The sequence below is a fragment of the Diadema antillarum genome, unplaced genomic scaffold, assembly GCF_040938485.1.
Source record: "Diadema antillarum isolate AM-2024a unplaced genomic scaffold, OU_Dant_1.0 scf00000036, whole genome shotgun sequence".
Lineage (NCBI taxonomy): Eukaryota > Metazoa > Echinodermata > Echinoidea > Diadematoida > Diadematidae > Diadema > Diadema antillarum.
The window spans coordinates 3,917,715-3,980,363 of NW_027270925.1; the positions used below are offsets into that span (position 1 = coordinate 3,917,715).

Here is a 62,649-nt window from a genome sequence, read left to right on the forward strand (position 1 = left end):
GAGTGTGAAATTACTCGTCGGGACACTAAATTGACTAACGTCTGAATAGTTTATGAGAACAAAGTTAGATTAACCATTCAAACTGATGCGGCGTCAAACGCTTTGCTTATAAAATGTATGACCATGTAATCGGGTCACGCCTTATGCGTAAAAACCATAGTATCCATGGTGATGAGCCAGCTCGCCGGTAACCTTCAGTTGATAGGTTATCATAGAGAGCGCTTCTGACGGAAGCCAGACTAAACTCTAAATTAAGCGTCATTTTCTTCTCGATATCTATACCGGCTAACTTCCTGCCTCTCAAGATTTTCGAAGATATTTGAGACGACACTGCAAGAAGTGATCGCACCGCAAATGTTTGTAATATTTTGTCACATACCTTGGATATTAGGGATTACTCTTATCGGTGAATTATTCAATCAGAAATACAGCTGCCATCATTTAAAAACAATGTCAATGAATTTATCAAAGCTGGGATTGGAATCAACATGAAAATAATATCATATCAACAGATTTCTTATTATCAATTATTATTAATCTAAAGTGTTTCATATATCTCAGGTGAAGAAAGTTGAAAATGACAAATATGATATATAATTATCTTGATATTTTTACTGAGCATAACAAACTCACAAATTGATCAATGACAAAGTAATATTTCGGGTACTAAAGAAAATCAGTATATGACTTAGCCAACAGATCGGTCAATTTTTTTTTCAGTGCAGGTCACATTTATCATCGCTCCTTTAGAATTATTAAAATTAGTTGGACAAGTAAAACTCACAAGGGGATATTGAAAATACAAAAATGAATTAGGAACGTTGAAGAATAAATACGAAACGTAGTGTAGCCACAGTCACATAATACTTTTGAAGTAGTCGCATTTACAACATTTAGATATATTGTATGTGCTAGTCCTCTCACGTTCATTACCTCCGCCACGGAGGATATGTTTTTGCCGGTGTTGGTTTTGTCTGTTTCTCTGTTTGTTTGTTTGCAAAATAACAACTAAATATATATATATATTTATATATATATATATATATATATATATATATATATATATATATATATAATGTATATATAGGCCCTATATATATATATATATATATATATATAATTGTATGGACGGATTTTGATGAAATTTTCAGGAAAAGTTCATAATGACGCAAGGAACAAATTGTTTGGGTCACCGCCTGGATCCAGGCTTTGTGTTTATTTATTCATTTATTTATTCATTTTTTTTTTGAAGGATTCTTTATCAGTGCCGTATAGGGTCTATCATGAACACTAGATGGCGCGCTTGCTTTTGCGATCCTCCGAGCCATTGCTAGCGCTGCTGGCTCGAAAGTACGGCGGAGGAAGCGACGGCTATGATTTAATAGTGCAGGAAACTTATAATGCAGATGATATGAATGTATGACTACAATATAAGATGGAAATCACAGTATGGGTGGAAATGAGCTGCTTGGCGGAAGTATGCGCTCTCCAAGTGCTTTTCTAGTTCTGGCATATGATATTTTACCACTTAAAGACCAGTTGTACTCGGTCACACAAGCTTAGTGAAGCATAATAAATTTACGTGTATCAAAAAGAAGAATCAGAAAAGTATTATATTAATTGAATAAAAGCGCAAGAAGGTCTCGGGAAATGTTGTCACGTGCTTTATACCTCTAAAATCCTTACAAAATTAGTTTATCTATAATGTACATATCTGTGTTTACACTGACGAGCTTATATGCGCAGTTGCAGGTGACAATAATAGGGAGCTTTAGATTTTCGCGACGGGGACGTTCAGAAGAATAAACCTATTCTGAGCATGCGCAAAAGCGCGCAAGAAGTCGATCTGTTTTTTGCTCGCGTCGTCTAAGTTTTTCACTGCGCGTTTTTAATTTTACGTCCGCACAATTTGCGAGAACTACTTCATGCACCGCTCATATGGGGGCACCATTTTATTTTTTTATAGGTTGCGTCCCAGCGTAATCTAAAGCTACTTTTCAGCACGACGCAGGGAAGAGGAGAACGTCCAGCTCAAGCGTCGTCTCAAGCGTCCGCGCTGCAAATCTAAAGATCCCTAAATTATGTTGGAGTGAGGAGAGAAAAAGACGAAAAAGGAGGAAGAGGAGGAGGATTAGGCAAAGAAGAAGAAGAAGAAGAAGAAGAAGAAGAAGAAGAAGAATGCGTAAGGTTGCATGTTTTGTGCGGAGCAACCACTCAATAAACATTCATTTAATCTACACGTTTAAGAATAGGCATAAATGAAAGATGGATATAATGTAGGGATAGTAGTATGTTATTCCAGTATCTATAGGCCCGTTAAACATTGTTTTCTTCCCGAACGTGCCGAAGTGTGTGTCGATATAGGCAAAAGGTGATATATATCTTTTTGTGGGGTAGGATAAGAATGAATAGACTATTGCTACTGAAAATTGATTGCCAATCCACGGAGTTTGTCCCATTATCACTAGACAGGACATCCAAATCCCTGACTCTGAGACCTACACTGATAATGATAATGTCTTATTTATCCCGGGTAGCCTCTTCAGTGTTGCCACTGCTCTACCAGAGGGCCCTGCCATTATTATTATCCTAGCGTTACCAGGCACCTATTTATACACCTGGATCGAGTGGGACATGGTGGGTAAAAACATCTTGTCCAAGGACACAAGCACTGGGCGGGAATCGAACTCGGGTCCTCAGTTTGGGAGTCGGGAGTCTCAGTGTCCACTATGCCACAGGGTTGATCTTATTTATAAACTACTCTAAAGTAGAGGTTTGGATTCTCACAGAACATTTAGACATTTGAAGACTCCTGCCTTTAAATTCTGATTTCTTTAGGTAATTGTACAATTTTAACTCGGGTTACATAAACAATGTTGGGCCGAATGGTCAGCACCACGGCAATGCAATCTCATTGGTGTTTGTGCTCTGCTTCACATGATCATAGAAAAATAGAATAAAATGCCAGTTCGCTTTGCGCATGAGCAGAAAGAGGTCATTCGTACCAACGTTGGTTTTTAAATTCACTGAGATAATTATTTGTGATGTAATGATTATTCATGCAATCCTTATAAATGGTGCTTGCCAGCACATCCACATTGAAAAAAAAATGGTATTTGGTAATATCAATAGAAAGAGATTGTTAATACGTTCAGTGCAAAGTAATGAAATGGATGCTTTTCCAAGTGTTATTTGACGGATCATGCTGGCCATCTGGGCCCCATTTCATAAAAGATGTTAGGATACTCTGAATCACACTTGCTGGAATGGCAACTTCCAAATGGGTAGAGCAACCGCCAACCAGGAAGCTGGATTCTTGTCGTTACCATGTCACTTGCCATTCTAGCAAGAGTTGCTATAATATCAACTTTTTATGAAATTAGGCCCTGGTCTACACAAGTTAATTCTTTGTTTGAATAGGATTGATGAATCCATAATTTATTACGTAAAGCTTATGCGCTGAAAACGAGTGCAGTGCACCTAACCGACTGAGAAAAAAGAACGATCATTCGTACTAATGTGCCCATGAGCTAACTCCGAACTGGCTTATACAGATCATAGCACAGGCCGTTTGATGGCGCTGTTCACCCTTGCCAGTTGGCGGTACTGATCATAAGAGGAATGGCTGCATGCATACAACATGTACAAAGCACAGACAAAACTCATGTAGATCATGGAGGTTGGGAAGAAATAAAGCAGCAGATTTGTATTAGCCAATTTGGAGGTGGCTCATGTGCACATTGGTACAAATGACCTTTCTTTTTGTCTTTGTTGGTTAGGCACTTCGCTCGTTTTCAAAGCGACATAATGCACAGGCTTGACACTGCTTGAACGACGTATACTTTTATGGAATTCGTCTATCATGTTCAAAATAAATGATGAACTTGCGTAGACCAGGTGATCATAATGATCCATCAACAAATATTTCGGGAAGCATCTATTTCATTATTTTGCACTGATTGTATAAACAAACGTTTTGTATCAAAATTGCTCAGTACGATGTGCTGGCAAGCACCATAAGGATTGCATGAATAATCATTACATCACAGATGCAGCATATCTCAGTGGAATATAAATATAAATATAATTTTCATCACCATGTCATCTTTGGTGTGACATTCTTCAGTCCAACACATTCATATCCAAATGAAGTTGCCTCGTTTTATTTCTTTTGGAAATTATATGTTAAATCTTAACATGTTCACGCCCCCAGGAGTCCTAGTTGGGTATCTCTTCGATATTGACCCATGGAATCATGATTGTTTTAGAATGCCTCCTCATTTTGATCCTTGCATCAACAGAAAGAGCAAAATTAAGACAATAAGTTGAGTTCAAGTTGGTCATTATAAAAGTTGTAAAATTTCACAATTTCACATGTTCCACAAAAATACTATTTCATTCAGCATAGCATCCACACTTGGAGATTAAAGATTGAATTGAATGGATTTAAGGAGATCATCGTTGTCATTGAGTTTTTGATTCTTACCATAAATAATGTTTTTACCATCATTTTTTCCCATAATCTAGACATGACAATTCGACAATAAATATTTGCACCCTTTGAAACTGTTTGTGTTTTTCATACTAATGATAACGATGATAGGATCTTACCTATCCAGAGTAGCCTCTTCAGTGTTTAATGACACTGTTCTAACATGGGGCTCTGGTATTAACATTATCCTAGTACAGTTGCATAGGTTTTCACAGTCACTTTCATAATTTTTGTCATTCAAAATCATATTCCGAGCATTCAATTTAAATCATTTTTTCATGCTCTCAGCACTGAATTTAGAATCTGGTAATTCAAATTCATTATCAAGCAATCACTTTGCGTCATTCCTGCAAAAAGTAGGAACATGTATTTTGAGCAATGTGTAACTAAATTCATTTTCAATCCGGCGACGGAATCTAGTTAATTAGTCATTCACATTCGTGGCAAGGTAACCATAGTTCAAACGAATGCATTCAGTATAAAAGATTTTTATATTTAGGTATCTGGTGTTTGTGTGGGTCTTTTCACTAAATATGAAATAGATTGGGCTTTAGGCATTGTTCATAGATTTCTCTTTAACCTCATTCAAGTTAATGACAACGCGTACGCAACTTGATTGATGCATTACGATGTATTATACAAACGAAGATGGGGATTCACGCCTTCGAAAACAATCTCGACTATTAAATATTGACGCTGAAAACATGAAAATTATCATTATTTTATTTGTTGTTCATTGATATCTCTCTGGATTCCATTCGCGCGATTGCGAGATCACGTTGTTTATCAGTTGGTCTCGGAATTAACGGGTAATGTGCCGGTCAGTGTTGGGATGTTGTCTTTTTTTTCAAACTATGATGCTGTCAAAGTATCTAATGTAGAAATATCGTCATGTTTTTTTTTTTTTTTTGGCTGCTCTGCTGAATGGGCCTTGTCAAGTCAAATTTCTTGAAAAGAAAACAAAAGTACAAAAGAAATACATGAACATAAAGGACATTATATCATTGCAAGGAGATGAAACTTCAAAACAATGTAGAACCTAAGTAATGAATCTATTTTATATCGTCCTACTATACAAAGAAGAATATGGATATAAGATTTTTGAGTGTGTTTGTGTGCCTAGGAGGTATTTGTGTATATGCGCTTGTTTTACTTAAAAAAAGAGAGAAAGAAACCAATTACACCCTGTGTCCCTCTTTCCTTACCTTATATCTTCTCCACTTAACTGAGTGCACTAAGTAGAACATGGATCACCTGAAAATGAAATTGACCCCTAAATATGATCATCGTGAATTTTGAGAATATGAATGTGCACTTGGAGAAAAAGTGCTCGTACTTGGAAATTGAAGGCACATGCATGATTTTGGTTGTGATTGCAAGGAAATAAGTAATATAATCTGTCAGATTCTAAATTTGAAGGCCAGATTTTTTTTCGCCAACGTACTCTTTGTGAATTTGAATAAACATTCATGGATAAAAACTTATTTAAAAAAAACACTTTTTTTTTTAATGCACTCACTTTATGGTGTAATGCCTAATTTCATCGTTATATACCCTTGAACACAATTTTGTTGTTTTTCGGTGAGATCTATACACCAAATCGTTTTCATTGTCAAGAAAATACATCTATCTATATGCAAAACAACAAAAATACTTAAAAAGGCATGGGCACGATGAAAAATGGATGAATATGAGTCATGATTATGATAACAATGATCATGGATGAAACCAAGACAGTAATCTTTCTAATTTGATTAATTGAAGTGATAAGTTGATTACTCCGTAACGAAATTGAATGCTGAAATAGCTGCATTGTGCAATCACGTGCCCGTCTCTCACTATTATATTGAATGACCACTTCGTGAAGGCGGAGTGTTTCTTTACGAATTCGAATGGCAACATTTTAGATTTGATCGTTGTAAAATACAAATTCGACTCATCGATAATGAATTTGAACGACAAAACCGGCTTTGCGTGACGAATTACCTCTAAAGTGAATGAACGTACCTACTAAATTGACCGTACGAACCTATGCATGTACTAAATAGTACATTGCATTAAGAAAAAAAAAATCATAGGTGCTCTCTCATGCCTGCATGCTATTTTGACATGCTGCCCTCTACGGTCAGGAAACCTCTTCATCACTCCTGTGCATTCTATTGATTCCTCGTGGAACAGAATAAAGTGTCAACAGTAGATATATCGGGTTATCCACGAGCAAGACATGAAAAATGGTCCATGAGTCATACAGGCCACGAGCTGGACACTAGGCAAAAAAGGTCCACGAAATCGACACTATGTAAATTAAGCCCTGTGATGTAATGTCAAGCTCGTGGGCCTTTTTTGCTTTGTGTTGAGCTCGTGGGCCTTGTTTGCCTAGTGTCTGGGTCGTGGGCCTTATCTGCCTAGTGTCTATGTCTCATGGACCGAATAGCTCGTGAACTCTGTTCACTCAGTGTCTAGGTTGTGGACTTTTTGACTCGTGAGCGGTATGACTCGTGGGCAATATTATTCGTGGGCTGTATTACTCGTGAGGATCGAGCGTGAGGTGCACCAGATATCAAGGAAGTGTGCATTCTCGTCCCCATTACTCATTTTGTATAAGCCCTTTTGACTGCATATTATGCCTTGATGATTGATTTTCTGATGTAAAACGGCGTGATCACATTTAATCACTTCGTCGTATCCCGCAATCACAGCTTCTCCAGAACGTAATACATGTAACTCCACAGCGTTCTCCACACGAGCACCGTTTGATATACCTTCTAGATCGTTGCCAAAGAGATATTCAGTTTCTTCCATGCTCGTAAAGTCTTCAGGTAATACAATACAATACAATACAATACAACTTACAGAATATAGCACTGGTACTTAGCCTATGTATAGCGCTCTCACAACGAGTGAGCATTTTTCACAACACTTCACAAATTATCAAACTTACATAAAGGGGTAAGGGAAATAACAAAATACCTTACAGATTAATCCTACACCATGTTCAAGTTGGCTTTGATAAACGGAGTAATATCTGACGATCAGATACACGCCTGAATACAGGACTGGCCACAGGCAGACCTAAAACCAGAAAAGTGTGGAATTTTGAAATCTACCATGTTTCCATATATGAAGAGCTTGCAACCAAAAGGCGCTAAATCCATTGAAAAATAATGGATCCTTAAGCGTCTTTTGGAAGCAAGCTCTTCATATACAGATCATTATAAATCACAGCTACATATCCTTCACTCATAATGAGTCTCTCCTTGATAACTGTACAACACACAGCTTCATTATATCTTATGTTTTGTCATGAAATTGATGGGAATACGATGCATTTTTTTTTTGGGGGGGGGGGGGGAGACGGGGTCAAATTATTGTGGTCTTGTAATTGCCTGACAATCATGACCAAACACATGTTTTTGTTATAACTTTTGAGAGCAAACATTTTGATTCTAAAGATCTGGTCAGATGACAACAAGAACATTTTTTTTTTTCTATTCGTAACATATTCCTTTATTTTCTGAGGAACAAGAAAGTCTTCAGTTAATATGCGTTTAGTCCGTAGATGATCGATAAACAGTAACTCAAAAGGGATTTTTTTAAGTTTTAGATTTTTACTTTTTGTTCAAGAGTAAAATTAATTTTGAGGATAATTTTTGAGGACAATAAATGTTTGATCTTGAGGTACCCACGGGGATGACTTCAAGAAAAGACAATGTGACATTATACAAGAGATGTCATGTCGCAAAAAACAACAACAAAAAACCCCCCTTTGCAACAAAGTATTTTGGCAGACTGCCCCCTTTTGGCAGAAAACCTACAGTCGATCTCATCTTGTTCAGAATGTGAAGTCACTCTTCAGTAGAGTGTCAGGACTGGCGCCTGCTGAGCAGCGCTTTCCCGTGAAAATCAAAGTGGCGTTTGGGAGTTCTCTGTACTCTGAACTTCGTTTGTGAGCTGCATTTCTGGTTATAAGCGCTTATGAAATCGTGTTTCACTTCATGAAATATGCTTGTGTGTGTGTATGTGTGTGTGTGTGTGCATGTGTGTGTATGTGTGTTAATGTCTCCCTCCTTTCCTCTATATTTACATAGTAGGTGGAAACTGTATACTAGCTTAAGAGGTAGGGTAGAAATTATTCATTATTGTGGCGCTTTATAGATCATTCTTCCGTCGTATTGCCATCAATATTCCCAGACACATCAGCATGTCTTGGCACTGAGGAAGTCCAATGGAGAACCAGTGACAATGTTTCCTGTCCAATTAGAGGCTGGTGTGTATGGAATGAACCTGCATACTGTATTTTCATGTGTGTTATGTTTATCGTATCAACCTCTTGCCGAAAGGCATCTGCAAGACCATCCAACTTAACCTGCTCCTTCTTTCGTTATAAGAAGGTGTTGATATTTTCGGAAGCAAACTAGTACCTACAGGCAGACGGTCTGGAAGCCAGACTAGAGTATACCCAAAAATATCGGGTATTATATTTTGGATCAAAAATTTACCCTCTGGTGATTGGTTGAAAGGGCTTCACGTGATTATAGGTATTTTCAGCTATGTCAGAAAATTGACACTCCATAAGTACTATTTGCAAAATGACGTCACTTCTATGACAACATTTCGCAAATAGTGTACTATTTGCAAAATGATGTCACAAAGCAATTTTGAAACTGTGCGCAGCTCTGTACCCGCCACTCTGTAAAATGTAACAATTTCTATTAAAGCAATTGTTACGTCACAAATCAATTTTGACATTGCACCAAGTCGTATATGATGGAAGTGATGTCATCACTTCCACCATACGACTTCTCGCTTTGCATTTCCCCAATTTCCCCTTCTTTTGTTTGATTTTTTTTATTCAAAATATAAACAAATATAGTTTGCCTAATTTCGAGTTATTTAAAAAAACGATGGGCCTCGGTGCCTGCAAAAGAACTATTCAATTCGGGGCTCTGCGCCCCTCTGTGAATAGTTCTTTTGGAGTCACCTCTGTCCATAGTTTTAACAAGAGACTCTCAAGGCCAAGTATATTTGTATACTATAGCATGGAGCTGCTCCATGGTACCAGGGAGGTGGCCTCCCTGATGGTACTAGTATTTACAAGCCGTTCTGTGAACGAGTTTGCCGGAAAACAGCGGAAATGTCCGAAATTCCCGGGCCAGCCATCTGCAGGCCAATAAATCGAGACAATACACTGACTTTACGGACTGCACTATGGTCATCTCTCTGAACCTTTGACGGTTACTCTTGATTATTTGCCTTTTGGGATGATGTCATATCCATAACCGTGGTACAGCAAGGACTAAAGCTTCAATACTTCCGGCATTTCTGATGACATCATTAAAATGTTGGGACTTTCGTATTGCACTCGTTTTATACAGGTGTACTTCAATGCGGCCAGTGTGGCACAAGTTGAACCCGCTGATAAAGTCATAGCTTATCATGTGATTGATTATCGTCATGCATGATATGACAATGTAGACGGTCAAGGCCGCAATATTCGGAGTATTCCAACTTCATCGGTTTTTCCAAAGGTGCATACTTCTCCTGGTTTGTCTTGCTGTATAAACATCAATATCACAGGACAAGATTGCTCTTTCCTGTTTAACCAAGAATCTTATAGTCAAAGATCAGCTTTCATTACTTCACCAAACTCTCACTTTAATTTGATTAAAGACGTTTATAACGCATCAAAATGGTTATAGCATCTGGATGATAGGGAGATGATGTACAGGGACGTTAAAGTTTTGAATATGTTTTGGGTATGTTTGAAAATGACATGTCCCTATATATAGTACATTATGTAGGCTGAGATAATGGCATTGAAGCGCGTTTCATTTCTCCCCCCCCCTTTTTTTTTTTGGGGGGGGGGGTTCAAAGAAATAAGCAGCACTATAATGTCTTGGATCTTGGTATATCAATACATATCTGTGGTATGTGTGTGTGTGAGTGTGTGTGTGTGTGTACGTACTTTGAGGGGAGGGGTATAGTGCCTTATATATGCAGAGGGTTTGCAAATAAAGTCAGTCTTGTCGGATATTAAAAACCTTTTATCCGGTGAAATATGTGAAATGTTCATGGTTGTCAGACATATTAAGCTGAAAAGCAATATATACGTAATATATATATATATATATATATATATATATTCGCGTATATATAGATATATATATGTATATATATATACACGTATATATACATATATATATATGTATATATATATATATATACACGTATATATACATATATATATATGTATATATATACGTGTATATATATATATATATATATATATATATATATATATATATATATTCAGTTTCAGAGAAGATCGTGAAGTATACAAGTGGGGTGAGGGGAAAATAACGGTGTTCATGTTTCTTGTTATGTGTTGCGCATGTATGACGAATGTATTACTGTGTTGAGAAAAATATGTGCGTGTGTGTATCAGTGTCGGGAGTGGATATTGGCCCGAATGCACGAAGGCGGTAGTTATTGAAACCATGGTTTAAATCATGGACAAAGACCGTAGTTTTAAATGGGGCGCCAAGTGTCGCATGGCCTATTTCATTACGAAATCAGTCATATCGTCGTTGAAATGTTGTCATTACGTTACGAAATGACTGATTTCGTAACGAAATAGGCCATGCGGCACTTGGCGCTCAATACAAATTGTCCATGGTTTAAACCATGGTTTCAGTTGTACCACCTTCGTGAATTCGGGCCATTGAGTATAAAGTGATTGGGGAAATGGGGAGGAGGAATGGTAAGGAATGTTTGTAAGTAGGAGTGGGATTAAGTCCCTTGTAGGACTATAGACTATATAGATGACCATTGTGAAGATAGTAAGATCGAATTTAAAGGGAACGTAAACCCAAAGAGCAATGTGGATTGAGTGAAAGCAGTAATATTAGTAGAACACATCAGTGAAAGTTTGAGGAAAATTGGGCAATCGATGCAAAAGTTATGAATTTTTAAAGTTTTGGTGTTGGAACTGCTGGGTAAGGAAACTACTAGAGGTTATGACGTATGAGTGGACTACAATATAAAGAAAATATAAAGGGAATTCAATAAAAATTCATTTTTCATGAAAATTACATATTCCATCAACTTGATACTGACATATGTTAGGGGTAGCACTTATTCCCCCTGCTTTCTAAGAGCGGCTAGTCAAGTACTCTTTCATTTTGCTAGAAAAGTGAATTGTTGTGGAATTCCTTTTATATTTTCTTTATATTATTGTCCACTCATACGTCATAACCTCTAGTAGTCTCCTCATCCAGCGGTTCCAGCACCAAAACTTTAGAAATTCATAACTTTTGCATCGATTGTCCAATTTTCCTCAAACTTTCACTGATGTGTTCTACTAATGTTACTGCTTTTACTCGATCCACATTGCTCTTTGGGTTTATGTTCCCTTTAAGGATCAGTCTGATCCAGATTATTTTCGTCAAGAGTATCTTTCTTATTTTATTATCTTTCTTTCTGTAAAAAAACAACTTCAATACTCAATACTATTGATTGAAGGCACGCAGCATGTTTTTTTTTAGTATCAGTGAGGAGCCATGCTACGTATGTTGACACGAAAGTGAAATGTATTTCTTTGCTATGCTCATAAAAAAATCAATCGAATAATCCGTGTAATTCAAGATAGTTTCATATTCTTATTTGTTCCTGTCCAAAGCTACACACATTTATTCACTATCTTACGCTGGTATTTTGTGAAAGTTGTAATACAATTTCGTTAGAGTGAGTGTTGGTTTCTTTTGAATAAAATGAAATTGAATACAAACAGAGACACGCGTAATTAACTTAACTCTTCTTTACGAACTGATAGAAAATAAAACCTATCATGTAAGTATCGTGAAATAAAATGCAGTTCGCTCACATAGACACTCATACGTAACACACGTCTATTTAGGCTCACACTCACACACACACACACACAAATATAGAGCCCTATATATATATATATATATATATATATATATATATATATATACGTATATATATATATATATATATATATTTAATATGTATACCTCGTTTAATAATCAAATATATCGAGTAAGTGTAGAATTGACTGTCAGCATTGTTGATGGAAATTTTGTGTAATGCCGCTCTAAGACAAGAATATGTTCTAAATATGTTCAATCTTTCACAGTTGAGTCAATCTAGAATCTGAAACATTCACTTCTAATCATCATCTTCATTTACGTCTCCCACTTTTCTCATATTCCTTTTTCTCTTCATGTAAGGCAATCACTATCATTTTCACAAATACTGCTTCTCTTGTTTTGTCCTTATAACTCTTTATCCTATCTTTCTCTTGTTTTCCTCTCAAAAACCTTCGGTTGGATGGTTCGATCTGATACGTAAACCCAAATGACTTCAACGGAAACATTATGTTTTGCATAGTTCAAACTGCAGCTTCCATATATTTCTCTCTGCTATCAAAAGTGCGAGTGGTACAAATTATGGTCGTTCAATCTTAGGTACATTGCTGTATGTTGCATTCTGACTTTTGATAAATACTGAATATTCACGGAGTCCCACTGTCATAGAAACACAGATACGACAATTCAGTACAATATCAAGAGGAATTACGGTAAGTTAAATAAAATGTCCAAACTTACTGCAGCATACGTTTGCACGTGAACATACTGATGAACATACCAAATTGAAATAAAAACACTTCCTTCCTTTGTTTCCTTTTATCTTTTATTCACCTTATATCAAATACATAAATACACGTGTTGGCACGACGACAAAACCACATTGATCGTCACTGTCTCCAACAAGAAAAAAAAAACAAAAAAACAAACAAATCCTCTTATTCGTCACAATTCAACTACAAAACATAGGTATTCTATCTTTGTCGTTGTTTTAAATCATTCCGTAATGGATGAATGGCACTTTGCGTAAATATTTATTTGTTGAAAGGATATTATCCAGTTCTTCTTGGATGTGTGGGTTTTTTTCAGTAGTTCGAGAGACATTTTGTTCATGGCTTAATGCCTGTAACCTGTATGTCCCTTCCAAAAGATACAAGACATGTGTTCATAGCAAGTATTACGTAAGTACAGATTTCAGACTCGGTATCTTCGACTTAGCATAAAAAATGAAGGAATACTGACAATAAATTTTGGCCTTGATACGTTCGATTTTTGAAGAATTTCAAGCAAATTGCATTATAGGATTAACTGCTTTCAGACATGAAGTCGTAGTCATGGGCAAATCCGGTCAAGTCATACAAGACATTTCGGTAATTTTCTTATAGGGCTGCCTTTCATAAAGTGTAAGAAGATTTTTGCAACGTTACTTTAAACTATGCTTAAACGTTGTAATTATCTTCAACAACAAAAACCGAAAGTATCTTGTGGAGGTCGATAACTTTTTTTTTTCCAGATACAACTAAATACACAAAATCACAGGTCAGCCCTTTACAAGTGACTTTGTATATGCGACGATCTTACAAGATGTTTAGTACGTTTAAAAAACTCCGTCGACGAAGCGGGTAATGCGACACTCCTCGCGAGCCTCTCCGTAGACTCCAAGGGTGCAGCGACAGATGTAGTCCACACGACCGCTGAACTGGGGCTCCACCTGCTTCCAGATGAGCCTGGGGAACATGTAGGTCAGGTCACGGTGGCCGCTCTGGAGCCAGTGGAGACCCATGATCGAGCCTGGAGGAAGACAATGAAAAAGGTAATTTGTACGTGGTTCTCCTCAATTGTCTCATTATTATTGTTATTGTTATTATCATTATTTCTATTCTTATTATAATTATTATTATTCATATCATCATTCTCATTAAAATCATCATTGGCATTTATTCAGCCAAACAGAAGATCATAATTACAATTACATATCATACACTCACATTGAAATGGTACAATTAACAAATAATAAATGCAATAGCGTTAGGGAAGCATGGGCTGGGGCTCACACAATTAAAGATCTCATTCTGTCCTTCCCCCTCCCTCTTTATACACAGTTACTGTAGCAATCAAACAGGTCATCATAAATGTACAGTAAAGTTTGGGAAGCGGATAGTCTTCCAGGATTACAGACGCACTAACACAATTCATTTAGTATACCAGCATACGTCCAAGACGGCATGATGTGGAAGTAAGCTACCATCAACTGACTGTAGCTGCGTGAATGAACATAAATATTATGCTTACCACGAGTGGCTGTAGCGAGTTTTGCGTACTGTCCCTTGGGAATAGCAAGTCGGTCGACGCCTTCTTCGCCGCTGCTCTTCTTCTTGATGACCTGCTTTCCGAGGTAGTTGACACCAAGGATTGGTGAATCGATGGTCTTCTTGTTCAGGGTTGGGTAGGATGAGAAGACATTGAAGGTGATGCCCTGGCGGTCAAGAAGTTGCTGGATTGCTGGCAGAGATGTGTTGATGTTGAAGAGGAAGTCCCATGGCTTGCCACTCTCTTCCTACATGATAAAATGATATGATACGACGAAAAATCTTTGTCAGTTTATTGTCATGGAGGCACCGTGGTTAGTTTGGTTAGACTGAACTATTGTGATTTACATACATGCAAGAAAGTATATCAAATGTTGTTACATATGACGACAACGGAGTCTCGAAGTTATTTCCTCCTTTGCCTTGCGAGTAATATACAAAGAATATATCATGAGGAATGAGTTGAGCATAAAATCTTTCAAACAACTTTCTCCCCTGACATTTTCAAGTCTTTTTATCAATTAATATACTGTACTGTCCGTTGCTGTATTGGATCGTGAATGCTTTGGCAATAATATTTTGGACAACGTACCATTAGCTCCTCGTCCGTGATGAGGATGATGATCTTAGCAGCGTCCTTGCGGAATGGATAGTGAGCCGCGTATTCAACGGCCTGCATGGCATCGATTGGTCTAGCACCCTGGAAGACGAGACTGTCGATTCCGCTGTTGAGGCATTCAACGAGGTTATCCTGCAGATGTCCACAGACAGTGTGTGTGTGAGGTTTACCGTGGATGTCAGCTCCACCAAAGGCTGTGATGCCGTACTTCACATCGGAGACGTTGAAAGCTCCAAGCTTGCCCTTGATGCGGTTGACGAGGACCTTAAGGTTATCCTGAATGGAGTTGTCCTCAGCCATAGCATAAGTCTCAGAGACAACGAATATGATATCGGCCGATTTAACAGATCTACCATTCTCTTGAGTGATTTCCCCGACGTTGCAGCTCACTATAGAGGAAGAAGCAGGATGGAGATTTAATTTTCGAATGAGACAGTGACTAGATATGTTTGGATATGTTTACATGTTAGCATACTTATTCGTTTGACTGCACCATTACTATACCAGAAATCAGAACGTTCTGCATTTGTCTCGAAATTTATCAAATGAAGTTAGTTTCTCACACCTAGGATCAGCATGTAATACTCACAGCATTCTGGTGTGTAGCTCACGTTGGTGCTGCACTCCTTGCCAAGAGTGATGGCTGCGTTGGCGGTATCACAAGTCTGATGGCACTTTCTGGTGTCCTCTAGGCAGAAGTTGTAGAACTCGGTCCTGTTAATGACGTTGAATGTCTCGCTCAAGACGGAGTTGTCATCAAGGAAGAGAGTTCTGCACATCTCAAAGTTCGCTGCGCATGATCCGAAGAGGGACGGAACAACGTTTCTTGGGTTAGAGGCAGGTGAAACGTCGTATGCACGGACAAATTCAACCAGGTCAGTTGTGACCTCGCCAGTGGGAAGAACGAATTCGTTGTGGTATTCAGTGTCAACATTGCCGAGAAGTCCTCGAGACTTGCTATGATACCAGCCGCTCAGATGGAAGATGCACAGGAAGTGCTCCTTGTGACACAAGAGAGCGATACCAGATGACGAGGTGACGTTAACCCATGGACCACTGCGCATGATAGTTAGCTCCTTGCTGACTGGTGTCTGGTAAGGCAGCTCCTGAAGGGTTTCCTCTCCATTCTTGTATACCACCATCTGGTCATCGATGGCTACACTCATGTTGCGCACCAGAAGAGTGACGCGTTTCTTCTGGACGAGCAGAGAGAAGTTGCGATCGACGAAATCGTGAGCGAGGATGTAAGTCTGCTGTTCATCGTAGTATGGTGGCACACTGTAAACCTTTCCATCGAAGGTCATCACGTGGTTGTCACCGAAGATCATTGCAGTGTCTATTAATGACAAAGGTAACGAGAAAGTAAAAAAAATAACATTTCCATACGGTATGTTTATATGCTGTTCAGATTGATCTGAAGAATACAAATCATTTCAAAGTCAACGAGGAAGTTTATTGAAAATTTCTCTATCCTTCTCAGCTGCCCTGAAACCTACAAAAATGATTTTCTATATATCAGCTGCCTTGAAAAAAAAAAGAGCTACGAAGTTATTCATGAAAAAAAGATCGAAAGTCAATACTCACATTTCCATGGGTTGTAAAGGCTGATATGCTCCAGAGGAAGAACTTCAACAGGGATGCGAAGCTCTTTGAGGATGGAGAGAATCTTGTTGACCAGTTTGGTGAACTTGGCCTTCAGTTGAACCTTGACATCCTCGATGTCTTCCTTAAGCTTTCTGACTGTCTCCGGCCAATTCTGCTTGAGACCTGTAATCCTGTCCAGAAGCTCAGTCCACTTCTCTTCAGCTTGCACCCTCAGCTTCTCAAATCGGAGTTGCATATCATCAATGAAGACAGTGGCGTTGTATCTGAACTCCTCGAAGAGCTCTTTTGCAACCTCATATCTGGCCAGCACCTCTTCCTTGATTTCAGGATATTTCTCCTCAACGATGTACCTCCTCATCTCTGGGTATTTCTCTTCCATGATGTATCTCCTCAGCTCAGGTAGATATTCATTCCTGAAATAGGTATAGTTCCTCTTCAGGTTGCTCAGAAGCTCTGGGTCCCTGACAATCCTGGTAACGTTGGCTACCAATGCGTCGAATGTAGGTTTGATCTCAGCTTCCCATTTGCTGATTATCTCATCCTTCTTCTGAAGAAGAATAGGCTTCCACTCATTCATCCATTTCTCTTCAAGCTCCCTCTTGTAATCATTGAGGATATTCTTGTACTCTTCAATCTTCTCCTCAATCTTCTCACGGTATTCCCTGATCTTTCCCTCAACTATAGGCTTCTTCAATTCGTAGTATTCCCGCACCATGGCAGAGATCTCGTCGTAGCGTACAGTTAGATTGTTGCGGAGCTCTTCGATCTTGAGTTGAACAGGCACGACAACGTTCTGGTTGATGAGGGCCATTTTGTCCTGGAGGAGGAGATACAAGGTAATTTCGCCAATTTCGTCAGTGTTCAGTGAACATATTAATAATAATAAGTAAAAATAAAGTAATTTTTTATTTCAATAAAAAGAGCTTGGTTTTCTCAATTGGTATGGTTAGGGTAAATACATCAGTCGCAAACTCTAGGTGAATGAAGGCTGAAACTTGGAAAATGGTGAGGCACTATGAGAATTATATCAAAATACACTGGAAAGGAAAAATACAAGCCGAATATTGAATGAAATTCTTGTCAACCAAATAGCAATTACCTTTATGTACTGGATTTGCCTGTTACTCAGCCGAGGAACGGTTCTGAAGCTTGTCCAGTTGAATGGGTGAGAGATGTTCATGGCAAAGCTGTGATCATCAAGACGACCGATGGTATTCAATGTGTCCCTGATGAGAGTGCGGGTGCGATTGATGGCCTCTTTAGTGAGAACACGGGTCCTGTTAAGAGCAAACTGTGTCATCACGCGAGTCTGGTTGACGGCGTAGCGTGTGAGTGCTTGACTGCGGTTCAGAGCCACCTCGGTCATAAAGAGGGTGCGGTTGATGGCATAGGCGGTCAAATTACGTGCCAGTTGGACTGGTTCGAGGGCTGCAAGGCGCATACGGACCCTGGAGGGGATCTGGTCAACTTCATAGTAGCGAATCATCCAGCCTGTAGCAATAACAATCAAAACAAAGATAAACTAATTAAGAAAACACATTATATAGAAACTTTATATATATATTTATTTATTTATCTATATATACATATCTAAACATATATACACATACATTAAAAATGCATTCCGGGACTAGTTTCATTTTGTTGTCATTGTTATTGTTACTTGCTTGTTCTCCACGTATGCTTATTGTACATGTAAAACTGTGGAACATATTGTCAAAATCATGTTATTTGATATGAAAATATGTGATTTCACTGTAACATTAAGTATCACAGTGTTTTCAGACACTATCCTTCTACTTACCAGGCATGGTGTTGTTGATGTAGGTCACATACTCCATGCTGAAGTCCCTTGCGGTGCCATTGATGAAGGTGATCACTGAGGTTGTCATGTTGCGAGCGAAGTCCATTGTGACGTGGGAGAAGTTCCTTGCCCTAAAGATAGAATCCCTAGTGATGTTCCTTGCAAGAAGAGCATACTCCTTCGTCAGGTTAAGCAGAGGAGTCTCATCCCTGATGTAGATGACGAGATTGACACTCTTGTTTCGCAGAATGAAGATTGTCTCGTTGGCAACGCGAGCGTAGGTGACTATGAGGTCCCTGGTCTTGTTGAGGTACATCTTCATCTTGGCGATGCTTTCTTCCGAAGTAATATTCCTCCAGGCCTCCAAAGCTCTTGTCTGGACCATGATCAGGGTTTCATTTGCCCTGTTCATCAGAACAACAGATGTCTCGTTCAGGAAGCTGAGAGTTTCATTGAGAGTAACTCTCCAAGGCTGGGAGCGGGTGCGGTTCAAGAAGACAACCAGGTCACGTGTGGTTTGGTTGACGTAAGGGATGATGACCTCTCGCACGGTTTTGTTGGTAAGGATGAGGACGTCAAAGACTGTCTTGTTGGCAGCAACCAGGGTGTTGTTGGCCCAGACAATAGTCTTGTTGGCGTAGAATTTCGTCAAGTTCTTGGCCACCACTATTTTGCCGTAGGTGAAGTTTCCAGCCTATGATAATGAAAGAGAGATGAAGAAACGCATATAAGAAAACTGTCGTGCGGTAAATTTGTATATCTTTATTTCTATGTACAGTATGTAAATCTATCTCTGTCTATACATCTTTTGTCCTCTCTTTTTTCTCTCTCTCTTTCTCTCTCTCTCTCTATATATATATGTATAGCCTGCATGTATATACATAAAGACAGAAATCTAGATATATGCATATTAAAAAAGAAGATAAGTACATTTGAATAGGTGAAAATAGGTTGTTTCAGCTTTTTATTTTAGTTATTTGTTCATGTGTCGTTAATACATCTTATTCTTGTTTATGTCTTGCGTTCAATTCTGTTTTTTTTTTTAATTCATGCGTAGAAAATGTTTTCGCTACACTACCTAAGCTTGAAACTCTGAATAACATATTGGTAAGTAAATGTGAACACTTACCTCAAAGACGGTCATGTCCAGGTACTTCACAGGATAATAGTTGAGAAGACTTTCCCTGTCCCTGATGGTCAAATCTGCAGTTTCAATAAGCTGATTGATGAGAGCTCTCAGGTCAACGACCAGTTCAAAGAGAGTCTTGTCCAGTGCCCTCATGGGGAGCTCGTTGATCAGTGAAAATTCATCTTTGGTCATAAGGATGGCACGATCAAGTGTCTGGTTCACCCTGAGTTTGGTGGCGTCATACAGCTCCATAGATTTGCTCATCATGATTGGTCTGACTGTCTGCCACTTCCTCTGTGCTTTTACCGTGTAATTGTACAGTTTTTCAGTGCTGAGGAGATACATTTCCTGTGCTTTCTGAGAGTAACGTGTGTATGCCTCTGTGACATTGGCCTTTACTTCCAAGTACAGACGAGTCAGGTTAGCCTTCACTTCTTGGTACAGGTTGGTTAAGTTTACCCTCAGTTCTTGAAGCTTAAGCCTGGCCTCCTCGATTTTCTGTAGAGTCTTCTGCTTGTACTCGGGGTATCGGTCAATGTGGTATTCAGCTGTGTCCATGAGGAACTGCTCTGTCTCTGCTGGAAGGTTCCTGATGCGCTCCTGCATGCTTGCTACACGAGCCTTTAACAGGTCAACTTTCTCCATGACGATTACCCGGTATGGTTGGACATGAGGCTCAAGCAGCTCAATGGTCATGTTGATGTACCTGTCGGTCATGTTACGCACAACAATAGTGTAGTTCATTACAGCTTGTTTGGCAAATCGGGTGTAATTACGGATGGTCTCGTTGACGATCGGAGCATACTTCTCATAGAAAATGGTTGCATTACCCTTGGCCATGTTGTAATACACTATTGCCTTCTGTTTAAGGACCTTGCTCTTCTCTATCAGAGCAGTTTTGTATTCCTTCATAGCCTTCTTCACCATAGGGACGTATTTCTTAGACAGGGCGATTCCTTTGTCCATGGCAATGCGAGAGTATACTTTGGTCATGTTGATTGCTTCCTTTCCATACACCTTGGTCAAATTGAAAGCCATTTTGCTGTACGTCAGTGTAAGGTTCATCGTCATGTTGACTGGAGGCTGAACAAGTTGGTAAATGGTCTTATCGAAGTAGCACACAGGAAGCATGTTGATGGGATGGGTCTCATTCTTTGAGATTTCAATCACCTTTGCAATGATGACATCAATCTGTTCCTTTCTCTTCAGATATTCTTCAAGCATCTTCTCAGAGATGAGGTCAACATCTACGTTGTAACGCTCTAGGAGGTAGTCAGACACCACCTGCTTCAATTCCATCATCATTTCCGTCATGCGCATTCTCAGTTCTTCAATCGATCTTGGACGAGCATCCCACTTTTCTGTAAGATAAGCTTTGATGACCTGCACTTTGGATTTTGTGAAGTTGAGAAGAGCTTTTGTGATATTCACTACCTTTTCTCTCGTGATGTTCAATACCAGCTTGACGTCACCTTTGATGATATCAACGTATACGAATTCATGGAAAGTGGCGTTCCATTCTCTGAGCATCTGAAGTGTATTCTCAGCCGTCTCATTTACGTAGGTTCTGTTGACATAACGGAAGGCGGTTTGGTTGATTGCCCTAAGTCCTTCGACGATGTTGTCTTTGACTTCCAGGACACGGTCTTTGTCTACAACATCAATGACATTGCGTGGTCTCAGACGGATGACTTTGCGCATGAGATTCTGGACCTGAGCATCATCCTTGTAGTCAATGAAGATGGATGATTCAATGACATTCAATGTGGTGCTGTTGAGGTAGTACACGATGAAGTCCTTGATCTTCTGCATGCGAACTTTAAGCTCGGTAGTGACCATTTCTTTGTCAAGTGCCGCAATCTGCCTTTTCAAGGTGTTTATTCTCTCACCAAGGTTGCTCCTGAGATCCACCATCTTTTGCTTGATCTCCTCAATCTTCAACTTCAGCTCCTCAATCTTCTCCTGCATCTTGGGGACATTGAAACGAGTTCCAATGTACTGCTGGAGGGCAGCGACCTTAGCGTCGTACTTCACGAGTTCTTTGATGTCGGTGATAAGTGTCATGGCCTTCGTGGTTAGGTTTGCCTTAACATCATTCAGGTACGAGATGACCTTGGACTTGACCACACCTCTGTTTTCAATGAGCCAAGTGATCTGGTCACGGCGTTGATCGTACTTGATAAGGACCTTGATGTTATCAAACGTCTCCCTGGGGTGAGTGATGTTGTATCGGAGTTTGGCATACAGCTCCCTCAGAGTGACGTTCAGTCTAACGACTGTCTCGTTCACGCGGCTAAGATTCACGTACCTGTTGATGAAATCTCGTGGGTTGTTGCGAGCAAAGGTGATGGTCTGGTTGAGCATCTCCAGTCGGTTGTAGAAAGTCTCGTTCAGCTTCATCAACTGAGCGCGGATGGTTTGATTCAGTTCTACGTATTGGCTGTAGAAGGTTTGGTTAAACTGTGTCAGTGCTGCTCTTAGGGTCTCGTTGGCTACCATGTAGGTGTAACGCATGAAACACTTTGTGCAGTTGGTCATTTTCCTGGTGTGTGTAAGAGTACGGTTCGCAACCTCCATGATTCTGTTGATGGTGCCATTTGCAATGGTGATGGTGCGGTTGAAAGTGCTGTTAATAGCACCAACCGTGATGTCGACAATTTCAGAAACCGTTTCGGGATTCCAGCTGAAGTTGCTATAGATGACATTGCTCTGGTTAAGTCTGAGGAACCACGTGATGTCATTGACGGTTTTCAAGTTGTCGCGCTGCAGAAGATAAATAGGAATACATATTGATAGATATTTGTTTCTTTTTTATGTTTAGAATAGTTCACAAAAAACTCATAAAGTAGTAGTGCAGAAACGTAAATCAAATAGAGTTACAGAAAACTGTATTATTGCAGTAATAAAAAGTGCATCAATACACTCATAACATAAATACATTTATGTTAAAATGAAAATGATAGAAATACTTTTAAATTCCCGGAGGGAATAGATCCTTTGATTAGACAGCGCGGTGGCACCCACTTTCTGCTGGTTTTTATTTCATCATGAGTTATTTACTTAATAAACCTAGAATGGAAAGTGAGATTGGTATTACAGCTGATAACACAAAATAAAGCATGAAGTACATAGCGTAATAATTCGTACGTATGGATACATCATTTAATCTTTTCTTTAAAGAAAACGAGTGAATGCTTTCATAAGTATTTTTTCTTTTATTCCTTACCATGAGCTGGTGATCGATGTAGAATGACAGGATGTCCCCGTAGGTGTTGAGGCTAGCTCCGGCTGAAATGACACCGATGGAGGGGACTCTCACAGATGCGATCAGATTCTCGTAATCAAGCCTTTGTGAGACGAAGACGGTTCCCTTTGGATTCACCCATGTGATGTTAAACAATTGGACCATATCCTGGAGTGCTGTCATATCAAGCCCGTTCTTCAGGGCAATCTGGTTGATTGGATCAGCCCAGTAGAAAGTGAAACGGTTGCTAATCTCTGAGAATTTCATGCCACGGAAGCCTGAAAGGGCAAGCGAATTTTGGTATGTGCCATTCACATATCTGGACCTGAAGTTTCCAAACGAGTCAGTGAGGGCCTTCTTGAAAGTCAGAATGCCAGCTGCTTTCGATACGTAGAATCTTGAATAACCAGATGTCTCGAAGAGAGGGCTTGTCACGTTTGCTGACATCAGACCAGATGTTTCGACGAAATGTGTTATGTTTGTGAAGCCATCAAGGTTCACGTAACCGTGTACATGTACCATTCCGACCGGAGTACGGAGGAGGTAGCTACCTTGAGTTTTGGCAGCATCAAACCCAAACAGAGAATTAGAGTTGTTCATCTGGGTTTCCAACATGCTGGTGATGTTCAGCCACTTGCTCTTGACGTCACCATGTAGACGACTGGTCTGTTGGTCAAACTTGTAGAGCCACTGTTGATTCTTTACGGAATATTCGTATTCATAAACTGCAGAAATCGGCTTGCTGATGAGGCGAGCTCCAGTTGTGATGTTGAACAAGTCAAAACTGGTCAGGTTACGGACATTATTAAGCTCAAACGCGCTGATGGCACTACCACTTGCAAACCTGGTTGTAAAAGACCCAGCAGAGCGAGTGAAAAGCCTGGCAAATCTGCAGAAGCAGGATGAATCAGTGAGACTGTACTCTGCGATGGCTGTGGCATTCATGAGCCTGTTCGTGAGGACAGTTTCCACCGACGCTCCTACCCTTACAAAGTTAAAGAGGGAATTGAAGTTTTCCAGGGAATATCCGCCAGCAGTTGTGCTGTTTAACATAGTGCTGTTAAAGCTCGTCAGGAAGCTGCCATTGAGACGCTCAAATGTGGTAGGTCCTCTGAAGTTAACAAGTTCCATTCCAGTCATGCCATTGGCAGTTGCAAACCTAGATGTCAGCTGTACATCAGCGGAACTGTTGACCCGTGCAAAGGTGAACATCCTCTCAAAGTTGGAGAAGTCGACACCAGCTGTAGACGTTGCATTTACCAAAATGGACTGGACGGAGGTAAGGGCATTGGCAGACACTCGTTCAAATGTGAAGAGCCTCTGGAACCCACGCAGCTGTACGACACCACTAGATGAAGAATTGAAATATTTGCTGGCAACAGTCATTTCGGCTGACGACTCTGAAGACTCGAAGTTGGTCAAGTTGACAAAGTTGGTAAGTGACGATTCGGAGTTTGCTGTCACGTTGATCTTGCATGTCAGGAAGGAGAACTCGTTCCTCATTGTAACTTCATCAAAGTTGAAAAGTTTTCTGGAGTTGATTACCTGAGATGTCGTTGTTGCCTTGATTTCTCTCGAGAGTGGGGTCTCAAGCGACAGTGATCCAGTAATGTTAGCCCGTTGGACCTTGAAGAGACCAGTTCCTTCATTGGCTTGGAAGTTCATCTGAGAAGTCGTGTTGAAAATTCTGCTCGTCACATTTGTTGATGCAGAGCTCGAGATGCTGTCATACCTCATGAAGCCAGCCATATTCTGGATGTTAAGCATGGAGGCACCACGAACCTTGAAGGGCCATGACGAGAAGTTGGCAACGGTAGAAACGACCATTTCATCGTATGTGAGGATTCCTGACTGGCCAACGATGTGAGCATGAAGACTCGTGTTCAGGGATGAGACAATGCTGGTAAAGTTTGATGAAGTAGTGCTCTCTACTCTGGAGTAGGTGAAAACATCAGTCATATCTTCCAACCTGAAGTGAGAGTGTACGTTCCATCGTGCAAGCCTGGTAAAAACATCATTTCCAGCATTAACCTCAAACTTTCCAAATTGAGTAATGTTCCTCCAGTTATTCATCTCGACAGAGAAAGCAGACCCTGTGTTGTGCAGAGGAGACGAAGTGTTGAAGAAGAGGTCGATATTATTCGTGCGGAAACTGAGAAGGCCTGTGAGGTCATTTACTTCCCAGATTGCTCCTGTGTCGATCTTCGCAATACGAGAAGAGATGCTGAAAAGGTTCCTTGAGTTGGCAGCAGAGGCTGTCAGGAATCCCGTTGATCCAATCACGTTGTTTGTCGTGTTGAAGAGGGTGACAAACAGAGGGCTTCTGATTTCATTCCGTCCAGCTAGTGTGATGTGGTCAAACACCATGAAGGACGTAAAGCCAGAGAAATCGGCGTCCATGCCCATGGTCCAGTTGGTCCACTTTGTTAGAATAGCACTCTTGGCGAATCCTCTGATGTAGGTAAAGCGATTGATTTTCTCAAAGCCGCGGAGAGTGAGACCGGCGTTGTATGAAGCAAAGGTGGTGGTGAGGGGAGTGACACTGAAGATGTTCGATGTTGTCACATTCACGAGGTCGAAGTTGAAGATTGAGCGGAAGTTGTCGAACTCGAGAAGACCCCCCACAGCCATGTGAGACAAGGGTGTATCGACCACATGGGATGACTCACCACTGATTCTGTCAAAGTCGAACATCTTTCTCATTGCGGTCACTTCAAATCCGTGGACACCAGTAACGTTGATGATGCTCTGGAGATAATATTGCACCTTGGCAATGCTGCTGTCATAGGCAAACGGAGCGCGCATGCCCACGAGGCGCCCGATGTAGGAAGTTGACGCATTCAGCCAGCGGGATGTGATGTTGCCACTAATTTCCGTTTCGGCCAGAGGATATTGGAACAACCCATTCATTCCTTCAACTCTGTGGACTTGTTGATACGTCACATTGAGAGGACGAGTCATGAAGGACGAGAAGATTTCAGCGGCTGCCAAGTCAAACTGGGTCATCCGTCGGAAATTCTCAAGTGAAATCCTTTCTGACACGGTTGTGTTCACGTAGTAACTGTTGGTTGCAAAGGTCACGAAATGCCTGATGGCATCGAAGTTGAATAAAGACCTTACACCACCAAAGCTTATTTCATTCAGAGCTGAACTTGACACATTGAACACTTTGGAAGTGAAGTTGGAATTTGCTGAAATTGAGTCAAAGTTTAGCCAGGACCTGTGGTTGTTCACAGCGAAGCTCTGAGTGAGGGATACATTCACTGGACGGCTAGTAAAGTTGGAGTTAGAGTCAATGGCAATCTTAGCAACTGTAAAGATTGATTCCACTCGCTCAATCAAAAGAGTGTTAAATGTGACTGCCTGTGCCACAGGAGATGTCATGTTGGCAGAAATACGACCTGATACCCCATCAAAGTCAAAAAGACGCCTAAAACCATTCAACGTGACAGCATTGTCCATGGTTGCATTCATGACAGGAGTCTTGACGAACCAGATCTGGTTACCAATGATACTGTCAAACTCGAAAACTCTGTTGAACCCATTGAGTGTTAGCGTGTTATTTGCTGTAACATTCAAAAGGCGAGATGACATAACATAATTCGAAGAACCTCCAAGCTTCCTAAAAGCAAACAGAGACCGCACGTTGTTGAAATTGACTTCTGTTTCGTAAGTGCTATTGACAAATTTGCTTGTAACATTATTCCTCAGATGCCCAGACAGCTCGTCAAACTGCACAAGTCCTTCCATGTTTCGGAGGGCGAATGCAGAACTGTGACTTGAATTGACCAACTTGCTGAGAAGGTTGGCATCAAGGCTGGTACTGATCTCTCCAAACTGAGTCAGGGTGCTGAAGTGCTGCAGGAGAGTTTGGCCATTAGCATTCCAGTTGATCAGTTTGCTCGTGATACCATGAGACACCTCTGCCTGTACCCTTTGGAACTTGAATAGCTTACGGAATGTATTGAAGGAGACAGAACTGTTGAATGAAGACTTCATGTAACGAGAAAGCAGATTGTAGTTCAGATTTCCGGACACAGTGTCAAAGTAAACAGGAGATTTCATGCCATCGATGTTGAAGTTTCCGATGACCGCCATAGACCCAACTCGAGAAGAGACAGTGGTATTGTGGTTTGCGACCACATTGAGCTTCTCACTGTCACCGATATTGCCGTTAGCAGTGGACATGATGCTGAGTTGGAGGAATGGGCTGGAGATTTCAGAGCTGTGGAAAGCCTCCAAGTCAAATGGCGAAGTGATTTTAAGAAGGGTAGCATTGACTGATGTCAGGGTCTTCATTTGTAGGTATCTGCAGACAAACAGGTTTCCTTCTGTCTTCATGGTCATATCAGAGTCGGCCATTACCATGGAGTAGTTAAGTCCGCTGGAGATGTTGAGACGCCTCTGAGAAGCTGCAAACGACAACTTGTGATCAAAAAGCTCTCTGCTCAAGAAGAAATAGTGAGAAGCCGACATATTTGCAATGAATGGGCTTGTCACGTTGACATTCTGGCGAAGAGTGAGTGAAGAACCAGTGACATTATACACAAATTTGTTCAGGACAATATCCTTGACTGCTGAGAATTCTCTGCGAACGGTCTTGTTCATGATGTCACGGACAATCATCGGCACAAGGCGAGGGCGCATCTCTGTGATGGGACCACCAAGGACCAAGCTGTTAGAGATGTTGGATGAGACGAGCTTGTGGATGTATGACCAGTAGGTTGAAACAGCAGTTGGCTTGATAGAGAAGTTACCTGTATTTCCAAATAAGAAAGCAACATAAAGAATCAAAATATGTTAGCAAAATCACAACACGACAGCAAACTGTTTTGTCCCTAATTTCTTATCTTTATCGCAGTAGAAAACCCCGATGATAATTCCGTAAAGCAATGTAACTGGGTCAAAGCTACCATTATTGAAATCAGAACTGTTTGTTCAGTGCTTGTTATTTGTCAAGATGTTATTGGTGTAGATGCACCGACAGTTTGCTGATATATTGTGGTCATTATGAATCATTGGTTCATGCCTAGCACAAAACTCTCCTTTAGTCTACACCGTTACAGAATGGTACGTGACAAATTTGATGGGTAGGAAAACCAAATTCGACGAAAGGTGCGTTAAAAGAAATAATAGTTAATGACTTGAAAGGATCATTGCTGAATTCATCAGTATTCTAGGAATGTGTGAACATATTTTCACAATATATATTTGAATCTTCCATGAAATATTTTGCATTCCTGTTTCTATATTAAGGAATATGATTACGTGAACTTACTGATCTCGGTAAAATCCAGAAGATCGCTCATGCTATCCTGGCTGGTTTCGTAGAAATACTGGATGCCATTTTCACGTGAGTAAAGCGCGGTGTAGTTCTGGTAGAAAGTGAGACGTGGGGTGTCGACACTCATGTACCAGCTTGCAGTCGGTTTCTTCCATCCAGCATTGAAGGTGTTGGAGACAGTGACCTGAGGTTTGTTGTAGCGCGTGTCTTGCAAGGTGTACATGTGCTCAACCAAAGATGTACCGGTTTCGCAATCGAGCATCAGATGCAGGAGATTGATGTTGGTCATCTATATAAAGAAAAGCAATATATATATATGTACATCATGGTGTGCTCCAGCATCCACCAACATTATACAATACATTGTTTATACATATATATATTATATATATATATATATATATATATATATACATATATCATTTTTTATTGTCACCTTTAATCACAATAAGGTTCAAAACATAAAGACCGCACCTTTAAAAAGATCGCACGTTAGAATCCTGTTCAGTACTTACATCCCTGAATAAGTGTTTAACGATTGTGTTCTGCTTTGAATAGACTGTTTACTTGGAATCTGGCATCGCTGGGGTGATAATTTGGCCCTCTCACCCAATAGTGAAGTCCCAACATGAAGAGGCTAATCCAGATCAATGACACAATGTCACTATTGTAAATTTCTTCCTGTACAGATTTCATTTCGAAAGGTTATGACTTATATGAGAAGTAAAATTTATCTTACACTGCCACAAATTCCAGTCTTAATTTAAGTACCCACAGTCAAAATATTTTGAAGCCACATTCGTTTTCATCTTTACATGAAAGAAAAAAAATTCTCGTATTCATACCTTCAGGAATGGAATGGGAGTGGACAACTCTAGAGAGTAATCCTTTCTCCTGAGGAGACTGGCATTCTCGGTACGAAGATTGAAGTTGTATGTCAGGTCGCTGCTTGGCCTCCTCGGGTTTGGAATGTAGACTGTGGCTTCGATCAGATGCCTTCTGGCATCAGCTGACTCATCGGTGATTGTGAAATTCACACCACCTGCAACTTCTACTGGCTGGTCGATGAGGGCAGTCTCTCCGAAGAGTTCTATGGAATGACATTTAAAAAAAATGCGTCAGCATAGATGTGGTTGAGTGCGTACATGCTCGCACGCACACTCACACATAAACACACTTCTGCACTTATAGACGCACGTATGCTATGGTACTTCAGGCGATCACTGTAATTTCTAGATTTCATGTGCACATTTCACAGCTATGTATCAATTCCTGCGTAACTGTTAAGATACAAAACACACCTATCATTTTACTAGATTCCACTTCTGAAAACAAGGTAAAGAAAACAAAAAGCAAATTTAATATACTTCACGAGATGAGCACTATTTTCTAGTAGATAAGAATCCAAATCACAGAACACGGTATCTATTCTGAAATCCACATACCGTACGTTCCTGAACGAGATGTTTTACCCATCAGCCATTACGTTCCTCTTGAATGACCCCCCCCAAAAAAAAAAACAAAACAAAACAACAACAAACAACAAACAAACAAACAAACAAACAAACAAACAAACACACAACACGATAAAGCTTATGTTACACTTACTTAGTAAGTAGGGCGAGTTCATGAACATAGCCATATCTGGGTTGTCAACAAAGACATCAGTCCTGAGGCCAGTCCTGAAGTTTCTGCGAGTCACACGCTGTTCCTTCGTGACATAATATTTGGCAAAGACATGATGAGTGTTGCGTCCGATCTCAGCTTCGAGGTTGTATCCCGAGTCGGTGGTGACATTCCTTAGACTGGCATCCATAAGAGGGAATTCCTAATTGAAATCAAAGCATAAACATGAAAAAGCAGCAATTAAGTTGGTGTTGCTATTTCAATATTTGTTAGCATGTCTCCGAAAAAACAACAAAACAAACCAATTTAATTGGTTGGTCTAGGAGTGCCAAAAGTGAATATTAAGCATCCAACACGCAATGAAGAAGAGAACTAGAATCCTCCGCGTGGGAATCCTGTCTGATTACACTGGTAATACACAACACTCATTTTGAACAGCTTACCCAGGTTGCATTGGCGATCCTAGTTTGGAAGGTGAGTTCTTTCAGAGCGTCAGTGACAGTCTGGCGAGTGTTGAAGTCAAATGCCCAATTGAGAGCAGAGATCTGCATGTTGCGGTCAACTACTGGGCCGTTGGCTCGCCTCATGAACGAGATTGAGGATGTCTGGTACTTCTCGTGGTTGATCTGGTAACCAGTCCATGGGAAAAGAATCTGCCTGTACAGGGGCGTCTCATTGTCCCTACACAGAGAGAGAGAGAGAGAGAGAGAGAGAGAAAGCTTACTTTAAACTTTCCCTAATCGTGACATTTTGAACACCCTTACCTCAAGGAAAAAAAAGACATTTCACTTCACAACTGCCCTTATAACATGTTGAATAGCTAACAGAGGAAAATGTAAGGACGGTTTGTCTGACGGTTATAAAGGAATATAATGCTGTTGTTGATTGACTGAAAGTAGTTTGAATTGCTCTTCAAGCATTGGCCAAAAATATTTCACAATATATTCATTTGTAACATTTCAAAAGGAGAATCAAAGAGTGTGTTCACCAGTAGAAGGTTTCTGTGAGGTGAGCGTTCCAGTTGCCACTGGCTGACTGCCTGATAAACTGGCCAACAGCAGCCCAGTACAGATTGTTGATCGATGCATTGAAGACGGCTGTCAGGTTCTTTTGGGCCACCGTCGTCTCATTCCTCACAAGGAAGTCGACGGATGCAGCGTTCTCTGCTGCAGACACGTTGAATACAGCGCGGTATGCCGGTGCAGCGTCGGTTGTCTCGTTCAGGATTCCGGCAAACATGGTGAAGTTCTTGACCTCGGGAACGGTGAAGGTCCACTGAGCTGTCTTACGTAGCCTATCGATGCTCAGGAAAGAGGTCACGTTGCGAGTGAGCTCCTCACCTGGATACATTAGAACATGTCAAAGACTAATTGCAACTTCATGCTAAATGTTTGCTGAAAAAAGAGAGTTTCAAGCGAAAACATTTACAGTACCCACGATGTTGTGGTCGTTTCACTGGAAGGGGGATTTCATATTCAATTAAGCGCATATTAGACGCTTTCATACAAATATGGAATTTTCTCTTGTCAGTTCAGCTGTTGTATGAGTGTGGTGTTGCATGCACCAAGGAAAGAAAGACGGAAGTGATTCCATGAACACATTACCTGGTGCATAGAATGAAATGCGAACGGTGTCAATCAGCTTGGTGATAGGTGCAGTTTTTCGCGGGCCCTTCCTGCCGATGGAGGTGAATGGGATCGAAGCCGGAGCACCACCCTCTTTGATTTGCTTGTACAGAGCGTCGAAGGTAAAAGCCTTCAGAGCCCTACATTCAAAAAATACAAAATATGTTAGCCACATTTTCATAAGTCAAATATCTCAGTAGGGTTCATGTTTGTTTCGAATTATCTGAATCATACAAAAGTATATGCGTTATCAAAGTATATTCTGATTTTGAATATCGTTATCATAATTCATTCTTCTGGTAACTAGATTTTTCACGTACTTATCAGTGTTGACCAAGGTAACGTTGAAGCTGTTTGGTCCAGCAAATGGGAATCGTGGAGCCTCCGGAACGTAGCTGGCGTTGGGGTAAGCCCACGACATGCAAAGATCCACACCGAAGATGTTGCTGACGTTAGTGCACCTCTGGCTCCTCACGGCATCTTGAAGAACGCCGGGGATGTAGTCCACGTTGCCATTTGCCCTAAGAAGGTTGTAGGTTGTGGAGTAGTTGAAGAGGTTCATTGGCTGCTCAGTGTTGTTGAGGTTGATCTGGAGGTGTGTGCCGTCGATGGTGACGTTGCCTGCAACCTTGGAGGAGTGGCAGATGGTCGAGTTGGCCATCACTCCAGTGAACACCTTGGTCGGCAGATCAATTCCCATGGTAGCCAAGACCTCTACAGCGCCACTGTAATGACAACATGAAAAGAAAATACATGTCACATCCAGATAATAAAAATGATACATACAAAGCATACATTTTTGCAAACGTATATACATACAAGTGTATATATATATATATATATATATACACATATTCTTCAGGTTTGATTTCCGCGATATGATTACACTATATATCACGTATATATATACAAAAATATTAGCAGCAAATTGGCAGCAAAAATAGTAAATTGTTAGTGCTTTAACAAAATGCACATATCTAGAAACATATTTTTTTTTCTAACTTACCTCGGAGCAATGTAGCCGGCGGCAATGATCTTAGGTAGGTTAATGCTGAACTGGCTCCTTACGCGAAGACTCACGACAGTTGTGCCATTGATGCTGCAATTCAGAGGCATACCAATGCCAGTTGGCAGGATGAAACTCTTGTCCATGAAAACGAAAGACCTCGTGGTGTTCAGGTTGAGTCCATTCGACAAGAGCTGAGGAATCTGAAGATAAAGTGATACGTGCTAATGACTACATTTGCAACACGTAAGCAATCCTTCATAAGTGGAGTCACTGATTTTCACATCTTGATAATAACATGTTCTGAACACCTTGATTATAACTTGTTCCTATTTCAACACCTTGATTATAACTTTTTCATGGAAGTTGAAACGAAATGCTAGCAGTTTTAACAGTTTTACTTTGAGGAACAGTAAGGAAATATCTTGCGTTAGTTACCTGTTTGGTCTTGTTGACAAATTCCTCAAAGATTCCCATGGTGTAAGGGATTACTGAGAGGACGTCACTTGCGCTCACAAAGCCAAATTCGTTTCCAAGGAGACGGAGGAAAACTGTAGCATCGGTAGCAGAGGTTTCCATGCCAACGGTCTCGTGGAGTTCATTCAGTTTCCTCATTGTCGTTTCGTGGATGATATCAACCAGCTGCAAAAAATGCAATGAAATATAACATGACAACAGTATCTGACTATTGGTGAATCAGCGAGACAAAACATGTTAAATATAGTGAACGACAGAAGAAAACGTGTAGCAGCAGTCGCCTCATTTCTTGAATTTTTGCACTTTATGATAGTTATCATAACAAACAAATGAGCTAAGATCTTTACCCGCTGATTGTCCATGGCCTCCCTCTTGCTCTTTTTGGCGTACTTGTTCTTCTTGTTGAACATCTTGCTGTTAAAAGTTTCAACCTCTGGTTCTGTCACGATCCAGTTTCCGAGCTCAGCTTCGGCAAAGTCGCGAACCTTAGCGAGGATGTTCATATCAAGATTTTCGAAGAGGTTCTGGAGGCTGATTTCTGGGAAGATTCCCTCAGGGCCGAAGACAGATTCAAGGATTGGCTCGAAGCCCTTCATTTCAAATCCGGTCTGTTGGTATAGCAAATGAAATAATTTTATTTCTTGATTAGACTTTGATGGTGTCGAGTGATATATACGTATGTTAATCTTGCCTTCATCTTAATTATGTCTTCCACATTAATGCTTGTATTCTTCATCTTAATGTATTTCAGTCTTAGAAGAAACGCACCACCTCTTTCAGTCACTGAAGAATTCCATACGAACATGATTATTGTTACTCTGTCACTTGACTTTAATATATATACAAACAAATACCACTTATACGCATATGTGGTATGTTCTTACCTCAAACAGATCCCAGCTCTTGCCGAAAGCGTTCAGGACGTAGTGGAACATAACCTCCTGAGGGAGATAGCTTTCTGGCTTGTAGATGAGGTCACTCTCAAACTGGACGCCCACAGTGTTGTTTCTCCAGGGCTCAGTCAGGTTCTTCGAAAGCTCAAAGTAGCGGGAAAACTTGCGGAAGTCCTTGGGGTAAGCTGGGAGTTCGTCGTCACCCATGGCTTCCCTCAGGTTGATCTTCATCCTGGAGACATTTCAAAAGAACATGCTGAAATTTAGAACAATGTTGATTGTCAAGAAACTTTAACGAGTAATAATTGAGCAACGACTGCGTCTTTAATTTCTTTTTGTAATCGTTTCAATGTGAATAAGATCTACATTTCCCGCAATGTGTTTACTTTTTTTATATATCAGCTGAATATTACCTAGTTTGGTAAAAGATATATGTTGCTTTCACCACTTACTCTTGAAGAGTTGGTTCGCTGGACTCCAGCACATTCTCGATATGAGAGAAGCAGAAAGCTTGCATCTGCCTAACGGGCTCAGTCTTCAGGAAATTCCAGATTCCAGTCAGCTCGGAGACGCTTGGGTTGGCCTTCATGGCAAGGAGGTAGGCAGCAATTCTGTGGGGCACAGGAAGAGATGTTTCCTTGAAGAGCTCTTCGATGACCTGGCGACGAAGTTGGTCACCGAGGACGAAGCGACGCATTGATGGGATGGCAGCCTTGGAGATGTCAACAGGGATATCCTTGTTCTTAGCACAGCTGATCAGTGCAGGTGAAACCTTATCTGCGTAGGCGAATGTGATCTGGTCGAAGCGCTCGACGGGCTCGCCAATGTTTCCAATGGCCTGTAGCAATTACACATGAAAGAAGAGGTTATTATGCTGTTGAAGATATTTTACACTTCGCTACATGTTAAGCAACAATATTGATGTAATAGTAATGCATTCGATTGGTACTGTTCCAGCGACAGCTTGGAAAAACATGCACAGGGAAAAAACGGACTAGTTACCTTCAGCGCAATCATGGCAAGACGTTCATCTTCGACGGGAACGCTGCAGTCAGTGCGGATGAGAGACTTCAGGTACGAAATGGTCTTCATCATGGGCTCCGGGAGCTGTGCAAATGGAAACGGAGAAAGCAAACAAAATCCATGTAATCAAGAGATTGAAATCCTCACATTGGCTGATTCGTCGTCAGATCATAAGAACAATATCGGGGAGAAAACATTATAAAGTTGGAATGATTTGAAATTCATCCATACCATGTTGCTGGTGTGGATGTCTTCGTTGTTCACCCAGTAGTTGTGGACCATAATGCTGAGTGGGAAGATGGTAATCTGAGATGGAACCATCTGGGCCATGCGCAGCATCTCACTCATGAGCTCCAAGGTTGGGTAGTTCTGCAATGCCATGGTGACCATCCAGGCATTTGCAAGTGGCTTTGGAACAATACCCCTGGCAATGGCGTAGTTCTTGACGCTGAAGCAGGGCAAGGTGGTGCATGGAAGAAGTCCGTCCAGCAGGTACTCCCTTAATGGAAGCAAAATGAGAAGAGATGTTTACTTCATTACATTCAGACCTCTGTAACAAAGATAATGTCATGCCATTATAATAAAGAGCGTTATATTCAACTTAAGCGGCACTTGTTATTTTCAATCCCAAATAAACGTATGGCCTACGCATTCAACACAAGGCAATTCGCATTACAAGACACGCATAGGAGAGGCTGTTTTAAGATTAATCATAGGTGATGTTATGTAAGCATACCTTGCGAGCTTGGCCTTGTCTGGGTTATTTCGGCATGTCTGAGAGTAGGCGCTGCAGTCGTAGGCGCGATCAAAGACCTCATGGATGGTATCGTTGTTCATGCCTTGCAGAGCAGCTCTCCACCTGCCGAAGAGTCGGGGAGTCTCCATCCTGACTTCCTCGCGGGAAGATTTGACGAGAGCCTTCAGAATGTCAATGGCCTGATCGGCTGTGACGTCATCTGGCTTCTCACCAACTTCCTTCGCGTTGTACTCGTACCTGAGACAGGTTGACCGCGTGTCTGGAGAGAAATTTCACAGAACAAGTCATGATCATGGTTCCGTTCCGAAACACGAAAGATATACAATGGCATTCATCATTCACACTGGCGCTAGTGTAACGATGCTGTCCAAGAGTTAAAAACAAACAAAGTTTGCTAAGCCCTAAAGTACACTGACTAAGACCAATACTGCTATTGACAGATTCTTGCGAAATTTCAGGTAGGTAATAAATTTCGAAAAAAAAATCGTGATTCAACTTCATGTTTGTTTGTTTTTTAATCACCAACTGGAGAACATTTAGACTCACCATTCACAATGCACATTTTTACACTTAAACTGTAGTATAAGAAAAGACCTTTCAACAATTGATAATATCACAGTCTAAAAAAAAAACAAACAAAACCGAAACTATTTTTCATCCTTCGAAAGTTATGAGAATTCAATCCATCAAACGATTTTTCATAAATGCGAAAATTTTGTATTTTGCTTGATTTGTTTTGTTCGTTTGTTTGTTTTTTGATAGAAGGTCAGTGTCATAGAATCGATGGAAACGATTCTGATGGTACAATACGAATAAGTCAAAGAACAGGTTGGCAGCATGCAATGAAAAAACTTACTTGCGGGGTCAACCCAGAGTGAGTTCAGCTTCTCCGGCAACTGGGCAAAAAGAGAAGTTTGGACGGATGTACGCACACCACTTTCGCTGTTGAAGTTCAGCGGCCAGAAGGAATGGATTTCTGAGCACTTGATGGACTTGATCTCGCCGCTGGTTCCCTTGAGTTCGTAGGTGCACATCTTGGACGAGTTGATGAACTTGTCGACCACAGTCTGAAATTGAGGCAGAAAAAATCAGAACATATAACGAAAAAGAAGAAAATTTACCCTCAAGCAGCGGTTACTTTTTGATTTCATCATGATAAGCGCAAAGACACACAGATTCCGTGACATTATTCCGTGAACAGAAAGATTGTAAAAAGATAGCTAGACTCACGGTGTTAAAGATAACATCGGTGAAGCTCTGCCACCTCGTCATGTTCTCGGAACGCCTCCTGAGTTCACATGAGTTGAGGTCGGTGACGACCTCGACCCGACGAGGCCGCTCCTTGTTGTCCCGGAAAGTGACGGTCATCTCGTTGCTGCAGTTTCCGTGGACGGTCACCTCATCGATGGTTATTCGGTCGACGTCGTCGGCTTTCATGTCCAGCTGCAGGTAGGTGAGGATAGCACGCTTAACGTTCAGAATGTGCACGGGTTCGTCCGGGTGGGCCAGAACCTCGACGATGCGCCCATTCTTGGTGCGGAAGACAAGGTCGAAGGCGCTCATCTCCGATCCGAACTCGGGTTGAATCTGCCTCCCCAAGACGTCCTCGTACAGACGGCAGTTGACAGTTTTGAGGACGTTCCTGCATCGTTCCGGGGCGAGCACTAGCACGTCACAGGTCATTTTCATCATCGATCCGGGTCCGGCGCCTTTAATGCCTGACTCAGTCAGGGCTTCATAGGTGAAGTTGTACACGAATCCTTCCTTGAATCGTGTCAGCTCTGCAAAAATCATAATGCCATACGGGGAATGAGCATGATGTCGGCATTTTATTAGACGTACATTATTATATGACACAAAGATTATCTCAGATCACTAGTTGAATGTAAACGGAAATGGGTATCAGTCACTTCATGTACTACTTGATAGTCTGAAAGGGGCATTCACTGTACAGTAGTAGAAGGAAGGACGGATAAGACAGAACATGATAAGCAGGATAAGACTACACACACACATAATGTTTTCACCAACATGAAGGCACAAAATAATACATGAGGATACAATATATAAAACAAACAAAATCTTCCCTGAAATCATTTCTTTCTTATTCAAATTGTTCACCCCTATTTGCATTGCTTGAGTCGGGAGCAACAACTATACTCTTAACCACAGATATGATAACACGCTTGAATTGAAAAAAACAAACAAAAACAAAACCAAAAACTATATTGACGCAGTTTGTAAAGAGATGATGTAATGTATCGCCAGAATAGACTGATATGAGAAGAGAATGACTATTCGTGAGGTCCGATGCGAAATTGCACGAATCAAAGGAATGATACTTCGAAACTATAAATCATTACGGGAAGGGAAGATAAAAAAATCAAATTAAGAACAGAAGCCATGGTCATGTTAAGCGAAGTAAAAGGGACATACACATAAGAATGAAAGAGAAATCAACTCGAGTGCTAAAAGAGAAATACATGTACCAAGATTATAGAAGGGATAGATCGCCTCGCTCTTGTTCTATAAACACCTTGCTAAATAAAGCTGACTGATATTAGAAGTAAAACCCAAGATTCAGAAAAAAATATGATGCGGCGGATTCACTGCAAATTATAGATCACCCCCATAAAGACTGCATTCATAAAATACCATTAAATATGTAAACACTTACAAAAAAAGCATGAGAGAAACGAAAGCATCCAAAATCAGATAATGACGGAGAGAGGAAGATGTATAAAAGGAGCAGTATTCAATTTCAAATAACGACGAGGACATTGGTAGTACAAGTGACTACGTGTGTGTTTGTGTCCGTGTACGTGAACGTGAAATCAGGGAATATACGGTGTAGAAAGAGTTTGTGCTTACCTGAGCATTCTTCGACCTCTTCGCCGAGTTGCCTTGATCCAAAAATAGGACCTGGAGAAAGGAATAATGAGAAACGGTTAAAAAATCACACACAATAAAATATAATTTGACAAATACATATCAATTAACTCACAACTCTGATTAATTGTCGCCTTCATTCGTCCCGCCACCTCCGGCCTAGTCCTCCTAGCCCTATCATCCCCCCCCCCCCCCCCCCCCTCTTGAGGATACATTGAGGAGGAAAAATAAAGAATGTTAGACACAAGAGGACGCACCTCGGGGAACGAAGAAATCTAGCCGCAAGTTTCTGAAAGTCACTTACAAGTTACAGGGCCTCTCTCTCTTTATTATCGCACAATCAGCTGATAGCTCGCCATTCATGGGAGGAAAAAAAAAACATCACAAAGAGCATGTAAACACCGCAGACCGATAGCTCTATGGTCGGCAAACAAGTCCGTCAGGGGGAGTAAGCTCCGCCCACCTAAGATGATTTGCATACAATAAACTCGCCCACTCAAAGCCGGGCGCTCGAAACCGTGACTAAGGTTTTGATTGGTTCGACGACCGGGCCTTGCAACTCATGCATGCATAATAAAGCCATCTGCCTTCGAAATTCTGGAGCCTTTCATGAAAAGGTTGAGATTCGACCTTGCCTTCACGATTCTACGAAAAGACTAATTTTTTAATTTTTAGTTTTTCAGATAGAGAGCCCATTGAGGACGCAATAAAATCCACCCCTTCAAAGAGAATTGAAGAAAAACATCTGACGTTGCTTCACAACTTAGTATGAAAAGAAGGGTGATGTTAACAAAGTCCCCAATCTCGCTATGTTAACTGCAAGGAACTTCTGAGATAAATGGAATATAAATGCACGCTCGATGCAATTAGCTTCGAATCAGGTAATTACTCAAATACATTGCAGCTAGTACAGGACGAACACCATTCTGATAATAATCATTCTATTATGAGAATACTGAATAACAGGATAGACAGGGGAAGCTAACCACTTATAAGTTCAGAGGAAACATTTTGTAGCACTATATCACCCTTCAAATACGACGGACGCAATAAGTTGACAACATTATCATCTACACATTGCACCTGAACACAGATAAATACATGATTAAACATCACGCAACATTATCATGTCTTCACCACACCTTATCTACAATGTATTTGACGAATGATAAGTCAGAAGCTAGCCTTCGAGATCACACAAAATGTGCAATAATATTGGAGTACATTCTTTCTAGCATGACCATCGTTCGGCAATTGCGAAAAAACAAGAACAAGACTACTGACAATTGACTTAGATATCCATGATATGAATCGGAAAACAAATTTATCCGTCGTAGAAGTACACGTTGGGCAACTAGTGTACACATAAAATGGCCGAGTATACACAAGCACAACGCGGGAAACATTATTCAAGGGCAGCGAGCGAGCTTGACGAAGGTAAAAGGCCGTGTCCGTCCGGCCGCGACAGATGGAGAAGAAGCCGCGTCATGTTTACAGAATCAGCTGACAAGCGGGATATTTCTCCACCCTGATCTTCCATCTCCCCGATGGTCTGCTCCAGGGAGGCGATATATCGTATCCAAGTTTGCGGTGGATGAAGCTGTATACAATGTAGAATGGTCCAAGTTCATCTTGCAACGCTTGACATCTACAAAAACTGAGGGGAGAAAATAATATAATATGATTATGTTGATCTCACCTCCGACAACTGCCGAGGCCAGAAGCAGGCCGACCAGTAGTACAAAGACCGCCTTCATGATGAAGGTATTATCCTCGCCTACCAGAGATTCGTGTGGTAATGGACTGGAGAGTGAGAAACAGCGAGCTTATATTGGACCTGATCTCCCTCTCTTGCAACACATGCACGGTCGGAGCTGAAAGCAGTTGACAGTGCGCATGCTCAGTGCAATAAGTTTTGTTATCCTTTTCTTTGACATTCAGGTCCCCCCCCCCCCTCTCTCTCTCTCTCACACACACACTGTTCCTGTTGCTACAGCCCATCCAGGGTTTCCCCATTGCACTCTCGAGCAAGAAATACGCCCACTGAATACATAATGAGCCTTGTACGGTTCAGCGCTCTCTCATTGGTAGACTACTGCCGTTGTATGTAAATTTGTATCAACTTTTTTAACCAATGTGCTCCCTGTCGCTATCCAGGGCTCCCGCTGTTCACTACAATGAAATCGTGATTGGCTACTTCAAGAGAGAATTTGACTAGTCTAGAGCAAGGCTACTTAACTTTAAAAAGTGGGTATCAAGATTGAACACACTCGAAAGTATAAAATTTCCGAAATCATCATGTTGATATGCATGTACCTATCATAAATAACTTTGCGTGTTTTCTACAGGGTGGATTATGCTCAACGCATATGCCCAAGTTGACAAACAGATATAAAACTTTCCGTTTGTTTCTCGTGGTACGGGAGGTCTGTCACATAGCACTCACAAATTTCGTAAAGGGATACTAGTAATCTCGGAACTACCGAGCAGATAAGCTTGTGAAGGAGACTATTATGATCAAATCGCTCTTTGTACACATTAACACCTCGTCGCTGAAAAACGTTTTTGCTCCACCTCGCTTTCACAATAGCAGTAAAATAATGAGAACAAAGGGCGCAACTCTGCTCTCTCCGCGATAATGCGAAGGTCATGTCGACATGTGACGCAAGCCAAGGATATTTACAGTGGTTCATTTCAATCAAAGATCCGAAGTTATTATGAGATCTGTCTTTCACATATCATTCAGATACGGGATGTGACTTACACGGCTGAAAACATTTCCCTCCATTCCTATCAAACATTCCGACTGTACGTAGTCGTCCTGAAGTTCTGGTAACTTCTCGAAGATACAGATCTAACATTTTGCTTGTCTACTTAGAGCGGAGATTACGCGTGAAATGAATTAATTTTCTTCGCTACACGCCAAATTCCAGCAGGTAGTTTCGGACTGACTTCCCATTCTCCTTTTTAGCGATAGAACAGGACAATACTTCGAAGGAGTCAATTACAGTATGTTGAAAAAGTAATTTTAAAAACACATACACTCGTGTAGTGTTGCTGTAGTGCAGAATAGTGCGTGGAAATCATTACATTCAATCACTGGCAATCACTATGATTCTTTCGTATTCCTGCATGTGTGAAAAGAAAGGTTTAGTTTCTCACAAGCGTATGATATAGTCTGTTACACAAACTATATGACATGGTTTTGAAGACACAACCTTCTTGTACTTCATAGCAAGAGAATTTCAATATCACTCATTCCAATGCAGGTATGCTAAATAAAGAGTTTGAATCTATGAATTATTATGACATAAGCGAAAAAAATAATGATCACACGTCATTAACAAATATAGCTACATTGCAGAGTATCGTTTATGAGAGTACAGAAAAGAAAAGATGTGACAGCAGTCAGCCATAAACGTGATGGTTAATAGCATCACTTGTTACAGTTCATCTTCAATATCTCTGAGGTTGATTAAAAGGTCTAAAAATATATGCTTTCATCATCTCGCACAAATTAAATCACTGTGTTGTGACAATTCGAGAGGGCTCTCATCAAAATGTGATTAAGAGTACTTTAAGACTGCTTAAAGGAATTATATATAATGACTATAGTATTCAAAACATACATTTTAAAGTATTATATGGTACTGGTATATAGGACACCGTGCATATGATGTGAGAAACACTATTCACGCAACGGTAATCCCTGCATTTCATAGTGTGCATGTTTCACTTCAATTTCAAGGGATCGTATAATAGTTTTGATTGAGACCTAGCTTCAGGTTTCTAACATTTTTGGGAGGGATGAGATAATGAGAAACCTCTTATGAAATATGAAATAACATGTACTTCCAAGAGGAGCTCATTGTTTTACTCACTTGATGAAAATTGGTTTTGAAATGACAGAGACATCTAACACAAATAAACTTTGAATTCCTCTTAGAATGGTATTGCTGTGTACTATTTTGTAAGTGGTTTCTTAGCATTTCGCAAAACAGCTAAAAGCCCAATCCCCATCTTCGCCAATACTATACCATTCACAGATTGGCTTATGAAAGCAGCAAATTCGGTAGTATGCGCTATAACAGGCTACAGTTACACAAAAAAATTGTCATGTAAGACGAAACACCAAAAATCAGCAGTGAATCATACCAACAGCTTCAAAATTGATTTCAATCAAAATGAATGTTGATGTGTGCTCGTTTTCTCCTCCTTACCTCACGCTTTTATTTTTCGGCCTATATATAATCCAATCTTTCTTCTCTCCGCCCATCACCCTTCCTCTTATTCCCCTGCTTTATCAAGTCATTTCATCTTCATAACATTTAAAGAAAAACCTAAACAAAATACAAAGCTCGCAAATAGACTGACTTGCAGACAACACAATGTGAAAAATAAAGTCAGTCTTGCAATGATTATCATGTCCTTTAAATACGGTGAAAACACCCATGAGAGCAAGGACATAGTTTTATGCAAAATAATAATTGTGTAAAAATCGATCATATCTGCCATGACATTCAATGTTGTGCTGTTTAAAAAAGAGTAAAGAAATCAAGCTGAACTGATGGAAACCATACTTGTATATTCTTCTCTTTAATTGTCACTTTGCTTGCTTGTTTCCGGATTTGTTATTGTTTTTCGAGGGACACCTGACCAGTAATAAGTTATGAAATAGAATCTTCAGGATTTACATGCGATCATGAAACTCACCGGTGACAATCATACAAATTTATGATATTATGTTTCGAGGCTATGAAAGCATTCCACACACAAAATTCCCCCATGTCTTGCGCAAAATATTCACCCATTCTAATTAAAAAGATTAATCCCAGACATATTTTCCTGGAGTTGTGCAATGGATTAGCAATTAAACAATGATACCTGTTTGAACGGGAAGCCATATTTAGCAATGACCACAAATCTTCTTTTATCTCCACTCTATCATGCTCAACCCCCCCCCCCCAAAAAAAGAGGTCTATTGTTAAATTATCTATGTGGGTTAGGGAGGTTATGAAAATTGTTATATCAGAGTTTATACGAAACTACGAGCTGCCAGTTGTCGAAATGTCTTTGTTGGAGATGGAAAATTAACGAGTGAATGAATGAATGAATGAATGAATAAGTGGAGTGAATGAATGAATAGAGTGGACAAAATAATGAATGAATGAATGAATAAATGAATGAATGAAAAAAATGAATGAATGAATAGATGAATGAATGAATGAATGAATGAATGAATGAATGAATGAATGAATGAAAGATTGAGCAGTGGGTTTGAGTGAAGTGTCTCCAATTGTTTCCACCGTGTGAGGATCGCTGACATTAGATGTTTGTTTGATAGTACGTAACACCTGACGCAAGAAACAACACAACGATTATTCTCATTGTGAATTGGCATCTAAAGCTTGTTTGATGTTTCTCTCAAAATTCTGCGCGACCATGATATAGGTATATATTCGCTTGGTACTTTTTTTGTCACTTTCCTCGTCAGCAAAGTTTGTGAAGTACGTAGTAAGTAAATGTTAAAATGAAAAAGATTTTACGGACCATGATGATACACACTATGTATAATTCCTACCTCCATCTAATGACCCACTTGTATCCACTCTTTTACCAACCGTTTTCCAAATCGATTTCGCCATATTGTGTAAACTTGTTTTTCATCTATCTGTCGGTGTTGTTTCATTGCTTTTATTTAGCACAAAATTTTTACTGAGGAATGAAAAAAAAAAAGATATCATCACAGAAAATTTCCACTTATATGTCTTCACGAACTTCTTCGGTGGCGACGATTCAGCATTAGAGGATACCCGAGGAGGAACGAGACCTGTCGTACATCCATGGACAGGGTCCGTGGTACATAGGCTCGCCTAGACCCTCCTTGGTATCCATCCTACAGCTTTATATCCCTCAGAGCTCTTCAGCTGGTCACAAGCTGCCCTTTAATGTGTGTGTATAGGCCTACATGTTCTTTCAAAAGTCTTCGGTATTACGTAAGACAAGTAAACCTTTTTCTCTCCCCTCCCCCTCTTTTTTTTTCCAGTCGTCAACAACGAAACCATGATCAGGTGGAGGTCCACGTGACAAAACGTCATGTGTGTGTGTGTGTGTGTGTGTGTGTGTGTGTGTGTGTATGTGAAAGCTTGAATATGACTAATGCCAGATTATTTCGCACGCGATCGATGACCGCTTCGCTTTTACGATATCGTGATTTCAAAGGAATTTTCAGCAAACTATTTGATCAGAATTCGCTTCCAATTTACACTAGTCATCATCACATTTCGGTGCCTGGTCAGTTGGATTGTAGTGGATAGTAATAAGCCTGCTCTTATTGTCAGAAGCTTCAGAGATAATCACGTCATCGAAACCAATAGTTGTGGGAATAAGCCGTCGATTTACAAAGCCGTAGATAAACGGATAGAGAAAGAGATGTATTCTAACAAGAGGCTGTTATATACTATTAAGATCGCCTATTATACATTCTTGTTGGATCCATATAACTGCAAAATATGACATAAAATCGTTTCGAGGTTATATAAGTGCTACATTTTTTCCTAATTGCGTTTAGGATTGAGCCAATGCTGTTCGCATACGAGTTGTAGTTCACTTCATAATTAATGACATTTATGTTGTATCAGAAAAAAAAACCTGTCATACTCATTGACTGAGCCCATCACGTGGTCAGAGGGGCTCTAATGCAAAATGCAAAGCTGATGTCTAATCCTCCAATGAACAATAGATAGTGTTGTTATAGTGTTATATACATATATACTAATATACACATATACATATATGATATGTTTATATATGTTTATATATGTTTATTTTATATATATATATATATATATATACATATATATATATAAATGATTTCATATATTTCTCTTGACATGTACTTCCAGTATCATATAGGATTTTCGTTACCAGTTGCAATAATTTCGTTCACCTTGTAGAGGCTCTTTGGCTTGTGTACTTTGGATAAAAAATTGAAATTTCTCTTTCAATTTTTGAAACATGCTCTATTTTCGAGCGGTAAAATAGTCTGAGATTAAACTCCACAACTCATGAAAGTCAATTCCTAAACACTGACATATTCAATTTGCATCGCATTATAGCTGATATCACAGTCTTTGAACATGTTTTTCTGAAGAGTGGTGATTTACAATACGACAAAATTCCATGACGTTATAAATTGGTACTTTATGACAAGAATTCACGATTACATCGTCATGAGATAATTATTACTACATGAATTAATTATATGAACATTGCGCATCGAACGATAGATCATATGTAATATATACCATCGTGTTTTATTATCCAAAGTATCTGATTGACAAAATAAAACTCAATTCTTTAGTTAGACCGGAAAAATTACAAGAAAACAGCGGTTACAATCATCTGAAAATGAAGTCATTTCGTAGTGTCAGTGTAAGACAAAGCAAATCCCAATGACAATGTGAATATTCATTTTTTGAAACACTATACCAAAATCTACGCAGATGACCGTATATCTTGCCACGATATAAATGTCTTTCGAGGTCACCGATAGAGATCATATTAGTGCTTAATTATGTTTTATAGAATTACATGAGCCTTTAAAAGGTGAAAAGACAACAAGAGCTCATGAGGAGGAGGCTGGGTAGTCAAATGCCATAAGAAGAGACAAAGGTACCTGTACCATCTCAGGACCAGTGACTTCAAAGTTCATTGCTTTTGCATAATATGGTAAACTTGCCCCCGGGTTTGAGGGATTTAGCTCATGTAAACAACCCTAGAAGAATAACGATGGTCGATAGACAGGGATTCAAGTTTCGGCGGGCTCGGCTTGGCCATTCATCGACGGCGTGCTGGACGGAGGGAGCAAAATTTACGGCTACGTAAATCCCCCCTATTCGCGCCATGTAAGGTGGGATTACGTAATGGGCCAGGTTCATTGTCGCGACTCTGTAACTATCTGTGGACAAAAAGGATCTCAGGCAGCCGAGTGCCCGGTTGCACAATACGTGAACTTCAACTGAACCGTCATTCTCACACGTTGCGTGTGTGTGTCTTGCGTGGGATGAGTGACAGAATGAAAACAATGGCTTGACATTTGGGCACAACTACTTAAGGTGGATGTTCGTAAGCCTTTCGATCAACTGGAGTTGATCCTGACATTGAAAACAAGCGGAGAAAACTTTAAGATTCACTCTGGTCAGAGGACGTTCGCACATCTCTCTTGGTGTAGACACCTCTTTGCTTCTCTCTCAGGAGTTTAGAAAAAAAGGACCTCATTATAAGCGAGGAAAGTCTCGCCTAGTATCTCCTTGCTATATCATAACCCCTCCCAAATCCACATAACGTTACGTGATGCTGTAATACTTCCATAGATGTAGTAGTGCTATCATGCGTATGAATAGGGTTAGTAGCCTGTATAATCCTTTGTATTGACGCAATGGTCTATCAGTGATGACAAATGCAAACCACATAAACTATAAAAAAAAAAGGGGGGGGGGGCGAAGCTGACAATTAACTTGAACAATCGCGTCCTTGTTGTTATCTATGGGTGAATATAGTTGTATATACCCAATACATGATCAACACCCCAGCACGTAACACCTGCATGGACGCGGATGAGTGTTGTTGTTGTTGTTCTTTTAATTTTATGGAGCTCTTTGCCAGGTGGGCAATTTGCTCCAAAATGTACATTTATGTACAAATTTAACTAAGAAAAAAAAAACTACACTACTACTGATTATTTACACAAAAAAAATCTCTATTATATCTTTAATTGATATTTACAAATCAGATAGTTGCAGAAAAAAGGGGATGGGTTTTAGGGAAAACAGAGATGTCGACTGCCTACTCCTGCACCGAAACAGGGTTATGCCATTTCCGTCGGCAGGTGGGTTGCGGCGCGGGTTGAGGAGCCGCCGCCGACGCCGGTGAAGTCTCGGCCTTTCTCGGCCAAATACTTCCATTTTTTTTTAAATCTCCTTAACATTCGCAACTTAAAGGAAAAGTTCACTTTGAGAGCATGTTCCTTTGTATAAAAAGAAACAAATCTGAGAATGAGATCAGTGACAATTCTAGGAAGGCGGGACACATGAAAAGTTATGACTTGCAAAAGTTTAGAAAGTAAGACAATTTGGCAACTGATCAGTGTGATATTGGCGTAGAGCAATTCTACTTTCAATTTGTGAACAGACATTAGCCAAAATTTCATTTCCCCCTACATTTTTCATATCTTTTGTTGGTAAATACATAGCAAATGTTAAAAAGTGCTTTCTTTTACCTGTCCTCCTTATCAGGTAAGCTATAACCGTGCCAAAATATTTGAGAAAAATAAAAATTAATGACAGCTGGTATACCAATCAAATGGAAAGCAGTTCATCAGCAGTATTACACACAGTTGCCAACTTGCCTCACTGTCTTCAACTTAACAATTTACACAATCTTTGTTGTTAGTTGATGTCGGATATTTCTCAATAATTTACTGATCTGCTTTTCTGATTTTTCTACTTTCATACCTATATAGGAAAAGAGTGCTAAATTGATCTCTTTTTCTTTGATGAAGATTTATGTGCAATCTGTTTAGAAGCTTGAATGAAGATGTCATCTTTAAGTCAATAGTTACAAGTGTGATCTTAAATGCATGATATGTTGCAGGGCCATTTTGTGGAAAAGAAGGTGAAGGTTTGTAATGCAATTAATGAGGTTTAGAATTATTCTCACCTTTTTGGTCTGATCTTCTGATCAAGCCTTTTTTCCCCATTTGATACCTTTCACGACATTAAAGTCACTTTGAACATGGTGAAAATCTTTCTTTATATTCTCACTCAGTTCTAATCTTTATTTACTGTCCTTATGTGCCTATTGGGATCCATGACATTAATTTTGTTCCTCGAAAATTACTCCCATGAAATATCTGCACGCTAAGCTAAATATAACTTCTACCCACAAACATTATAACCCTAACCTCAATCCTAATCCTCACATCATACTAAACCTAAAACCCTAACTCAACCCTAACCTATAAGTCCTAGGAGAAAATAAGACCGGAGCAATAATTGTCCAAAGAGCAAATGTCGTGTCACCGTCTATAAAACTTAAAGGGACATTTCAGACGATTTTCATAATTTCACATCATGTAGTACATAAATCGACAACTCCATGTATAGATTTGTGGAATGTATTGTGGTTCTTGAGCAGAGAAACAATAGTTTGAAAAAAGTTTGAACAAGGATGATGACATAGGAGGTTCACATTCATTTCAGAAATGTAGCAGTGTAATTCCATTACAGTGCCGATTGCTTGCGAGTTCACCTGTGTATTATCTATGCATGCCTTCTTCTTTTGTTCTGCTCTTAGAGTCCAAACATCTGCATTCTTATGGTGACTCTGCCATGTCATCATCCTTGTTCATTGCAATTTGTTTTAAACTTTGAAAATATTCTTATTCTTCATCCCAATTATCACAAATTCTGAAACTCTCTCCTCAGTATAACTAATTTATAGTTGTTCAAATGTAAACATCTGGAAATCATCCGGAAGTCTCCTTTAATCTAGCATTCCCTCTTTAAACAACCCTTTGACTATTTTTGAATCAGAACGGAAGTTTGCATACCCTTCGGGAATTCTGCATAATCTGTTTTTCTAAACAACCTCTAGTACATCTACCCTGTAACTGGTAAATACGCGATTAAGACATTTTACGGACATTAACAGATTTGCATACAGACATGCACAGACACACACACTCACAAAATATCAATGTAAATTACATGCGCTATCATTGACATTTTTTACCCCCATCGTTTCATCGCTTCATAACTTTTTTTCCCCCACCAGAATATCTACTAAGTATATCAGTTACAAATGTTAGAAAAAAAAACCACAAGAGACACATTGGAGCAGGTCTCCCACTGTTACTTATGCACTACCAGCTATAAGCATGTAGTACAACTTTAATTTTTGCAGCACTGAATAGAGCATTAGGACAAAATGTTTACAAGTTTCATTAATGTTCATTTTAGATTTTACGGAGGATTATTCTTCGGCAGTTATGTTACTTTTAGCAAAAGGGAAAAAACAAGACAAACACTTTAGCATCACAACAGAGGAGGAGGAGGAGAAAGAAGAAGAAGAAGAAGAAGAGAGAGAGAGAAAAAAACCTCTTGACTTGCAGAAAGACTATTTGATGGCTGTCTTTAACCATGCTTTTAAGGCCGAAATTTTAGGTCTTAAGGACACTTTACGGCCTGCTAAAGTCGCGAAAGACTAGTACAATGTCAGTAAAATCCTTCCGGTAAACATCTCTGCACATTAACTCTGTTCTTTATTTCAATAAAGGATTTTTAAAGGTCTAGTGCAAGCCCTTTTACGAACGCCCATTATAATTTTCATCTTATTGATTGATCAAGCTTTCATTTTCTATTTCAACTTAGGTGTACTTTTGCTGTAGACATAGCACGGGTCCACGTGGAAAAAAAACACAAATGTACACACTGTTTTGTAACTCCATGAATATTTGAACTAGGGAGCAAGAAAATAAAGATATATATTTAAGTAAGGAATTAAAACAAAAAAAATGATTGTAGATAAGAAAGTGATTAATAAATAAACTTAAAAATCATTTGATAAATAGACGAGAGGAATAAATAAGAAATGAGTGAATAACAAATAATATTATTCAATGAACGAATAATGAAAAAATAAAACAAATGAGAAATGTTGCCCACAAAGTGAATAACAAATAATCTTATTCAATGAATTAAAAATGAAAAATAAAAGAGATGAGAAATGTTACCCACAAATTAACAAACAAAGAGATTGATATTTTGATTTTCTATGATTTCACCTGAATTCGTTTATGCATTCTCAAGTAAAAAACAAGAGAGGAAAGAAACATACAAAAACATACATGCATAGATAATCATTTCGAAATGTACAGAACACAAACTACATAATATGATCATTATCCTATATTAAGTGACGATCAAGTTAACTCCCAGGCAAATAATATATTTATCAGAAACGTCATAAGATTACAATACGTAATCTTATTAATTTGCAAAACATTTTAAAAGATATTGATTGGTCTTTTATATACAATAGTACCGATCTTGATTTATCTTATGGTTATTTCATAAAAACTATCACTTCTAAAAGTGATGAATATTTTCCGTTTTGTACGAGGAAAAGTACTAAAAAAACCCCCTCAAAGACTACCGTGGATAACTCAATCTCTTCTAAGATCAATTAATAAAAACAATTATTTGTTTTATAAGGAAAGAAGCAACCCTACTGATAAAAATAGACAAAAATATGTGAAGCATAGAAGCACGCTCACTTATTCATTGCGTTTACAAAAGAGAAAATGTTATGTTAACCAGCTAATGAAATCTAAAGATGATATCAAAAATATTTTAAAAACAATAGAAAATGTTATGAATGATGTACCTAGTATTTAAGAAATACGATTAATGATTTTTTGTTGTTGCATTGATTGGGAAAAATTATCACAAAAATCCCTGTATCAAGTAAAGTGTTTCATGATTGTTTAGATATACCTAATCTTTAAAAAGATATTTTTAGATCCCACATGTGAAGAAGTTAATGATATAAATGTGAAAGAAGGGAAAAACCCGGATTGTGATGGAATCGATAATCTTGTTGAAAACTATAATTTCCCAAATGATAGATTTCTTAGTACACATTATTGATTTATTGTTTATGTACTAAATAAGATGAAGACTGCAAAAGTTATACCTATGTATAAAAAAAGGAGAGAATGATGTCAATGATTACAGACCAATATCGTTATTAACATTTATTTCTAAAGTATCTGAATCGTGAAATTTTTTTAATATGAGTAATATATTTACAAATGTTCGATTTGGATTTAGAGAAAATCACAAAACTACTCGCTCTACTTACCTTTGTGGAGAAGATACACACGCACTCGATACATTTTCGCTTACAATAGGCATCTTCCTGGACTTTCGCAAGGCTTTTGATACGATTAACCAAGTTATACTTTTCTCTAAATTATCCCATTACGGCATACGTGGAAAAGCCTTGCAATGGTTCGCGAGTTATTTATCTAACAGATTTCAATATGTACATGTTAACTGTTTTATTTCTTTAAAGTGGAAAAAATGAATGTGGTGTTCCGCATGGAAGTTTGTTCGGCCCACTTTTATTCATAGCTGAAATTAACGATTTTTTAAAAGGTTTTCAGATTAATTCTCATATATGATATTTGCGGAAGATTCCTTTTTTTTCAATCCCCTCCCCCTGACCCTAATATTTTGATTAGTACAGCCAAATATTACATTAATATATAAACTTTAAAATTATTGGCTTTCAACATACACCAGTTAATTGTGTTTATGAAAAATCCTCCATTAAAAAAAAAAATTATAAATCCAAAACAATAGTAGATATACTGTTTATAGTATGCTTGTATTATCAGCATTATCAGCATGTTTTAATATAAACATACTTTATTGTACAACATATTGGTGTGTTCAACGTCTTATAAACTTTGACTTTCAGCACTTGTTTATTGGAACACTGTTTTCCGTCGCTATGATTTATTTTTTTTTTATTTGTTACCATGACAAAGTGTGCATTGATTCTTTTTTTGGTAATATCATTCGTGCATATACTTTATATTGTATTCGAAGAAACTGTGCTTATCAGATGAATGAAAGACGAATCAACAACTTGTACTGCTTTGAATCATGTTTTCTTTTTATTCTTTGATGGAAATGAATAAAACTATTGAATTGAATAAAGAACATACCAGCACAAACAAGACAAAGAATATTTGATGAGATGAGCCTTTCCGTAGGCTGTTTCTGTGTATGCAACTCAAAATGTTTCATTGTAGGTACGCCTAAATTCTAAAAAGGTGCAATGTATAACAACGCATTCTACGCTATGATCCAAACTTACATATATATTACTATATATTATTATATTACTATATTTTACTTACATACATATATGTCAGTATTATGAAATATGATGAATGGAATTTTTGGATATACAAATAAGGTGATAAAGAAACAGCACAAAAACATTCTGAAGTTAAGAAAATGCAGAAGATGGGGAGGAATGATGAAGAAGCAAAGCTTGTAGGGTGCATTCCCCCAAAACATATAGTAACATCTTATACAATCATTGATCTTCTACTTAGCACGTGAGACTAAATTTACAAAAAGAATTACAAAAACTACAAAGTGAATGCACTGCAATTGCGTATATATACAAATGCATAGTTACACTATTGAATATTCATGGAATGAAAACATGAGAATGGCTTTAATGACACTAATAGAACGTGGGTGTGCTTTTTAGCATCCCACCATCATACATCCTTTTCCCCAAAAACTTCAAACAATGAGGACTAGTTAGCAAGCGAAGTTGAGATACACACCACGCTTCAAAGAGACGATGCGTGTCTATCACGCTATACCATGAATGAGAATGATTATGGACCAATTATGATAGGACTAATACTGCTACTCCATTTTAGTGATAATGTTAGTTACAGAAATGACACTTAACATTTTATTACTCATTAACACATGTGATAATGAGTAATAAAATTGAAAAAAAAAAATTTTAAAGATATGTCATACATAATATGAATAGGCCTACTTCAAATTTAAATAAGGATGGGAATGGAAAAAGGTCCACTAAAAAGCAAAGCTTGTACGATATGGGACCCTCAATCTTTTTATCTACTATCTATCATCTATATCTATGTATGTATGTATGTATGTATGTATGTATGTATGTATCTATCTATCTATCTATCTATCGATCTATCTATCTATCTATCCATCTATCTATCTGTCTATCCATCTATATTTGGATTATTCATATCTTTATGCGTGTATGTGTGCACGCGTGTCGTGTGTGTGCGTGTAATGTGACGGTAAGAAGGGATTCGTGTTTAGTAATGTCCCCATTGTACGTATAACATCAATCTCCGAGAACTCTGGTGACACGCGATTGATACCATGATGCGGATGAGACAGATGTCTCACACTTGTATGGTCTCTTCTTGTTTTTTATATGTTTCAGAATACTTCTTCCTCTTTGCTTATTTTATATCTTTGCTCTGTTCTTCATCAGCTTCCAGTATAGCACGTTATTCTCGATTTTGGAAGTCACACGTATACAGAGAGGCAGGCCCTGTAACGCAACGATTTTACCGGACGAACATAGACACTCTTCTGTATGTAATTTTGCTGTCATGTTTCGTTTTACTTTCCATGATATCATGTTCGTTGAATGTGTTCACAGATAGTACAGTCTGTCATGAATCTTAAAGGGGATGGATAGTAACTGATCAGTTGGAATCAGTGGAAATACTGGGGGATGATTGTTCCAATCGTTGTGGGATTCATTTAAAGGGATGGTACAGTATTGGTGGAGATGAGAATTGGGCTTTTAACTTTTTGCGAGATGCCAAGAAAACAACTATGATATAGTACAGAGCATACCATTTTAAGAGGAATTCAAAGTTTATTTGATGAAAATCGGGTTTGGAATGATTGAAACATCCAAAAACAAAGTAAAACAAAGCGATCGTAATAAAGTGCGGGTCCCACACTTAATTAGAATCGCTCTTTTTTTTTGTGGATATCTCAGCCATTTTCATCAAAAGATGAATTCCTCAAAGACTTACATGCTCTTTCATATTTCAGAAGAGGTTTCTCATTATCATACAAAAAAATGTTAGAAACCTGAAATTAGGTCTCAACCAAAACTGTATGATCCCTTTAAAAGTACATTTTATATCTATTGTTGTGTGAAAATTATTTGCTTCAGAATGGTCTCATATTCAAGTAATGTGCAGTTTAATGTTTCCAGTTTAGCATGCCTGTACAGTGACGGGGCATTAAACTGCACATTACTTGAATATGAGACCGTTCTGAAGCAAATAATTTTCACCGAACAATAGATATATAATGCAGTCTTAAATGAATCCCACAAAAATTGGAACAATCATCCCCCAGCATTCCCACTGATTCCCACTAATCAGTTACTCGCCATCCCCTTTAATGTAACAAGTTCGTGTTGATGAGAAATCACCAAAACTAAAACTGAAAAATTGCCATCTCCATTTTTTTTACGAGTTTGACAGATTCTGATTCACCTCCTCTTGCGTTGAGAACAGCTGATTTCCTGTTTTCGTGCGAATCACATGTATTTCAGTATCTATTATCTGGCCCTAGCAACAAAACGTTCCTAAATGGGCCACAGTGATACCACGTTGACCTGCAATCGGCGACAGAATTACGAGGAAACACCCCACGCTTCAGTCGGCGGGGTCGCCAAACTTTCACCCTGTTGTCAACGAACTTTCTGCCGCAACGTTCAGTTGCGTACTGTTGTTAGTTCGTCGTCGTATATTGTTTGTAATCTCTCCGTCCCTTGGTACCATGACAGAGTAGGACTTTCCCCGTTTAAAGGGATGATACAGAATTTGTGGAGATGAGAATTGGGCTTTTAACTTTTTGCGAGATAACAAGAAAACACTTATGAAATAGTACAGAGAATACCAATCTAAGAAGAATTCAAAGTTTATTTGATGAAAATCGGGTTTGGAATGACTGAAACATCCCAAAACAATGTAAAACAAAGCAATCGTGATAAAGTGTGGGTCCCCACACCTATTAGAAACGCTCTGTTTTGGATATCTCAGCCATTTCAAAACCAATTTTTATGAAATAAACGTTGGATTCCTCATGGAATTTCATGCTCTTTTATATTTCATAAGAGGTTTCTCATTATCTCACCAAAAAATGTTAGAAACCTGAAATGAGTTCTCAACCAAATCTATACAATCCCTTTAACTGAGATTATTTCCGATTGAAGGGATCTTATAGTTGTGGTTGAGACCTAATTTCAGGTTTCTAACATTTTTTGGTCAGATAATGAGAAATCTCTTATGAAATATGAAAGAGCATAAATTTCATGAGGAATCCAACGTTTATTTGATGAAAATTGTTCCTGAAATGACTGAGATATCCAAAACAGAGCGATTCTACTAAAGTGTGGGACCCACTTTTTATTACGATCGCTTTGTTTTACTTTGTTTTTGGATGTTTCAATCATTCCAACCCCGATTTTCATCAAATAAACTTTGAATTCCTCGTAAAATGGTATGCTCTGACTATTTCATATGTGTTTTCTTGGTATCTCGCAAAAAGTTAAATGCCCAATTCTCATCTCCACCAATACTGTACCATCCCTTTAACGCCAACCTAAATATACAACGTCATAAAGTTCTGTATAAACGTGCAATTGTGCCTCATATCCCTCATGACATGCAGAAATCCATATAGTCCGGAATCGGGGAAGAAAGCTGCAGTACGGTTCAAATGTCTTTTCTGTAGAAAGAGGAGGAATTCAAAGTGAGAGTCTGCTCTCTACTTCTGTAAAATTACACCATTTCGCTATTGGATCGTTAAAGCGAAAAAAAAAACATGTGAAAGATAAAGAATAAAATTGTTCCTTGTCGTTCAAAAGACATTGGTTTTTTTTCTCGATATTTTCCCGCTTTTCATGCTCATGACACAATGTGAATATAAAGCTGCTCCGGCTACATCTCAGAAAGTGTGAGTCTGTGCATCTGAATATGACAGTTATTTGATGTGACGAAATGTTGGCCTATAAAGCTCTGTCCAAAACCAGTTTCCTTTCACCTGGAGAATGTTAAAGGGATGGTACAGTATTGGTGGAGATGAGGAATGGGCTTTTGACTTTTTGTGAGATATCAAGCAATCACTTGCGAAATAGGACAGAGCATGCATACCATTCTAAGAGAAATTCAAAGTTTATTTGATGGAAATCAGTTTTGGAATGGCTGAGACATCCAAAAACAAAGTAAATAAAACAAAGCGATCGTAATAGAAGGTGGGTCCCACCTTTTATTCGGATTGCTCTGTTTTTGGTATCTCAGCCATTTCAAAACCAATTTCCAGCAAATAAAAGTTGAATACCTTTTAGAATTATACATTCTCTTTCATATTTCATAGAAGGTTTCTCATTATCTCACCCAAAAATGTTAGAAAATCTGAACAGGTCTCAACCAAAACTATACAATCCCTTTAAGGTTGCAAAATTCTGCTGCCCGATTGTTAACTTTTACTAATAAGTTTGATTCCATATCACCAGTTCTCCGTTCCTTACATTGGTTACCTGTAGAAAAAAAGGATTATTTTCAAGATTCTGTTATTAGTACATCATTCAGTTCATTCTTTTTTCCCTGTATACATAAGTAATTATGTTCAAAAATACAATCCGACACGAAGGCTACGTTTCATCATCAGATACATTCTTACTCCAAACACCCAGAGTAAAACATGGGTATGGTGATCGTGCTCTTTCCGTTATGGGACCAAAATTGTGGAATCAGTTACCTCTTCAGTTAAGGGAACTGTCATCTACACAGTCATTCAAATCCAAACTTAAAACTTATCTGTTCATTTCATACTAAGGACTGTAATTGCTGCTTGTCATTAATGTTGGATCAATATTGTATTTTTAATTGGTATTTGTTGTATTCTTTATTTGGTATATATCTGTTTTTGTTTACCATTTTCTTCTTTGTTGAAATGTTTGAGTATGTATATACATGTAAATATATATCTTTTCATTTTTGAAGGGCCATGAGCACTGAAAAGTGGACCTGTGCGCTATACAAGTAGCCATTATTATTATTATTATTATTATTATTATTATTATTATTATTAAGAGCACAACGTCAATGTATAGTTGACAGCTGTTGCATTTTTCAGATGTGCGTATAATGCTAATACTTTTTTCAATGAAAAACTCATGCTGTGTCAATATCTCTCACACACACAGCTATGTATGCTATCTCCAATATTTGCACTATATAAATCAGTGCAGTAAGTAATTATTTCTAGCTGGGCGTCAGTTTAATTTCATCAAATGTAAAATAAATGTTATGAAGATGATTACAACTATAATGGTATTTAAATTATTCTGAGTTCACAGCTGCATTGAAAAAGAGATTTTTCATTTTTAATCATTTTCCTCTTCCATTTCTCTTTTTGATAGCTTGTTGTGCCTTTAAATAATATACTTATTACTTCTGCCATAGAGGTTGTGTTTTTACAGACGCTTGTTTGTTTATTTGTTTGTTTGTCTATTTTGAGAATAACTCAAAAGGCATTTGCAGATATGGATGAAATTTTAATAAATTGATAAAAATTGATAATGACATATAGATAACAGATTATCAAATATTGGTAGTGATCCGGATCACCGTTTGTATCCAGGGATCTTTTTTAAAGGATTATTCATCATCGACGGGAAATAGAACCATTTTCGGCATGTTTATATAACACCACCGAAAAAAAAAAGGCCAGATAACGTTCTAGCATTGCCATCACTCTTTTGTATATAATAATTATGTTATGATAGTGACCATTAATTATATGCAGTTGGAAGTCACAATAAGGGTGGAAATGAGTTGCTCGGCTCCCAGAGTCCTTTTCTACCAACAAACAAGCAAACAAAAAGTTACTAGAGATGACTATGCATTACAACACCTAACTTATTCTTCACATAAGACACCCCATTATAAGATTAATCTACATCATGTGCGAAACACGCACGAATCACAGGTAAACGCATATATACATAGTATTTCATTATTGATGTGACAGAATCATGAGAAAACGGTTTTTTTATGTTTTTATTAATATCAGTTCAAATGAACAAGATTTACATGCGATTATAAAATAATGATTGGAAAATTATAACAAAAACAATAACTGCAAAGAAGAAAAAGAAGAAGAAAAAGAAGAAGAAGTAGAAGAAGAAGAAGAAGACAAAAATGCAGCAAAACATATTGCTTTACAGTCAAGCCACCAAAGGGACCACAGGGGGACAGCCTGCATGGGACACCATCGAGGACGCAAAACACTACCCCCCCCCCCCCCCTCCGAGCGGCCAAAAACTGAAATGGTGCAATGTCTGTCAAATCTTGATATATCACATTCACTCTTAGCTTCTTGTGAGATCGTCAGTACTTAACGTTGTTCATGTGGCTACCATTAAATTGAAGAATGGAAGAGAGAAAATCACATCAGTCAAATTGCACTAAATATCATAATAAATGAGAAGTATAGAGGCGTCATCTATCATTGGAAGAAGAAAAATACTGCAATTATCAAAATCTGATAATTTTATTGTTGCCATTTTGTACAAGTAGGTAATGAAAAGCAGGCATTCAGTTTCTACTGGTATTAATGTATATCAAGTTTAACATATGATAAATTTAATACTGGTCATGATGGTAGATTGATGAGCTGAAATCGTCGTCTAATAACTGTGTATGACACCAACCTGTAGGAAATTAGGGGAATGAAATATCTCTGTCTCTCTCATGTCTATTTTCCCAATTTCCAGTAGTTCCTTATTCAATGTGCATAGAGACATTAATCTTTTTTTTTTTTGTGATATGCGCTATACAAATATGGTTTATCATTATTCTTATTATCATTATTATTAGTGCTATTATTATTATTATTATTATCATCATTATTAATATCATTATCATTTTTGTTATTGTTATTATTCTGACATAAAAAGAGGGAAGTGACAACGTAAGTTAAAATGGAAGCAGTTTTGACGGGATTATCTCACGCAGCTTACATTGTATCTTTAAACTGTACAACCGTTGGAAAACGTGAGAAATGAAAAATCGTTGCAACTTTGCAGACAGAGATGGAGAGGGTATACTCAACTGCCCCAGTTTTGAAGGTCATCAAAATTGATTAAAAAGAAATTGCGCTGTGGTTGAATAAGGATGGGAAGCTTCAAGCAAGTTTACTCTCTTAAAAAAATCGGGTGAAAATATTCACTCTTGAAGGAGTGAATACAAAAAAAGAGTGAATTTACAGTGAAATTGGAGTAAATTTTGAGTAAAATTTTTTTATTTTCACTCGTTTTGGAGTAACCTCAGGGATCACTCCAAAATCTTCGAGTGATCCCTGAGGTCACTCCAAAATGAGTGAAAATGAACATTTTCACTCAAAATTCACGCCTTTTTCACACTAAATTCACTCTTTTATGTATTCACTCCTTCAAGAGTGAATATTTTCACTCGATTCTTTTAGAGAGTACATGAGCAAACTCCAGTAGACACCCCGCTATAGCTTTCATCCTCTGTCGCATTGGGTAACTTTATGGACTTCGGAAAAATATGATATAAAGTGGTATAATACCTGTTCTAACAATCATCCATTTTGTAAAGTTATTCAAAGAAGGAAAGTACTTCTTATGCATACCTGCTTTAAATTAAATGTTCTCTCATTTTGAATACAATATTTATCATTAAGATATTTCGTTCAGTTCAATTTTATATTTTGTTATTAGACGCACAATGTAACTGTGCTCTTGCAAGTACACACACAGGCAATGCGAACAGAGTGTTCGCGTGTTCGTAGCTTTTTCAAGACAATAATCATTCATCAAAAACTAAATGGAGTGCCGTCCCAGTTTTGGAGGTCATCAAAAACAATTAGATATATCTGTATGGTTATGATCGATTATAAGGATGACTAGTTTAAAACAAAGTTGCGACAACTATACGCAAAAATGGCCAACTCGATCGACACTTGGCAGATAAGGCCCATGAGATTGACACTAGGCAAATAAGGCCCGTGAGTCCGACACTAGACAAACAAGGCCCACGAGTCCGACACTGGGCAAACAAGGTCCACGAGACCGACAAGTAGGCCTTGTTTGTCTTATTGTGTCGGACTCATGGGCCCTATTTGCTGAGTGTCGAGCTGGTGGACTGTAGGACCTATAGCTCGTGGGCCTTTTACCTGATATTGAGCTTGTGGGTCTTGCTCACTTTGGCCCGAATTCACGAAAGTGGTACAAATGAAACCATGGTTTAAGCCATGGACAAAAACCACGGAGCGCCAAGTGTCGCATGGAATATTTCGTTACAAAATCAGTCATTTCGTCGATGAAATGATTATTTTGTTACTAAATGACAACATTTTGTACCTAAATGAATTAATTTTCGTTAACGAAACGGTCATTTTGTCGACGAAATGACCAATTTCGTAATATTCCGTGTGACACTTGGCGCTTCAATGTAAACCATGGTTTCATTTGTACCACCTTCATGAATTCGGGCCATTATGTCTATAGCTCGTGAGCTATGACTCGTGAGCTGTATGACCAAGGAGGTACTAAGTGCTAAGCTCGCCTAGTACCTTCTTGGTATGACTCGGTGTCGACTCGTGACTTGCACCCACTGACCATCGAAATCTACATAACTATGTATGTATTAGGCCTACGTTCTTGGTAGTCCTGTATTCTGTTTCATTGTTGTTGTTGTTTTCATCATTGTCAATATGATTTTCTGGGTTCCATGACATTTGCTCCCGCGACAGTTGCTCTCATGAAATATCTGCACGCTTAGCCAAACATAAATTCTACCCACAAATATAACCCTAACCCTAATCGTAATCCTCACATCAAACTAAACCTAAAACCCTATCACAACCCTAACCCTAACCCTATAAGTCCTTGGAGAAAATAAGACCGGAGCAATTGTCGCATGAGCAAATGTCATGTCACCGATTTTCTGTTAATTGCACACAATATTCATGGAACTGTTTGTGACATTATTTTAACCTGTATAGACTGATCTTAGTGGTATGCATGGGTCCACAGTTTGTCTCTGTTATTCCATTCTTGTTAGGCCTACATTCCCGCGACTTAGGGGCATTTCGCAAGTCGGATATTGAACGTCCATGCTAGGCTAAATCCTTGAATTTATATGCAATTCCGTGGTAAATTCCCCATACGATGTTTTTTAATGACGACTTCCTGATTTTTTTTTTTGCATGCAAGAGTTAAGTTTATAGCTTGTCAGAGTACAAACATAAAAGACAAAACAAAATAAAATTAACAATTAAGACATGGGGTTGGATTTAATGATGATGAGAAAGAAAACGATGGCCCCAAAACGATATGCTTATCCGCGCGAGTTACAAAGCACGAATGACTTATCTTGTCCTTCTGAGCTTTGTTCTGCCTAATCAATGCCATTGCCATTGCTGAGGATTCGTGATAACTCAACGATCCTATCAGGACTAGGAAGTCAAGTAGGCAAAGAGATTAATTATATTATCATCATCAACGTTCCAAACATGCCGTCTTATCGGTAATTACGAGTTCCTATCTCGGAAAATAATACGTGGACTTGGTACTCCTAGTCCCACACGTAGCTCGATAGAGATTACGGCGGTGTTTTCGGCACTGCTCTTATCATCGCGCGTTGTTTGACATGAAGCTCAACGGTTTGTACGGTAACAATGATCTCAAAATGGCGGAACTGTCAAACTGTACGCCTGCCCATCACGAGGTGACTACAGATCCGCTTTCGGTTTGACAGCAGTTATCGTTGCCAATCAGTGCTGAAGGATTTCTACTATACTATTTCGTTTGTGGCAGTTCAACAATGATTGTTCCATCATGTTTCGGTCATTTCTGTACATTCGATCACCACAGACTCGATCATTTGAAGAAGGCTGCAGTTTTTTATATATATATATATATATATATTAAAAAGACATAATTATGTGACTTGTCCTTGCCATTTACTTTCCGTCTGTAATAGGACCTACATGTTACATTATGTAGGCTAATCGTTTATGTGATTTGACATATCTATATTGCCATCAATTTGATTTTGTATTGGCGAACAGTATTATATTCTTTTTTGTTTCTTATAGAAAGTGTTCTATTGTTTCTCATTAAGTCACAAAAAAATGACATCTAAAGCGCCCTCTAAACCAAAAAAAAAAAAAGTATCCCTTTAAGAATTTTATGGAGAACTGGTGCAGTAAACTCTAGCTATTATTTCTTTTAATTCCCCCTTCCAATTCCATAAACAATATCATTCTTATCAT

The 62,649-nt window shown here is 38.9% G+C and overlaps 1 protein-coding gene across 1 annotated transcript; it reads right to left on the bottom strand.

Moving 5' to 3' along the window:
- Positions 1-12,889: 12,889 nt before the first annotated feature.
- On the bottom strand, positions 12,890-40,454 carry LOC139708623 (uncharacterized). The gene is made up of 28 exons (XM_071620567.1): positions 40,371-40,454; positions 38,654-38,704; positions 37,013-37,563; positions 36,639-36,849; positions 35,762-36,041; positions 35,257-35,524; positions 35,005-35,109; positions 34,455-34,840; positions 33,994-34,234; positions 33,457-33,717; positions 33,071-33,274; positions 32,633-32,835; positions 31,947-32,351; positions 31,606-31,766; positions 30,990-31,341; positions 30,445-30,682; positions 29,984-30,203; positions 29,221-29,465; positions 28,370-28,664; positions 23,074-27,848; positions 19,848-22,610; positions 18,719-19,412; positions 18,014-18,405; positions 16,894-17,731; positions 15,899-16,645; positions 15,283-15,698; positions 14,674-14,938; positions 12,890-14,172 (listed from the first exon to the last, which is right to left on the bottom strand). Exons 1-28 carry the CDS (start codon positions 40,426-40,428, stop codon positions 13,979-13,981), a joined length of 15,819 nt encoding a protein of 5,272 aa, XP_071476668.1. The 5' UTR covers positions 40,429-40,454; the 3' UTR covers positions 12,890-13,978.
- Between the last annotated feature and the right edge of the window lie 22,195 nt (positions 40,455-62,649).

Coding starts and splice junctions, on each gene's coding strand:
- LOC139708623 (XM_071620567.1), bottom strand. CDS start 40,428: ATGAAGGCGGTCTTTGTACTACTGGTCGGCCTGCTTCTGGCCTCGGCA. Junction 38,705..40,370: donor GGCCTCGGCAGTTGTCGGAG/GTGAGATCAACA, acceptor TCCTTTCTCCAG/GTCCTATTTTTGGATCAAGG. Junction 22,611..23,073: donor ACATCGATCACCAGCTCATG/GTAAGGAATAAA, acceptor TATCTTCTGCAG/CGCGACAACTTGAAAACCGT.